Below are 72,089 nucleotides of genomic sequence, written 5' to 3'. Positions count from 1 at the left end.
TGCTCAGGGTTTCAGTACAAGTTTGAGCTGGACACAAAGACTAACGAGGATGACAGGTAACTAATCTTGCAAGTTAGATCTCTTCCATGGTGAAATTCTGAGTTATATGGTTCTGAAGTGTATATGGCACACATGCATATAATACATACAGAGTTTTCGCTGAACTAGCTTACCCTTTTTTCAGCCACATGTTGCCCAGTAACTACAGATTATGTGCATGTGCCAAGGACGACTGAAAACCTCTTTAGAGGTCCTTGGCATGTGCCTTAACTTTGTAATGGCGGAAGGAGGGTGGGGGGGGGGGGGGGTGTAATAAGAGGGGTAATTGTTAATGATGGTTTTACTTCTAATAATACTGGGTCTTATTTTACAGTATTTCTAAAAACAAAGAGACTGCCAACGTTCCAAAATTCAGAATCAAAAAACAAGAAAGGTAGGTTGTTGGAACGTTTGTTATTGACAAAACAATACATTCACAAATTATATATCGACCCAACTGTCTTTTAAGTGCACAGACAAACAATTAATAACGAAAACTTATCTGGCTGATTTTTTTCTTCCGCCTGCCACGAAGCTGCAAGCGAATGAATGATTATATGACGAAATGAGTGACGTAGACAGGGAATGACGTCAGCGTAAAAAAAAAAAATAGAACATGACAGAGAGAGACAGAATGAGAGAGAGAGAGAGAGTATGTACGCGCATGGTTGTATGTGACTTGTAAAGACAAAATAGAGAGAGCTAAGGTTGAATGTAGGTATAGTATAGCTGATGGGGTCTATGTCGACCAAAAGAGTGGGATTCCCTGTAGGTGGAGTTCCTGGAGGGGGATTCCCTGTATACAGGGAATCCCACAGGATGGAGTTTTTCAATAAAACTTGCAAACCATACTCGAATTTCTAAGAAATATCAAAAAAGATTGAAAAACATCAAATTCTACCGATGTCGCCAAGCATCACGTGACTTTCAGCGATATCAGCGACACGCTACAGAAACTAAATCCTGTGGTATTCCCTGTATACAGGGAATCCCCCTCCAGGAACTCCACCTACAGGGAATCCCACTCTATTGGTCGACATAGACCACACCTAATGTGTTTACAATTACTGAGGTAAGAAGTCTAACCCTGGAATAGAAATTATAAGTGATTATCTTCAATCCAGACACCAGTAGGGTGGATGTGTTGTTTTGTCAATAACATTGACGTTCCAACAACCTACCTTTCTTGTTTTTTGATTCAGTATTTCTAAATAAAAATCCAGTGGCCTTTGAGATGTTGAAATGCTAATTAAGTTTTGTCTTCTAAAATCATTTGTAGTACATTGTGTGTGTACGTCACCAAGTGCTGGAAAAAGTATCATTCTGTGCCAGTAATATGCAGCTAGTCTAACATTTTGCGTCATTGTTTTGCCGAGGTAAAAAGAACAAAACAAAAAAGTCCAACACAGACTGCTACCGTTTTTAACTAAACTTTTCTATTAGATCCTATTTCTTGGTTTTTGTTTTGCAGAGTGTTTGAAGAAGATGGAGCGCGTGTGGTGATAGACAAGGACTCCCTGGACTTCGTGAAAGGGTCGACAGTGGACTACTACAAAGAGCTCATCCGCTCAGCGTTTCGCATCATAGACAATCCCTTGGCTGAACAAGGCTGTTCCTGTGGAGCCTCTTTCACTGTTAAACTATGAAAGTTGATCATGTTGTGTTATAGCTGTGTAACCAACTCGGGTGAGTTCATTGCTACATTGAAGGGTGGGATCATGTGTGCGCCTTTCATCCGCAAGTGGCAAACTACAAGTCTGTTGTTTCTTTTCTTTGTTTTATTTTCTCGATGTAAACAATAAAGTAGAACTCTAATTTCAATCCAAAAACTCTGATTCTATATTCCAACCCTAAAAAACTCTAAAAGAAAACTCTGACTACAACTCTGATTCTACAACTCTGATTCTACAATTCTGATTCTACAACTCTGACCAGAACTGAATCCTGTAACACACAAATATCACAACACCATTATCTATGTGTTACCTCAATGTTTGCTGGTCTAAACAAACAAAACAATACACTTCTTGATGTTTCATGTATGTGGTTTGTGTATGCATGTGTGTTGATATGTGTGTGCGGGTGTGTACGGTTTCATGACAAAAAATATGTTTCCAACATCAAAACACACTGTGAATTACTTCTTCAAGTACTTATTCTACTTGCAAAACTTTATAAAACCTTAAATGTTATAACCTAAAATCCTAACTTCAACTTCAATTCCAACCAACAAAAGTTATTCTATCCTCAATACATGACCCTTTCAATCAATCATGTTTCCTGTTTCCTTATAAAGATTAAAATGTAAAACTAACGGCTTCTTCTCAAAATCATACTCTCATACTAAATACTAACGTACTTTTACGTCATTAACAGTACTGAATACAACTGAAGAGCAGTGGCTGGACAATCTCGTATCCATAGCAACGTACAATACTGTGAACAATGTTTTTGTGAGCAGGTTTCTTTCTAAAATCACAAGTCTCCCTGCCATAATGCAGCCTTGAGTATCTTGAATACTAGAAATACTACATGTGCATAATTACAGTCTAGTCCTTACGCGCGATTACCATTTTCTTCAAGAAAATGTGAGGTCTAGATTCACCATAATTCACAACAATGAGATCATTAAAACTCACTAAAAGAATTCTACCCTTTTTCAAGGAAAGATTATTTTCTCTTAAGACATCATCTCATGTCAAAAATGCAACAACTTCTGTTCTATCACTATCAGATCTAGTATAGAACCAGCAATGCTCTTCACTTGTCCACAGCATCAATCATATACTGAAAGCATTTAACAACTACAGCAACTTACTGCGACACGGACGACTACTTCCGGTAGTGACGTCATACACATGTTCAGTGCTAATTCGTTTTGAATTTAGATTTAAATCAAAATCCAATTTCTATGTTTTCCACAAATAACAGAATGTCCAACATACAAATTATGCTGACAATTCTAAGTATTCTACAAAATCATTCAAGTGCTTTGAAACATGTAGATCTATGCCTATTCAAAACTTAGCATACCGGTGCAAAAAATGGTTGCATGGCTGCACTCAAAAAATAATAAGTTTCTAGAATACTCTGTCATTTTCCACACCCAAACGATTATAAACACTTGAACTAATCATCAATAAAATGTTTTACATACCTGCTACAAGCAGGACTCCACAATCATTGATACAACAATGATGTTTCAGGGACACCAAAATTTCCCCTGCCTGTCACCTTTTCCCAGTTAAAAGTAGTGCAACCGTACCGGCAAGATGATTTTCACATATCAATACGCCGCACCAAAGTTCCAAATAATTCTGAGTGCTTCTGCAATAATTTTTGACTGAACAAAATATCCTTTTAGCTCAAATATAATTATCAACTCTTATCAAATTTAATGCAAACTTTTAACAAATACAAAAGGATGGGATTTCTGCAATCAATTTACAGCTTGGTGTACTTATCTTCAAAAAAGGAGGTAGTAAACTTTTCAAAGTGGATCCCCTCGAGCTCACCTGATATTCAAACATGGTTCAAGGGAAATAATTTACTGTAGCACAAAACACTATTAGTTCAAACAAGTACAGAATAAAACATCTGAACAGTGGAAGGGAGACAACAACTGTAGTGCTATTTCACACAGTACTACACTTACCCTGGGAAAAAATAAAAAATGTTTCCTTTTAATTTATTAAATTAAAAGGGCAAAAACATTTTTCATCACCAACTTAATTTCTCCACTGATAAAATAACCTATATTAAAGGTTGGCATCGCTTTAACCAAAACGCACAAAACTAAACAGGTATACAATATATCCTGATTCTACTTCCGATCATATCCGACAAACTATTGTCTCAAGAACTTTTGCTATTCATTTTCCAACACTTTTCCAGCTCGCCTGACAATTCCGAGATTGCCCAAACAACATAGCGCAACAAACTGGGTGGAGGAATAACATGACCAAAATCTAGCAGACCTTGCATCTTTCGATGAATATCTCCCAACTTTTCAAGATCAACTGACTCCCGGCACACACACCGGTGCATAAGATTCAGCCTCTCCACAGGCCTACGCCTCCTACTAGAACGACGCAACTCCTGTCGCTGCTGCCCACTCACTTCAAGGTCATCTTCTGTTGACCCTTCATGAGGCTCAACTTCATCAGACTCGGATGCTGAAGTGTGTACTGCTCCATCCTCAGCTGGAACCTTTACTCCTTCTTTGTCATCATCTGAATTCTCCGGACCGTCCTCTGGGCGATCTGTAGAGGCACCTGATGTAACCTCCATGGGCAGTTCTACATCCCCTGCCTCTTCCTGGCTCCCACTTTGGGAAACATCTTGCTCTGGTTCTAGAAGTACATCTTCTTCCTGTTCTGTACGAGGAATAACAGGAACGAATTCGGGTGCTTCAGGCCTCAATGTTCTATTCCCATCCAAACCTAACTTGATCTGTAAGTCTGGAAACAATGATTCCTCATCTTCGCTTTCAGATTCCTGGAGATTCTTCTCCGCTGTTCTAGGTCCTCTTTGTCGATACTCCTTCAACGCTTTGTGCTGATCAGAGGGTAAAGGCCAACCGAGTGCTCCCACTGGAAGCAATATGTTTCGATGAAGTGTTCTTCTCGGCCCATATCCACTGTCCCTCTGTACGACGTAAACTGGAATACCCTCAAGTTTTTCAAGAACCACAAAAACACCCTCTTCCCAGCGATCATCAACTTTTGACCGAATGCGAGGTCCCAATTTTCTCACAAGGACTCGGTCTCCAACTTCCAAAGTTGCGGCATGAGAACCCGCATCATATCTGACCTTGTTTTTCTGCGCGGATCTCTCCATCTGTTCTGAAGCCATCCTGTATGCATGCCTAAGACTGTCTTTCAACCCTTCGACATACTGTCTAGAACTCCTTCCTTGTCTCTTTCCAAGATCAATGCCAAAAGCCAAGTCAATGGGAAGCCTAGGATGCCTACCAAAGAACAAATAGTACGGCGAAAATCCCGTACTACTGTGAATACATGAATTATACGCATGCACAACTGATTTGAGGTGCTTCCTCCAGTCTCTCTTCTGTTCCTGCTCTAAACTGCGAATCATGCCAAGCAGAGTACGATTCCACCTTTCGACAGGATTTCCACTGGGGTGGTATGGGGTAGTCCTACACTTCTGTATCCCAGCCAAACAACATAGTTCTTGGATCAACTTTGACTCGAAGTCACGCCCCTGATCCGACAATATGCGACTGGGAAAACCATAAGTCATGAAAACTTCATTCCAAAGAGCTTTGGCCACTGTTTTGGCGGTCTGATCTTTAGTCAAAATTGCTTGCGCAAACTTGGTGAAATGGTCTAGTACTACCAAAATATTCTGTTTCTGCCCCTTTACCTCAATTGTCAAGAAGTCAATGGACAAGAGTTCCAGTGGATAAGTTGTCATAATAGTGGACATGGGTGCCTTCTGAGTCTGAACACCACTCCTAGTACAACGTTCACACCTTTTGATTCTCCGTTGCAAGTCGGTAGCCATGAACGGCCAAAAGAAACGCATTCTGGCGTGCTTTATAGCATCATCAAAATGTGTATGATAGAGATCGTCATGAACACCCTTCATAGCCTTCTGTCGCAATGTACGGGGAATAACAATCTGATCACGGGTTGACTCATCTCCCGTAATTCGCCGGTACAGTACTCCTTCCTCTATCACCATGTGTTTCATTTCTCTGGAATAAACTTTGGTTTCTGGTCCCGTGATCTCCAGTGTAGCATTCCTCTTCAATGCTTCACAAACAGCGGCTATACAGCGATCCTGTTGCTGTAGTCTCGTCCAATCTTGGAGAGTCAAGGTAGCAAAATTTCCCTCTATCTCTGGTTCTAAGACATCACTGGGGATAGCAGTGGGGTCTTTGGTTATGGTTTCAACTGCGGGTACAAAATCATCAGAGTCATATCCTTCTGGGTTCCAGATCTTAGCATTATGCGCGGTTCCTCTGACACTGTGGGCCTGTACGCCTACACCCTTAGCGAACATGACACTTGCAATGGCCTCACTAGTTACGACCTGTGGTACAACTCCATCAAACTTCCTAGCCTTTTCTAGCAAGAATGCTGCCTTCTCAAGTGTCTCTTTGTACTCATCGTCTTCCTCAGGGGGTGCTTGTGGCCGTCGCGACAACCCATCAGCATCTGTGTGTGCAGACCCTTGCTTGTAGATCAAGTCAAAATCATAGAGTGACAATGAAGCCAACCAACGGTGACTAACAGCATCCAACTTTGCATTTCCCAACACGTAACAAAGAGGATTATTGTCTGTAACAACAGTGACCTTTGACCCTATCAAGTAATCATGAAACTTCTCTGACATTGCCCATTTCAACGCAAGAAATTCTCTTTTATGCGCTGGATAGTTCTGCTCGGTACGGTTCAACCCTCTACTAGCGTATGCTATGACTTTCAGTTTACCGTCAAACTCCTGGTACAGAACAGCTCCCAATCCAGTACCACTCGCATCACAGTGTAAAGAGAACGACCTCGTCTTGTCTGCTAGACCCAACATTAAATCGCTCGTCAACTCGTCCTTCAAGACTTGAAAAGCTTCATCCTGCTTCTTTCCCCACAATGCAGTAATATCAGACGACAAGGTCAAAGTACCTGATTTCTTCTTCCCTGACTGCTTTTTCTGTGGAACGTAACCAACTGTCAAATCATTCAATGGTTTTGCCTTGTTGGAAAAGTGTGGAATAAAACGGCGATAAAATCCTACAAATCCAAGAAAACTTTTCACCTCCTTCACTGTTGTTGGTTTCGGCCAAGAGGTGACAGCTGCAACTTTGTCCGGATCGGGACGTATGACTCCCTCTGAAATGACATAGCCTAAATGTTTCACTTCAGTAGCCCCAAAAATGCATTTGTCTGGATCAAGCTTCAACCGAAACTTTCGCAACCTCTCTAAAACTTTCACCGTCCGATCTTCCAACTCCTGCAAAGTGGCAGCATGAATCAGAATATCATCCAGAAAAATTATGAGTTCCGCCAAGTTCATGTCGCTGAAACAACAATCCATAATGCGCTGAAATGTCATTGGAGCATTCACAAGACCAAATGGTAATCTCTCAAACTCATACAAGCCGAACGGGGTGGTAAATGCCGATATTTTCTTTGCACGCTCCGTCAGAGGTACTTGGTAGTACGCCTTCGAAAGATCCAGACTTGAGAAGAACTTTGCTCCCGTGAGAGTTCGAAACAAGTCCTCAATCTTTGGAAGCGCATAGCTGTCTCTGACGGTACGAGCATTTACCTTTCGGTAATCAACGCACATTCGTAGCGAACCGTTCCGCTTCCTGACCAAGACTATTGGTGAAGCGAAAGGGCTCGTCGAAGGTCTGATGATGTTTGCATCTAACAACTGTTGGATATGCTGCCGAACTCCTTCCAGGTCCTGGGGAGGTATGGGTCGGGGTCTTTGTCTAGTTACGGCACCTGGAATGAGTTCGATATCATGTTCAACTTCAGCTTTATCAAGATCAAAATCTTTTTGGTTGAACACATCTGCAAAGGTCAACAATCGTTTTGTGAAATTCTCTTTCCACACAAGATCAACATCACATCCAAACTGCAATCGTGAAACAAGTTCTGAAATGTCAGCTTTCATTCCTGAGGAGTCACGACTTTCATCACACCACACACGCTCACCACTCTGAGTGTCATTCTGCACCTCACACTGACTGTTCAAATCTTGCAACACACTAGACAGTGCATACTCAGCTTGGATAGCAAACAAATCTGCAATAATCTGCTTTCTTTTCACCGTGATAGGTGAATCGGTGTTATTCACCAGAGTTACCCTCAACCTAGGTAAAGTGTTCACAGCCGTCTTACCACTCAGTACATGCAACCCTTCAGGTAACGTCTCTATCGTTGGTTCCTGTATGAGCACAGAGTCCCTATTCAGTTCAAGACCGTGGCGTACAATACCTCGTACATCAATGACCGAATGAGGTTGTACAACTACATCACTACCCACTAGTCGAACTGGACACAGTCTCCCATTTGCTGACGTCATTGATTCTTTGTATGCAAACGCTGCTTCACACCGAATTGGTATAGTCTTGAGCCACGACCACCCTGCTTGTTGTCCACAATGTTTCTGAAGTACACGCATGGTGTTAGTTCCAACAATGACGGGAACTCTCGTAGAGATTCGAGTATCTGGACAAACAAGGGCTAAAGTCTCAACTTCCTTGTCTGTCCCGCTCACCTCTCGGTGGAGCTGCACGGTTGTCTGAACGACTCCAAGGTAACTCACGTTTTGATCACCTGCTCCTGTAATGTCTAGTACAGCGTCAATCTGCTGCAAAGGTACATCTCTGAGGTACTGTCTATAGAAGGACTCAGAGATGATAGTCACCTGTGACCCACTATCGACTAAACAAGTTGTCTCCGCACCGTTGACGCGAACTCTGGACTCACAGCATGGACCAATCAAGGCCTCAAGTGTGTGGCCTAGTTTTGTACCACCAGTCAATTGAAATTCAGCCAGCACGTCATGGTTTGAAATCGACACAGTCCTTGTTGCAGACAAATTCTTGACACGCACTTGTACTCGGAGTCCAGCTTCTGCAGATCGCGACACAATCTCCGCAGACACTACCTCAACATCAGGGGGTAGCCACTCTGAAGAGCGAGCAATGACAGAAATCTGGTCACCTGGCACGTCATGAAGAATTCCGCTCAACTCTGCAGTCTCCATGGGAGGAATCGCCAAGACCATGTTTATGTTCAATCTGACAGGATGAAGTTCTAGGAGTTTCTTTTCATACACCTCTGCCGCTGTCGTTAGTATACGCTGATGAGAGCTGGTGTCAGACATCGAGGCAGTAGAATCGTTGTGGACCAACACTCGCCCCTTTGCGATGGTCCCCTTCAGTTTAAAGGGAGTTCTGGGAGTCCCTTTCTTCTCCGCCACTCGTTCTCTTGTCTTCGCCTATCTTGTTCTTTCTGCACAACAAGGCGTGCATTAGCGGGCTTAGTACAGTCCCGATAGAAATGTCCATTTTCACCACATTTGTAGCAATAAATCTTTCTTCTGCCCTGCTGTTGTGGAGCCTCCGTCCGCTCCTGCGTGAAGTCAGGAGGTGGTGATGGCGCTGCGTGCGCCCCAACCTGAGCCTTTTGTTTTCCTGCCTCAAGTCCCTCAATTTGACGCACATAACGATACAAGTCGGAGAACGCAGGTTTTGTGTCGCCCGGCATCCCGAACTTGTTCCTCAACTCTAGTGCAAACAAAGAGTCGATCAATCCCTTGGAGAAAGCATAGTAGAGACGTCTCTGGTATTCTTCATTGGAAAAACCTGCAGTCTTCTGAACTTCTTTCATCTTTGTAGACAGAGTCATGAGGAAATCTGCCTTTGTCTGAGTTTTCATCATTCTTGACTGGCACAGTTCCAGATACATCTCTTCAGCTGACTTCAGTTCTCCAAACAGCTCATCGAGGTCCTTGATCAGGTCATCCACAGTTGCATAGTTTTTTCCTCTCACATGTTCATGCGCTGCCCCCTTCAGACTTCTTTTCAGTAGGCCCACTTTGTCTATGACCAAAACGTCATCATTGACTTCAGATGCTTGACGTTTCCATGCTTCGAAGGAAGTTTCCTGTGTTGATGTGGCTGGTAAGCCAGTGAAAACCTTCAGCTTGGGTAGTGACGGAGGTGGTTGCACTTGTACGTTCACCTCTCGCTCTGTGTCCATTCTCCCAGACAGATGTTTGAGTTCACTCTCATAATGAGACTGTAATTCCTGGAGTTGTCGCTGGAGTTCGGCGATTACCCTGTCGTGGTCACCAGAGGTAGTAGTTCCTCCGGTCGCCATGATGAATCACTTGTGATGGACTGCGATATCCCCTCGGGTATGTTGCCTGGTCTTCCGTCTGGCAATATTCTGTCTGGTCAGAGTTGATCCCTATACTGCACTTAGTTATCCTACTGACGACACACTTTAGTCCCTTATTGGGCGCCAGAATTTCAATGTAACCAACTCGGGTGAGTTCATTGCTACATTGAAGGGTGGGATCATGTGTGCGCCTTTCATCCGCAAGTGGCAAACTACAAGTCTGTTGTTTCTTTTCTTTGTTTTATTTTCTCGATGTAAACAATAAAGTAGAACTCTAATTTCAATCCAAAAACTCTGATTCTATATTCCAACCCTAAAAAACTCTAAAAGAAAACTCTGACTACAACTCTGATTCTACAATTCTGATTCTACAACTCTGACCAGAACTGAATCCTGTAACACACAAATATCACAACACCATTATCTATGTGTTACCTCAATGTTTGCTGGTCTAAACAAACAAAACAATACACTTCTTGATGTTTCATGTATGTGGTTTGTGTATGCATGTGTGTTGATATGTGTGTGCGGGTGTGTACGGTTTCATGACAAAAAATATGTTTCCAACATCAAAACACACTGTGAATTACTTCTTCAAGTACTTATTCTACTTGCAAAACTTTATAAAACCTTAAATGTTATAACCTAAAATCCTAACTTCAACTTCAATTCCAACCAACAAAAGTTATTCTATCCTCAATACATGACCCTTTCAATCAATCATGTTTCCTGTTTCCTTATAAAGATTAAAATGTAAAACTAACGGCTTCTTCTCAAAATCATACTCTCATACTAAATACTAACGTACTTTTACGTCATTAACAGTACTGAATACAACTGAAGAGCAGTGGCTGGACAATCTCGTATCCATAGCAACGTACAATACTGTGAACAATGTTTTTGTGAGCAGGTTTCTTTCTAAAATCACAAGTCTCCCTGCCATAATGCAGCCTTGAGTATCTTGAATACTAGAAATACTACATGTGCATAATTACAGTCTAGTCCTTACGCGCGATTACCATTTTCTTCAAGAAAATGTGAGGTCTAGATTCACCATAATTCACAACAATGAGATCATTAAAACTCACTAAAAGAATTCTACCCTTTTTCAAGGAAAGATTATTTTCTCTTAAGACATCATCTCATGTCAAAAATGCAACAACTTCTGTTCTATCACTATCAGATCTAGTATAGAACCAGCAATGCTCTTCACTTGTCCACAGCATCAATCATATACTGAAAGCATTTAACAACTACAGCAACTTACTGCGACACGGACGACTACTTCCGGTAGTGACGTCATACACATGTTCAGTGCTAATTCGTTTTGAATTTAGATTTAAATCAAAATCCAATTTCTATGTTTTCCACAAATAACAGAATGTCCAACATACAAATTATGCTGACAATTCTAAGTATTCTACAAAATCATTCAAGTGCTTTGAAACATGTAGATCTATGCCTATTCAAAACTTAGCATACCGGTGCAAAAAATGGTTGCATGGCTGCACTCAAAAAATAATAAGTTTCTAGAATACTCTGTCATTTTCCACACCCAAACGATTATAAACACTTGAACTAATCATCAATAAAATGTTTTACATACCTGCTACAAGCAGGACTCCACAATCATTGATACAACAATGATGTTTCAGGGACACCAAAATTTCCCCTGCCTGTCACCTTTTCCCAGTTAAAAGTAGTGCAACCGTACCGGCAAGATGATTTTCACATATCAATACGCCGCACCAAAGTTCCAAATAATTCTGAGTGCTTCTGCAATAATTTTTGACTGAACAAAATATCCTTTTAGCTCAAATATAATTATCAACTCTTATCAAATTTAATGCAAACTTTTAACAAATACAAAAGGATGGGATTTCTGCAATCAATTTACAGCTTGGTGTACTTATCTTCAAAAAAGGAGGTAGTAAACTTTTCAAAGTGGATCCCCTCGAGCTCACCTGATATTCAAACATGGTTCAAGGGAAATAATTTACTGTAGCACAAAACACTATTAGTTCAAACAAGTACAGAATAAAACATCTGAACAGTGGAAGGGAGACAACAACTGTAGTGCTATTTCACACAGTACTACAGCTGCTTGTGATAATACAGTGGAACCCCCCTTCAGAGACCCTGCAATTTAAGAATTTCCCCCTTTTAAGACTGTGGTTTTTTCTTCAGATTTACAGTGGAACCCCCTTTTAAGACCTCCAAAATCGGAGAAAATTGGGTGTTAAAAATGAGGGAGTCTGAGAAAACAAAGTCTTGATAAGGAGGTAGTCTTCAATTGGCGGGTCTTAAAATGGGGGGGTTTCACTGTACTTCTATTTTAAAGTACCTGTCCTTTCAAAATTGGATTCTTTTTACATTTGGTCAAGTTTTGACTAAATGTTTTAACATAGAGGGGGAATCGAGACGAGGGTCGTGGTGTATGTGTGTGTGTGTGTCTGTGCGTGTGTGTGTGTAGAGCGATTCAGACCAAACTACTGGACCGATCTTTATGAAATTTGACATGAGAGTTCCTGGGAATGATATCCCCGGACGTTTTTTTTATTTTTTTCGATAAATACTTTTGATAACGTCATATCCGGCTTTTTGTAAAAGTTGAGGCGGCACTGTCACACCCTCATTTTTCAATAAAATTGATTGAAATTTTTGTAAAGCAATCTTCGACGAAGGCCGGACTTCGGTATTGCATTTCAGCTTGGTGGCTTAAAAATTAATTAATGACTTTGGTCATTAAAAATCTGAAAATTGTAATACATTTTTTTTTATATAAAAGATCCAAATTTACGTTCATCTTATTCTACATCATTTCCTGATTCCAAAAACATATAAATATGTTATATTTGGATTAAAAACAAGCTCTAAAAATAAAAAATATAAAAATTATGATCAAAATTAAATTTCCCAAATCGATTTAAAAACAATTTCATCTTATTCCTTGTCGGTTCCTGATCCCAAAAACATATAGATATGATATGTTTGGATTAAAAACACGCTCAGAAAGTTAAAACGAAGAGGAAAGCGTGCTATGCAGCACAGCGAAACCACTGCCGCGCTGAACAGGCTCGTCAGTTTCACTCCGTTATGCACAAGCGGCGGACTACGGTCATTGTGAAAAAAATGCAGTGCATTCAGTTTCTTTCTGTGAGTTCCACAGCTTGACTAAATGTAGTAATTTCGCCTTACGCGACTTGTTAAGATTATGGAGGTCTAAGAAGGGGGATTCCACTATAATTACTGATGAAGATTGAGATTTGAATTAACAGTCATGTGGGGTTGGTAAAATCTGTTGCGTGCATGATGTATACATCTATGCAACTATGTTAATTTATTCAGAAGAAAATGATCAGAATTTACTGATGGCTGGTGTAGTGTCAAGCAACATTTCAGTCTGATTGCTCTGTATGCTGGAATTGAAAAGGGCTGGTTGATATGGGGTCAAATATTTAACATCACCCATGCATATTGTTAAAAACTTAATGATGTTAGTGAAAAAGGTTTGATGAATATTGTATTGAAGAGAAGGTATCAGTGTTGTGATATAAAGTTTCAGTGTAAAGTTAATAGTTCCAGTGTTGTTTTAGACGAGTGTTTTTTGTGTGTGTTTCTGAAAGATTAAACTGTGCTTTGTACATTTTACAGTTTGATGGCTTCAGGACTCGATATACTATTAAAAATGTTTAATTTCAAAAGTTGCTGACTTTTTTTTTCCACTTACTCCTAGCACTCCAGAGAGGGTCAACTTCTACAAAAGAATCTGTATTTTAAATAATGGACAAGTTGTCTCTCTCTCTTTATCTCTCTCTTTTTTTGTCACACACACCCACTGGGTTATTTGATTTGATCACACACACACACACATTTATAAGGTTTACCATTGGAAGTTGTTGGCTCATACTTATTTGTTTTCCCAGAGGCTGATGGATGGGACATTAGTTGCATGCCTGTGGTGCAGCCCAAATAACAAATTGACTACATTGTTAGTATGAATCAGAATAGAAAATAGTCCTTTCATATTGTATGAAGGAAGGACTGGTTTAGTCATTATTAATTTGACTGATGGAAAATGGAGTGTGCAATTACAGCTGATATTACTATCGCATGAAGAAAACATCTTGCATTTTCCTTTAGATGCAAGGTTCAGTGGATGCATTTACATTGGCATGCTTGAGGTCTTCTGATATAATACATATTTTCTTAGTTTTAGATGTCATGATAATAATGTATATACGGGATTTCGTTATACCCAGGTTCGTTATAGCTGGACTCCACTGTAAACTGCACATACAATTAAAAATACAATGAAAAGACCATTGTCTTTGTTTCTTTATTCTGTACTACTGTTTTTCATTAGTCACCTTTGTTAGCACGTGTTCAAACAGGTTGTTTTTACATTTAGTCAAGTTTTGACTAAATGTTTTAACATAGAGGGGGGAATCGAGACAAGGGTCGTGGTGTATGTGTGTGTGTCTGTCTGTGTGTGTGTGTGTAGAGCGATTCAGACTAAACTACTGGGCCGATCTTTATGAAATTTGACATGAGAGTTCCTGGGTATGATATCCCCGGACGTTTTTTTCTTTTTTTCGATAAATACCTTTGATGACGTCATATCCGGCTTTTTGTAAAAGTTGAGGCGGCACTGTCACACCCTCATTTTTCAATTAAATTGATTGAAATTTTGGCAAAGCAATCTTCGACGAAGGCCGGGGTTTGGTATTGCATTTCAGCTTGGTGGCTTAAAATCTAATGAGTGAGTTTGGTCATCAAAAATCAGAAACTTCTAATTAAAATTATTTTTTTATTAAACGATCCAAAAACAATTTCATCTTATTCTTCGTCATTTTCAGATTCCAAAAAACATATACATATGTTATATTTGGATTAAAAACAAGCTCTGAAAATTAAAAATATAAAAATTATGATCAAAATTAAATTTCCGAAATCGTTTTAAAAACTATTTCATCTTATTCCTTGTCGGTTCCTGATTCCAAAAACATATAGATATGATATGTTTGGATTAAAAACACGCTCAGAAAGTTAAAACGAAGAGAGGTACAGTAAAGCACAGCGCAATCGCTACCGCGCCAAACAGGCTCGTCACTTTCACTGCCTTTTGCACTAGCGGCGGACTACGTTCAGTTTCATTCTGTGAGTTCCACAGCTTGACTAAATGTAGTAATTTCGCCTTACGCGACTTGTTTCCAATTCACATCAACACAGAGTTCCATCATCATACATACATAATGTAAACAAACTTGAGTCACATTGTGTGGTTTAGTTAGCATCAGTCAGAACGCAAAAAAATACTACAGTTAACAGTTTAAGACTTGTCCCCTTTCAAGAGCTTCCTTTTTACATTTAGTCAAGTTTTGACTAAATGTTTTAACATAGAGGGGGGAATCGAGACGAGGGTCGTGGTGTATGTGTGTGCATGTCTGTGTCTGTGTCTGTGTGTGTAGAGCGATTCAGAGTAAACTACAGGACCGATCTTTATGAAATTTGTCATGAGAGTTCCTGGGTATGATATCCCCAGAGGCTTTTTTCATTTTTTCAATAAATGTCTTTGATGACGTCATATCCGGCATTTTGTAAAAGTTGAGGCGGCACTGTCACACCCTCATTTTTCAATCAAATTGATTGAAATTTTGGCCAAGCAATCTTCGACGAAGGCCGGACTTTGGTATTGCATTTCAGCTTGGAGGCTTAAAAATTAATTAATAACTTGGGCATTAAAAATCGTAATTAAATATTTTTTTTATTTTATTTTATTTTATTTTTTTTTGCGTCTTTACACCTGTTCCCTTGTCCCGTTGTGCTCTCACACCGCCCCGTCCCTGCACTCGCTGCTCCAACCACCGCTGAATTTCGTTCCGCTGCCAGACTCGTCGATTTTACAGACGTTCCAGGGGGGGATGTCGGGTCGCTGCGGTAGGCTACCCTCGGAAGATGACACTGCACTTCTGCTGAGTCACTTCGACGGTGTTCAGTAGTGGGTCTGTCCCGAGCTAACGGACGCAGCCCACTACCTACTATGCCCCCTACAAACGACATTGATTTTAAGTCGCGGACCAGACTGAGTGAGCGTCCCCTCCAGAGAGCAGACCGCCACCACGTCCCTCCGTCGACCCCCCAGAACGTCAGTCACACGTTGAAGACTGACAGCAGAACTACTATTCAGGGAAGGAAGGAACAGGAACACTGAGACCAAGGTCACCATGAGAGCTCCGGGAATGAAGGGCCACAAGAGCAAGGACAATTTATATTTTGGATGATTAATGAGATGAGGATGATGATAATGATGCTTTGGATTTCCAATTTTGGTTTGAGACTACGTGACAGGGCAGCACTCTACGCTTACTGTCATAATATATCCTGGCGTCAACCAGGCCCGAGAACTGCCGCACCTGCGGTGTTGGTCAGGTATACAGAACCTGAGCACCCTCAAAGTCGCATTCGTTAAGTGAATGACACTCGGCTGTGTGATCCCAGCCTTCCCATAGGAACCATAGCACTTCCACTCTGGGTAGGAGCCGACCGTAGCCCGAAAAACCCACATGACTCTGATGGGATTCGAACCCACGACCTCCCGGCCCGCAGCCCGATGCGCTAACCACTGCGCTACGGGGGCCGGTCTAAAATTATTTTTTATAAAACGATCCAAAATTACGTTTATCTTATTCTTCATCATTTTCTGATTCCAAAAACATATAAATATGTTATATTCGGATTAAAAACAAGCTCTGAAAATTAAAAATATAAAAATTATGATTAAAATTAAATTTCTGAAATCGATTTAAAAACAATTTCCTCTTATTCCTTGTCCGTTCCTGATTCCAAAAACATTTAGATATGATATGTTTGGATTAAAAACACGTTCAGAAAGTTAAAAAGAATAGAGATATAGAAAAGCGTGCTATCCTCCTCGGCGCAACCGCTACCTCGCTTTTCTGGATTGTTAATTTCACTGCCTTTGCCACGAGCGGTGGACAGACGATGCTACGAGTGTACTGTCTTGCGGAAAAAATGCAATGCGTTCAGTTTCATTCTGTGAGTTTGACCGAGCTTGACTAAATGTTGTTATTTCGCCTTACGCGACTTGTTCACATTTTCTGTTCACAACCAAATAAATTTACAAGACTCCCTCCCTTTAAGATCTATTTTTTCCCAGATTTTTGCAGGTCTTATAAGGGGGTTCCACTAAATTACTTCATTTTTTAATGTGAAGTAGAATTCGGGTGAATATTTGTACCAACCACTTTCTCGCCAACTTTACGGAATAACAAGAAATTTCATGCCAGTGCTGACAATGAGACAAAGATACACCTCCTCAATCAACAAATTACAGGGCTAACACCTTTCCGGTTCTCGCCGGAAATCCTGTTTTTGATAACTGTTAAAACTGGAAAATCCAGTTTCTTAAAGTAAAACTTTAAAAAAATGTTTTAAGTTTTGATGGTTGATGGAGGCAAAATGTGTATTATTTTATATTTATTAATATACGTTGATACTTCTAGGATTTAGACTGTCTGCTGTGCTGCAATCTTGACCACACAATAACTGCACAGGGTGTCACAAGTTGTACTTTTACATTTACATTTAATTACATCAATGGTTGCATTTTGAACAATGCATTGAGTAAATCGGAGCATTGATGCAGATTGTTACACACGTTTGTTCAATGAGGCGACTCCCATCCTAATTGAATGACATACAGTAGCGCATTCACCTACAGTGTTGTTCTCAGACCTTGTTCTTCGGTCCCTGGCGCTTGCTTTTTTGATCTGATGCATTGTTCCGATTGCTGATCGTCCAATAGTTTTCACATAATGTACTATGATGTAGGGGGTCTTCTGAAAGAACATTTGTGACCCTCCACCACGAAATGAGTCGCATGTCACCTTTGCATGATTTTCATATTTTTACATTTTTCTAAAGAGTTTTTTATGCTCTATCCAGTGGTGAAAACCGTTTTAGAAAAGAGCGAAAACTGTTTGAGTTATAAGCCTGTGACAAAGGTGACCCTCACACTGTTACCAAACACTCCCCGGACGTATAATTATTTAGCCTAGCGCAGAACCGCGCGAGGTGACATGCGACTCATTTCGTGGTGGAGGGTCACATTTGGACTTTTATCTGTTTTTAATCTAGGATCAACTGGGTCTGGGAACAACACTGCACTTAACATTGTCATTGATCATTCCAATGGTTTGCCAGGATTCGTTTACCGGTAGCTCTTCCTTACAAATACAAGTTACAACTCTCTGCATTCTAAACATACACTCTGCATTCTCACTCTCAGTGTCTCACCTTCCTTCCAAACCACAAAATGCTCTTTCAGACTTTCACATGTTTTTAATGACACATTCTGCACAAGTAATCTCCCAGGCAAGTGCTGGCCAATTATCTAAACTTGATCGCTGAGCGGGCAACAAGAACATACATGTAATGCAGAAACATTATCAGCTGTAAGCTTTGAGGATTCAAAGTTTCAAAAGTATTTAACAAGAGTCAAGTCGTTGACTGAGTGTCATACATACATGTATAAAAAAAGAAAATGACCATGCGTTTAACCATGATTCTAGTTCACTGGAATAAAATGAATAAATAACATGGACATTTTCAAAAAAGGCTCTGTCAACATTGTTCGATTTCAACGCTTGCAATTTTGTCTTTGAGAGACGACACATTGCTTTAACCAATTTGTTTTTACTGAGACAACATGACTGAAAATACGGCATCAACAGATGATGTAAAATCATAAACCACACAGAATTATGTGTCTTTCTTTCTTTATTTGGCGTTTAACGTCGTTTTCAACCATTCAAGGTTATATCGCGACGGGGGAAGGGGGGAGATGGGATAGGGGAAAGGGGGGAGATGGGATAGAGCCACTTGTTAATTGTTTCTTGTTCACAAAAGCACTAATCAAAAAATTGCTCCAGGGGCTTGCAACGTAGTACAATATATGACCTTACTGGGAGAATGCAAGTTTCCAGTACAAAGGACGTAACATTTCTTACATACTGCTTGACTAAAATCTTTACAAACATTGACTATATTCTATACAAGAAACACTTAACAAGGGTAAAAGGAGAAACAGAACCTGTTAGTCGCCTCTTACGACATGCTGGTTAGCATCGGGTAAATTCTTTCTCGTCCCAACCAATATGGGACTCCCCCTAACCCGCGGGGGGTAGAATTATGTGTGGGGAACTTAAAAATACAGCTTTAAAAGGTTACCGATACAACACTACTGTTGTACCATGCAAAGAAACGTTCCCTCCCAGGAGACAAAAAAATTGTTCTTTACAAAAGCCCACACAAATAAAACTAAAACAACAGAGGAAATAGAGAGCAAGTAATGACATCCCCCTCCCCCAAAATGAGAACATAAGAAAAACACCCCTGACTAACCTGGCGGCCCTAAACAAACCCAGTTTCCCCATCTCCCACCCACGAGAAAGCCCTCAAAACAGGCAAGCAATCACTGAATCAGCGTCTGCGGCGTTTTCGGCTCCTTCCAGTCGGTTCTGTCTCGCTAGCTTCTACTTTGTTCGTGTCAGATTCTACGGCCTTGGACACTGAACGCCCACGCTTCATAGGCCCCTTGCCCTTTCCCTTGGCTTTCGCGTGTTCCACCATGATTTCCTCCATCTCTGCCGGTTCAGTCTTGATCGGCGGAGCTACAATTTTGTCCAGCGACATGACACTCAGCGCCTGCATCCTGTTGTACAGTTCTTGGGCGCGGTTCATTAGGCCCTGATTGGCAACGGGAGGAGGTGGAGGGGGAGGGGGCAGGAGGGGGGAGGAGGCGAACATTGCAGGGTCGTGACGACTAGTTGACGGGGTCAGGTAGGAATGAGCCGCCACCAATGACGGATCGGCCGCATCACCGCACTGGGTGCAACCCACGTGTTCCTCGAAGAGATTGGACAGCTGCTTCTGAGCGGCCGTCAGCTGCTGCAAGATGATGCCCTTGGGGTCTCGCGGGTCTATCTTTTGTTCTTGGGGCGTGTCTGCCAAACACAGGGGCAGCGAGTGGTTGGCGGCGATGCTTGGAATCAACAGCGCCACCTGGAAGAGCAGGCGCTGCGTGGAACAGGCTGTGGAATACCCGTGGCACAGTTCGTTCATGTGGTAAGCCATGGGATCCAATCCCGTGTAGTCATCCTCGAAGGTGCATTTCTCACGCGAGAACAAGTGCCCTCTCGCCCTTCCCCCTATGTCTGGCGGCGCAAACGGTTTGAACTTGTGATCCCTGCCAGCAAGATCGGGTGAGCAGGAATAGGAAAAGATGGGTAGCTCCTCCGTCAAACCGGTGTCCTGAGAAGACGGCCCCGCCCTGGCCGTCGGCAGTTCCCACAGGGATTGATCCCACGGTTTGGGCTTGGGTAAGGCCACCTCTTTTCCTGTAATGGCTGTCAGTTGCACAGCTAGCACCTCCATTGTCTTTTCTGAGGCCTGCATGTGGGCTTTCAGTTCCCCGACCAGCCTGCACTGCTCCTGGAGCTTGCGATCCTGTTCTGTGATGATGCGACTCTGCTCGGCGATCTTCACCTTCTGTTCACGGCATTCCTTGGTCATGGTGGCAATGGCTGCTGAGTGCATCTGCATCTGTGTACAGAGAATGGGAACGTTTATGAAGAACGATGACTGCTCAGAAGCAAAAAAATGTAACTGTGAAGTCTGAAGATGATTTTTTTTTACATACTCATTTTGCTCTATCTGACCAGGTACGGATATATTCGCTCAGACTGTTAGCTTCCTGTAACGTCCATCTAACGCCTGCATTCCAGCGTGTTGATACACATTTTCTACACAGCTACTACAATTCTGAGTGACCTGCTGCAGCACAGCTGGTCACGGCTAAAAAAAAAAATTGGTCAACATAGGTGGGGTAGAAAGTGTTAAGCTGAGTTCACTGGTTAGCACAGAAGTTTGAGATCTGCACTTTCAAAACCGTTGAGCACAAAAGGACCCCTGCAAAGCATGCCACATCCAGAGCCGCATCACACTGCTTACCTGGTTTTGCACACGCTGCACATCCAGTTTGAGAGGAGTGCGTCTGAATGGAGTGCTCACGATGGGAATTGGCATCGCCCATGAATAGTCCAGTATGGGCATACCTGCAGCAATAGAAACATCATGTTAAACTTCAAAAACAAAACTGATTTGATGCCCATTTCTAACTCAACATGCATAAGAATAATATTAAATATGGATTTGAACTTACCTAACCTGGTTACTGGTGTGTTTTCTTTTTATTTGAATAATATCTGTCTCTGACTTTGAGACAATGCTTGCATAATTGAAAAGACTAGTTTGACAATAACATTCAATTTCAAACCAAAACTTAATGGTTTATCAGTTTATGATATCACCCCCATGTGTCAACATGAATAGTAACTTTGAGGGAATGTAACAATGTAACAACTTCAGTGTACAAACATATTTTGTCAATCTCCTAAACTGTTTTCATGCGGACACCTTGCCTTAAGTAGGTCGAAGCCAGCAGCAACAAGTTTTTTACCTCATAAATTTAATACAAATTTGACAAACAAAAGTATGCATGTTCAAGCTCCAAAATATTTCTGCAGCAAGTCCAGCATAACGAACTGCACATCTGCTTTGAGGACTGAGAAAATGCCAATAAGACCCGCCCAAAATGGTAGTCAAACTCCCCTTTGTTTGTTTGTCATATCAGGGCGGTGCTGCTTTGACATATAATGTGCGCCACACACAAGACAGAAGTCGCAGCACAGGCTTCATGTCTCACCCAGTCACATTATTCTGACACCGGACCAACCAGTCCTAGCACTAACCCTATAATGCCAGACGCCAGGCGGAGCAGCCACTAGATTGCCAATTTTAAAGTCTTAGGTATGACCCGGCCGGGGTTCGAACCCACGACCTCCCGATCACAGGGCGGACGCCTTACCACTAGGCCAACCGTGCCGGTAACTCCCCTTTAATGACATCCTATCTGATGTGATTTTAAGACTGCTTCCCTTTCAGTTTCAAGCCATTGCTTTGTTTTAAATTTTCTGCTCATAACATCTGCAAAATAACTTCCTTTAAACAGTATTTTATTTGTAAACAGACACATGATAATATAACAACATCATTAAGAAGGAGCACAACAAGTTTAAAACTTATGGTAAGTGCTCACATAAACATTCCTGAAATTTCATGGCGGATTATGATCAATGCGACACATGTTTTGAAAAAAGAGATGAGACAAACAAACAAACAAAAATATAAAAAAAATAAATAAAATAAAAAAAAGGAAAAAAAAGAAAAGGAGAAAAACAGCAAGGAAAACTTAGTTTGAATTATCGAACACAATCTGTGTCAATACCGAAAACGAAAACAAATGCAAAACGAGAACGAAACAAAATATCCAAAAAAAAGATGGGCCCCAAGTAATATATTTAGAAAAACACACACCAACATCGAACTAAGGTGTCCCAAAGCGGTTTGATTTCTCAATATAGCTTTGGACAACAACAAAAATAGCACTATTTTCAAATATGGAAATGTTTGAATCACCTGTCAGGAGTGTGTCAATATTAACAAATTCTGGAGCTAATGTACCGATTGTTGCGGTTCTTGCATCATTAAACAGGGGACATGATAGCAAATAGTGATGAACAGTTTCAGCAAAATAACCAAGAACATTCCGGGTTGTTTACTAGGTGGCGATTAAACATATCATATTGTAAATCACTCATTCCAAGTCTTAACCTGCAATGCAAAACTTCAGTTTTGCGATTTGGGGAATAGTAATATGGTGGAATTGAAATATCAAAAGCTGTGAAATGTCGCTTGAACAGACCAACAGAATCACATTGTTGTATATTTTCAGGCAACTTATTCCAGAGACTAGTTGCAGAAGGAATAAAAGATGACTTGTACAGATCTGGGGAGTCGCTCATCTGAAAGCTTCTTTGTACAATTATCCCACACAACATCACAATAATCAAAATGAGGTAAAATAAAAGATTTATACATTGCTTCTAGGGATCTTCGACTGAGCCTATATCGTCTGTTCAGAGCCACAACCATATATCTCGATTTATTTGGTTTTTATTTTTTTTCAGATTTGGGTGCATAATGTGTTCATACATATCATGTGAATGTGTCATATCAATAAGTTACATGATACTCTAAAAAAAAAAAAGGAAAATATGGTTGTTGACTTGTGAAGTTTGACGGGTTTCTACATGCCACAGACACATACCTACAGCAGTATCCTTCTAGCCTGAACGTTTTGTAAGGAAGCACGGAGAAGTTTTATGCCACAACCAGACACCGAGGCCTTACAGGGTTTTAGTTTGTGCAAACTGTCAGTCTCCAGCACCACACAGCATAGAACAATCATAGATGAGAGAGATATCTTATTCTGCCTGGAATGGTAACCGCAGGGAGTGGCACTAATTCCCTGCTGAAAACCAGACACCGAGGTGAAGTGTTGCTGTAGCAGGAGAGAAGGATAGCCTGTGAGGCATGCCCAGCATACACAACCCGACATGTGGTGCCCATCAAGTGGTCAATCTTGATTCCCTGCTTACTTTCCCACGCCGGGCAGGGTTTTCCCTGTTTCTTATTCACTCCACTTCACTGAAGTTTCTCAGTTTGTCTTTGATGATAGCAAGAGACAACAACTCGCAATATTGTCTGGACCTGTTCGCGATTTTCTGTAAGTATTCTAATTCTTCTAATTTCTTACTTTATATGCAACCGTTAGGTGTTCCAACACCCACACATGAATGAAACTGTTCTTATTTAAGAAAGTATTCTTCCCTTGAACTTCTGAATAACTTTCAATTTTTTTATATGGGCATATATCTAAATCAAATTTGTTTTTATTCTGTGACTTATTTTTATAAAGTTTTGTTGTAAAAATGAAGTCTTATGCACAAGATCTCTCTCTGTCTCTGTCTCTCTCTCTCTACAAGTTATGAAATTTGCTAGTGTTGTAATAGTTCATTATAAAAATTTATATCCATGAAATAAGTTCAATACTAAGAAATAAATGTAAGAAATAAAAGAATATTCCAGTATATTGCGCCCATTGTTTGCAGTATTGTGCAACCAAAATGGACGATGAATCATTATGGTCTGACAGTGACAAGGAGACTCTGGCAGCATTATTATCTGCTGATGCTGATATTCCATCAAATAGGCCTACTGGTGAGTACTGATACAAATGATATGGATTGTGGTTTTGTTTACACCATGAGTATAGTTATTATGTTAAGTACTATGTTTCATTATTTCTGGAACGTGAACAAAGTAAAAACCACATGTTTTGAGTGCTACCAATGCTGTTAGTGTATGAATAAGGATGAAATGAGAGAGAGAGAGGGCGAGAAAGAGGAGAGAGAGGTGTCAAAGTCGGTTTTTGATAACATAGTGGTTATTGACTTTGTGTGTATAGGTGCTGAGGAAGCTGTCCTATCCGCTGCTATCGATGCGAGTAGAACAGAGAACAATCTGCGACAACTTGCTCTTCGCATTAACAACGAGAGGCTGAACCGACGACTTGAAGTTAATGGAATGGAGCGTCAAGAGGTCTCTGCAGATGGGAATTGCTTCTTTAAAGCAGCCAGCCTTCACTTGGCTGCACACGATGAAGTGAAATTGAGGGAAACTTTGTGTCAGCATATTGTGCAACACATTCATATCTACATGGAATACTTTGCTGATTGCTCGTCCGCGGATTTTGCGATACAGGATGTGTCAAATATGCTTTTATCAGGTACCTGGAATCTTAAATTCAACGATGCGCTTCCTCTTGCTTTGGAAAACCTCACAGGGAGAAGGGTGAAGATTTTTACCAGCAAACAAGAACCTGCTACATGGGACGTGACACCGACAGTTACATCTGTGAAACACGATGAAGTAAGTCCCATTTACTTAGCAATGTTGGCGCCAACGGGACAACCAGAACATTACGATGGCTGTCTCGCCAAAAGAAGGCATATATATCAAGTGTTTGGGACTTCACAGCAGCCTTCCGAAAGAAACACTTCTCCCCGTCTTTGTCCTCATGTGCCAGCGGACTCAACAGAAGATGCTGATACTCACACACCCCCTCTCCTACCTGGATCAACAAAAGATGCTGACACTCACACGTCCCCTCTCCTACCTGGATCAACAGAAGATGCCGAAACTCACACACCCCCTATCCTACCTGGATCAACAGAAGATGCCGAAACTCACACGTCCCCTCTCCTACCTGGATCAACAGAAGATGCCGAAATTCACACGCCCCCTCTCCTACCTGGATCAACAGAAGATGCCGAAACCCACACGCCCCCTTGTCAATCCTTTAATGACGATCATGTCAGCGACTCGTCATCCAGCAGTGTTACTTATCCTTCCATGCCTTCAACAACTGTCTATGATACACCTCCCAAAAAGCGTGGCCGAAAACGGCAGTCTAATCCAACAGCATGGAAGAAGAATGAAAGGAAGAAAATGAAACTTGAAGGGAAGGAATTTGTCAACAGCAGGGGAAAGGTGACAAAGGCAAAGGAAATGAAGCCGGTAGACAGCAGCAACTGCAGTCTCAAGTGCAACAACAGCGTAAACATTGAGCAATCTACTTCAAGTACAGGATGTCTGATCCCTTCAGGCAGCTAGATATCAGACACGGATCCAGTCGTCGTGGTCGTGGGCCTGTGACAGTCACCACCATTGGAGAGATTCCCCACCGCTACACCGAAAGGATACCTCTCTCAGCCGCCAAAAAGGCTGATCTACTCGACCTCTGTCGGCTGAACATTCAGGAAAAGCATCACCATCTGCACAGGTCTCTCCCTTGTGACAGTCACGCACGAGACCGAATGCCTGAACCCGATATCACTGAAGACATGGACACCGACGAAGACTAATCGTTGCAACATTGTATGTTGGATTAGAGTAGAGGATGCAGAAAGACACTATAGCCTGTGTTGAATACTTGAATACTCGACAAACAATTCTGGGGTTTCATATCGTGTGCATTTCAGCAAGTGTCTGTATAATTATTTTATAATAGATCTATTATTTGTTTTGTCCAAACAGTGCAATCCAAAAGAGCTGCTTAGCATACTTTGCCAAATTCACCGTCACCTCTGGTTGAACTGTAAAATTGAACAGACAGCTTCACAATTTGTAACGTGCGTGTTGCATTGTGCTTTTTTCATTCGACGGATATTTGGAGACCACAGTGTGTCAAAGTGTCGTGTTGGGAGAAGACTTTAAGGTAAGGCCTACATGATTTTTCATTGCATGAATAAGTTTTGATTCTATTGTGCACCAATAACTTAAGTGTATGTAACTTGTAATCCCACAAAACCTATTTTTGTCGACTAACTAGACTGTTTTGTTGTGATTTTAAACTTGTTCTTTTTTGTGCCTGTTTTTTTCTCATTCTCTTTCGTGTTTAAAAAAGTTCACGACCTACCTACCCCAATATGTTTTACCATAACCAGGAAAATACATTTCTTTAGGCCTAAGCAGTACCCGAATGTGTCACGTTAGTGATAACAAAAAGCCACGTAATTCACATGCAGACTATTATTGTTATTGCTGGCAAAGACGTCATGTTTTGTGCCAGAAAGTAAATATTGGAAAACATGGCGAATACTTCATTATACAACCATCTATAAGCATGATATCGGGTTGTTGCAATGAAAAGTTGGTTCACCAACATTAAAGCAGTATGCCACAGTATTATAACAGATGGTTGGCTTGTGGAAGGTAAAACGCAGGCGAAATATGACCACTCTAACACGCCACAACCATGCAACAGCGCTATGTCGGGTTGTGGCTGGATTAAACGCAGGCGAAATATGACCACTCTAACACGCCATAACCATGCATCAGCGCTATGTTGGGTTGTGGCTGGAACTTTTCACCAAGTACTCGCGCCATTTCTCACGCCACAACGATCCAACAGTGGATGTGTCGTTGTGGCCCAAACTTCTTGTCGGCTTTCTTCACTGTCTATGCCCATGCCACAACGAAATAAACATTTCAATTGCACATTTTGGTCAGTTGTGTTTGTTTTTTCTCTCCCAAACTTGTATTGATGGTTTAAATTAAGGAAATCTTTCCTTACAGTGAAAAAAATTAGAGAGTTCCGACATATTTGAATTTACATAGCCCTTTGAATATTTGAAGTGCGATTTCTCAAAATGGCCGTTTTGGAGATATTATAAGATGTTTGATGGGTTGTTGACAGACCAGCTTTTTTGTCGGTCCGAGGGGGAGCATATCGTCTTTTGTTTCATATTTATTGACCAAGGCCGAAGGCCGCGGTCAATAAATATGAAACAAAAGTCGATATGCCCCCCGAGGACCGACAAAAAAGCTGGTCTGGCAATAAACCATCAAACATCGTTTTTGTCATCATTTTGGTGGTTCAACATTAAGTGAAAAATCAACACAGGGAGCCATGGTTTGAAACGCGAGTTCTGTTATTATAATGCATGTTCGGGGCCCCAGCACGTTGTTCAAAGCTGGCGTGCGAAAGCAACTTACTGTGTGTGATTTGAGTTTATAATGTTGAGACAAGTATGTCAGGTTTGAGGATGCGAAGTTCTGTAGGTTCCGACTACAGAGTGGTGTGTGAAAGCAACAGCAAGCGCCTTTGAGACGATAGTGCCCACATGTTGCAGTTGCATTCGAGCGATGGGATTGTCGTATTTCAAACGAGGTGATTTGCTTGCACAGTCAGCGTTGACCATCTCACAACAGATCTGTTATGTGGATTATCGTGCGACGTCGGGGGCAAGGAATCGCAGGAAGCAAAGATGAGTCTTTTTCCATTGTCACCTTTCTTTCCGGTTGTTGGTGCATATAATATTGTGCGGACAAAATGATGCTACGGCGAGTGTTTTTTGCCTCCAAGATTTTGTGGTGTGGGTATTGTTTTGCTCGTTTCATACCCACACCAAAACCTGAAACACACCCCACCCTCCCCCTCCCTCACAATCAGTCCATGAACACAAACACTGACACACACAAATTAATGATCAAGTTACCCCTCCCCCCCCAACCCTTCATTTGCACACCTGCAACGCAGACGATCATATTATTGATTAAATATTCATATAGGTCAGTGTTGGGTTTTTTGTTCTTGTTTGTGTTATTGCAGAATCGGTTTTCTCTTATTGCTACACGTGTCTCTTCATTACATTTCACCATCGCCCTACCACCCTGCCCCTCTCGGTATTCCACCCCTCGGTTTTCAGTGGTAAATATTAGTAATCGAATATTGAAGCTACGTTGAGTCAAAGGTCACAGAAGATTTGCATCGTGCAGCACTGCACGAATTGGGTCAAAGGACACAAACGATTTGCGTCGTGCCGCGAAGGAAAGATAATCGCGATCTTGTTTCTCATTGCCTCTCTGTTTTTCATTAGACTTGTCATTCTGCTTGCTCGGCTTTGTCAGATGTCTTCATTTCTTGTTGCTATGTTCTTTGCTTTTTTATTATTATTTTTTTATTTGCGCGTAGTTTATCGATACAACGTCTTGTGCACGGGTCAAAATGTGTGTGTCAGGGGTCAATTGGTTTGACTTAAACTTACGTTCGTGTTTCTCCAAACAGAGATACACGCACTCCATGACTTTGTGAGAAGATAAAACATATCGATAGGTTTCATTTGTTTGCGATAAAGCATAAATGTATGACCTTTGATGAGGTAGTTTTGTTTTTTGTTTACATTTGCCAGTTTGCCAGTTCGTATTTGGAACTTGGCGAAGCAGTGTCGTCTGTTTAGGTCTGGGGAAACGCCAATGAAAAGAGCCGAAGAATCCTCGAGCGTTTCTATTGGGTTTGCTTTTGATTATCCATGTAATAGGGCTTCCTGCAACTATGGTAACCGGGGATTTATTCCCCGGGGAACATGAGATTTATTTCCCAGGTGCTTGTGAATGAAAACTCGTGAAAATGATGACAATATACGTTATTTGCGTGTTTGACCAAAATATGACATTTTACACAGATCGAGACAGTCATTGTTCTCCGAGACCGCGATAGCGGTCGAGGTGAACAATGACTGTCGAGATCTGTGTAAAATGTCATATTTTGGTCAAACACGCAAATAACATTTATGTATCGATCGAATTCCTTTCAGGTACTTATGACTTTGTTGTTGTTTTGACGATTGAACGAGCACACACACACATGCATGCAATCCACATGTATGCAATCAAACACATAAGCTTCATATTTGGGCGTTTCAGGTTGACCGAAACTTCAAAGGAACTACAAAACACACGTCATGTACTCACTTTGTTGTTGTTTTGACATTGAACAGCACACACACATGCAATCAAACACATGACGTTTTTTTTTTTTGAGTTCCTTTGAAGTTTCGGTCAACCTGAAAAGCCAAATTATAAAGTTTTGTCGGCCTCTGACGTCACATGACTCAAAGAAGGGAAATCCAATCTCCAATCGATACATATATGGGTTGTGGCTCTGAACAGACGATATTCATAAGATTTTAAACAAGCCACAAGTACTCGACAAGTTGCCACAATAGACTGTATGTGTAAGGCCCATTTACAATTATCTTGAAAAATAACACCTAAATGTTTATGACTTTCTTTTTCTATGAGGGCTACATCGCCAAAAACAAGGGGAAATTTCTGTATACATCTTTGACCGGAAAAGGATATTAACTCTGTTTTCGACTGATTAAATTTCACTTTTTATTTAATGCAAAATAACTTCCATTCTGAGACTACAGTGGAATCCCCCCCCCCCCCCCCCCCTCAAATTTAAGACTCCCTCCTTTTTTAGACCTTGTTTTCTCAGAATTTCTGTTCATAACCTGTGTAAAATTACCCCCATTTTAAAACTTCCTTCTTTTCAAGACCCGATTTTCTCAGATTTTTGGAGGTCTTAAAAACTGAATAAAAGGGGGGTTCCACTGTACCTCCTGATTTTGTCTGATTATTTCAGATCTTAAAATGGAGGTTTCACTGTACCTGACATGTCCATACTGGAGGTGAAGGAATTGGTGGTGAAGGAAGGGGACCCCAGAGTGGAGGTGAGCGGCATGGCGGAGGAGGTGGCCGAGGCTGAGAAGTACAGGGACTGGGAACAGTCGTTCATCTGCGCCTTGAGGATGGGGACGATGAATTCCTCGAAGTGCTCCATGGCCATGGTGGACAGGTCTCGCAGCGACTGCAGCAGATCGTACGACCGTGGAGGTTGGGAGTCGGTGTTCTGGAGTCGTCGCAGCAGCTGGTACAGCTCATCCAGCACCTGAAAGGTAAACCATCTGGCTAAATGCATGAGTTATAATCTCAATAATATAGGGGTTTACTTTACAGATGTAAAAACTATGAAGAGCAGGATATTGGTACTTCATGAAAATTGAAATCTGAATTCACCCTGATAGTGATAGTGATCCACTCTAAGAAATATCTCCGAGATCAACCAAAGATTTACTCAATACTGGTCAGTATTCTGTCAATATCATCATAAAGATGAGTTGGACATGTGCACCATTGTAGTTGTACAAATTATGCGTACATTTAATCTAAAAACAATTTAAAAAAAGACTTAATAAGTCTAAGACTAAGTAACCTTACCATACAAAATTTGAAGTATTTTTAACTGCTCCAAATTATAACGCATCACGTTTGAACATATATCAGCTGCACTAAAATTATCTTCCACTTACACTTTTTGGTGCTAGATGAAAATTAAATTGAAACACTAGCATCAAACGAAACCTTCACTGCAACTGCAAACGTCACCATGTCCACACATTTTTCAGCTTACCTTGCCCGGGATGAAGCAGCACAGGTCCAGGTCAATGTACTTTGTGTATGTCATGGAGAGGAGAGACAAGCGTGTCTCCATTGCAGACAAAACGTCGACAAATCGTGACAGGGCATGGTTGCGTCGCTCTGACTCTTTGCGAGGAAGCTGGGACTTGATATTTTTCTGGATCTGGCTGTGCAGACGATCCACGCGGACAAACGCCTTGGTGAGCTCTCGGCTGCATACTCTGTTGAATGACTGGCATACCTGTAAATGTACCAAAAACTATGATTAGACAGGTCCAGTTCAAATCTTCAGCAAATTTTCATCTCAACAAAACAACAAAACACAAGAATAATTCAGTTGAATAGCTGCTGGGATCTTTTAAGCCAGGGGTCACGCTCATGAGCAACATTTTGTGTAAATACGGCAATTTTTGAGTGCCAATATACACATTCTAGTCATATTGCTGCAGAAAATAGGTCTTGTTTTGTGTCATGAATGACAGTAGACACTAATCACTTAAAGTCAGCGTACGCTGTCAACGTAAAATTTTAATTGCAGAGCAGCTAATCAATCCATTTAATGATACTTTCCCACTAAAATTTATACTGATCTGATTCAGTGATTGGCCTTTCACATGACAATTAATGGATTATGGTTTAGCTGCAGGTAGCTTGTACTATAGTTAAGTCTGACACTGACACAATTGTTACTGTTTACAACTAAAGTGTATTACTATCATTATCAGGATTTATTGTTCAACCCTGGACTGATTTCATGGTGGGGATTTCATGGTCATGATCATGGTGGGAAAAGAGACTGCATGACCACCAGTATGAGTCAATCTATGAGACAAAAATCTTCACTCTGTCAGTCTGTGTGTTGCATGAAAAATCAGAATTTTGAATAGTTAAAAATAAAAGAAACAACAGACTACACCAATGAGCAAAACATAAAATTGTAAACTGCTGTGCTTGCTTATATAATACATAAAGAAAAGACATGAATCTGCAGGGAAATTTGAATGAAAAAAAAGGGGGGGGGCTAATACATTTTAAAGCAATAATTATAGACAGTGTGAGTTTGTGATTCTGCAGTTGAGGGGAAATTCTGACACACAAATCTCAAGATCATCACGGTGATGACCCAGACACTGAGCCAGTAAATCACTAAATCACTACAAAATGTTAGTACACTTACAGTTAGTGAGTTACAGAAAGTTACAGCAAATTGCAACACAAGCTTTTATTTGACAGTACGTGTTATACATTATACTCTCATTGCGATTATGAAAAGTACTGTTGTCTTTATTTCTAGATGCCGACTTAGACTAAGAGGCAGTGTCGGACAATTCCTTCAACTAAATCATGTACGCTGTATTCTCCGCAATCTTTCAGGCACCATTTTAGAAGGGAGACAACTCGTCTACTTGGCCGGCATTGGGGAAAAATTCGTACCTTACTTGTGTTTTCGAATGCCATGGCTCCAAACGAACCTATGTGCATAGCCACACATATAAAAATCGATGCAGGCACTTACCTCTCTTTTTTCACTGATCTCATTGTACGTCATGTAGGAGAATATCTTAATCAAAATATGCTCCGGTAGGTAGATGATGTTGAAGGCTTCGGCCATTTTGTTGGACGCCACCCAAATAAATTAGTGAGTAAGAAACGGAACTCAAATGTGACTCATCTGGTTGAGGTAAAATTAAGAAAGAAAAACTAGCTCATTGGTTCAGTGTATTTTTGTGTCGTGATACAAATTTGAAATCACGCACATTCTGAAAGAATACATTATATAATATCAGAGAACGCAGAGAACACACTCTCTCTTCGCAGATGTTCCAGTTTCCAGACCATTTTTTTGTTGTTTGCCGATGCCGTGATGGGAAACAACTCTCTTGTTTTTAATGTGGGTAAGTAGTTAAGTAAGTTAGTTCCCATATACCAACCATAACAATAAAGGGGTTAAAAGTTTCAAGTCCAGTGAAACTCGGTGTGCAAACTCTACATGTATGTGTGTGTGTGTGTGTGTGTGTGTGTGTGTGTGTGTGTGTGTGTATGCGTGTGTGCGTCAGTGCGTGCGTGCAGTGCGTGCGTGCGTGCCGCGTGTGTGTGCGTGCCAGTGCGTGCGCCGCGACTGAGCGCGCGCGTCAGTGTATGTCAGTCAGTGTGTGTGTGTGTGTGTGTGTGTGTGTGTGTGTGTGTGTGTGTGAGTGTGTGTGCGTCAGTAGTGCGCGTATGTGTCGGTGTGTGAGTGGGGGACGGTGTGCAGACGCCGCCGTGCGTGTGTGTGTGTGTGTGTGTGTGTGTGACGGTGTGTGTGTGTCAGTGTGTGTCAGTGCCGGCCGTGCCGGTGTCAGTGTGTATGTGCCGGCAGTGTGACACCGCGTGTGTGTGCGTACGGGGGGCAGGCCGGGGGGGGGGGGGGGGGGAGGTGCATATGTAACTGAGTGGTAAAGTGTGTGTAAGTGTGTATTTATTTCGGGTGTGTTCGTCAATGTTTGCGTACATGTGTGGTGTTGTTACATTAAAAGTCACGTTTTGACTCCATGACTGTATAGTAGGCCTAACTCTGGTACCGGTAGACTGGGAATCGTGTCACTGTGTCAGTGTGTGGGTGGGGGGGGGGGGGTGGAGGTGGGGGTTGGGGGTGTGTGTTTGTGTATGTATGCGCGCGTGTGTGTGTGTGTATGTGTGTGTGTGTGTGTGTGTACGTGTGTGTGTGTGGTGTGTGTGTGTGTATGTCAGTGCCGTGTGTGTGTGTGCGTGTGTGTGTGTGTGCGCGTGCGTGTGAGTGTGTGTGTCAGTGTGTGTGTGTTGTTGTTGATGGTTGTTGTTGTTGTTTTTGTTTTTGCTGTTGGCGCTTCTACTCAGTAATGCTGCTCCTTTTTATCGTTCTTATTTAATTATGATGTGTTTGCTTGTCTGTTTTAAGTATTAACATTTTCAACGGCCAATTTCAGTGATACCTTTATTTGGCTTGATGACTGATGAATCAGTTTCCCAGTCGTGACAATTCTTTCACTTTGAGCAGACGTCGGGTTTACGTACGTTATTCATATATTTACCATGACCACTTCTGGTAGGAATAGATCTTTATGATTGTTTGATGTGTATACGTGTGTATCATGTTGTGAATCATCCTCATAACTCTTGGAATTTAATAGGATATCGTGCCATAAAACTACACCGTCTTAGAGAGGACGAGACTCGGACTGATCGAATTCGAGCAGCAACGCGTGCCAACGCACGTACACACACACACACACACACACACACACACACTCACCGTAATGACGTCACACGAAAGAGAATCCACGGTGTTATACTGCTGTTCGAATTGAATTCCATTCCAAATTCTGTGTGGGTGTTTCTCTTGTGAATGTACAGATCAATAGTTCGTCCAGTAAACAGAATGTCCGGTGAACTGAAGAATTATTTGTTTGTTTTTGTTTTGTTTAAACATTTAAAGGCCCACTCCGCCTCATCCGCACCGATTCCAATCTGGTCAGGCTTGGACATGGGGTTCGACCATCCCTCCACTCGAGCACATACTAAACTGAATAAACAGCCTGGAACTCACCACAGTAAACAGTCAGGGTATTGATTTTTGGTATGTGCCCAAGTTGAGGGATGGTCGTATCCTATGTAAAAGCCTGGTCAAATATGAGTCGGTGAGGCGAACTGTTTTCACGAGGCGGAGTGGACCTTTAAACGGCCTCCATGTCATCAGTACCGCCGGTCGAACTGATTGTTTCTCAGTATCAAACTTTTGTTCTTCGTACTTTGTACTCATGCAAAAAACAACAAAAAACCTAAAAAATCCCAGATACACTAATTTGCGCCCAAAATCGAAAAAAACAAACCTTTTGACTCACTGGCAAAAAGTATATGTTTGTCGCACGTTGGTAATTGATTTTGTTGTTGATGTTGTTGCGTACAGATGCTCTTGTTATTTTCCGTTGCTGCGGTCGCAGAAATCACTGTGACATTTATCAGTTGAAATCCTGATGTAAAATGTATATATGCCGATTCACTTTTCCTGGTGCCCGTGGTCCGTTTATTTAGTTGTGCAGGTGCACGATCGCATGCTCTTTCAGCATGTCAAAACATTTCAAGAAAGATGAGACGTGGATGCAGGTGTTCTTGAAATGGTTGATGGTGGACACGTTATTTTGAGGGTGGAGTTGAATTTCGCTGCTGGTATTCGAACAACAACGTGCACGTCCACACACAGACACACACAAAGCGAGAAAACACACACACACGAAGGCACACACACGCGCGCGCGCACGCACACAGGGAAACAAACAAAAAAAGTCACACACAAAAACAAGTCACACACATACACACACACACACACAAACACATATGCGCACGAAACACCTACATAAAATAACGAAACACACGGAATTCGAGACGATAAAAAATTCAAACATTCAGGTTTTTATTTAATATTGTAAAATCAAAACGTTCATTTAACCATTCACTCTCACTCTGGAACTACATGCTCGAGATAAAATTGTAATCCAACTGTGAAAAGTTTTACAATATAATTGAATACTACGCATAAGATATGAAAGTAGGACTGGAAAAAAACCCTGTCGGTTTTGACATAAATATAATATAAATGCAAATAAACCCACATAAAAGTCAAGTGTAACGGAACTCTCCCTTTCTCTCTCTGTCCCTCGCACGCACGCACACACACACACACACACTCGCCGAACACTCACACACACACACCGTAACGCGCGCGCGCGTGGCAGACAAACAAAAATACAATTACCAATATATAATTGTACAAGTTGTATGCCTGCTCGCTTGTATGTCCATGTGAATCACCGTGATTGTCAATTGTTTCATTATGACATTAAACAAAAATAAAACAAAGCAAAACAAAACAAACTCTAACAGCCCTTATAAAAAAAAAAGGGGGGGGGGGGGGGGACGATTAAAACACATGCGTTGGGGAGCTGGGGGTCCCGATAGTCAAGAACACAAGAAAAGCGAATGCTCATACGACTCACCTTTGTCTTGCGGTATAAAACTGTGGCGCTCTAGCTCCATAAATATTGAAGAAAATGATAAATACCTACCAATTGACCTGAACTTGATTGACCCCAAACCAGATTTGGGTCATGTTTAGAGAACCTGGAAGCTCGCGAATTTTCGAAGATCTACCTTCAAACACGTGCTTTGCATTTTTTCGACCAGAACTTGACCCCATCGTGACCTTGAAATTTGATGAGGGTCATTGTCTGAGGGTCATCAAACCATGGGATAGTGTGAAGTTTAAAAGCTTTAGCTTCAAAAACATAAAACACAAGAGGCGAAGCTTTCAAGGCTCACGTAAGAAATCGACAAACAGTAACACAAACTCAATCACTCCGTCACACATACACACACACACACACACACACTAAGTAACTGAGTAAGCATCTATAGGTGAAACTGTGCAAGAAAGCGAGACACTGGATCTGCCAACTAGTCTCGGCCCGCTCACAATAACAATGACCGAGACTTTCAGTAATTCCTTCGCGTGACGTCTAACCCTCTTACGTCATAATGTGACGTCTTCAAATGTTAAAGTTTCTATCACACACGTCAAACACTTTTGACCGAGACGTAATCTTCTTATGCGAGCTTTATCCATAGACTCGGAAATGTTAAAGTTTCTATCACACACACACACACGCACGCACGCACGCACAGACAGACAAAAGTTAGCATCGCATAGGCTACACTTACGTGAGCCAAAAATGACGATTTTCGTTTGTTGTTGTTGTTCGGCTTGTTCCGGCTGTGGTTTGCTTAGGTTCTACACAGTTCTAGCTTCATAAATCAAAGAGAAAGTCATAGTTCTCCCTTTTTACATTTAGTCAAATTTTGACTAAATGTTTTAACATAGACAGGGAATCGAGACGAGGGTGGTGGTGGTGTGTATGTGTGTGTGTGTGTAGAGCGATTCAGAGAAAACTACTGAACCGATCTTCATGAAACTTCACATGATATCCCCAGACGCGTTTTTCATTTTTTGGATAAAATAATATCATTGATAACGTCATATCCGGTTTTTTTGTGAAAGTCACTGTCACGCCCTCAATTTTCTACCAAATTGGTTGAAATTTTGGTCAAGTAATCTTCAACAAAGCCCAGACTTTGGTATTGCATTTCAGCTTGGAGGCTTAAAAACTAGTTAATTAGTTTGCTAATTAGATGTCATTAAAATAAAATTTTCACTGACAGATTTAAAAATGATTGCATCGTATTCCTCAATTTCTCCTAAATTCAAAAATATATACATATGTCACGTTTACTCTAAAACTGTGCTCAGAATTACAGAAATAGGTTAAGTAGGCCTAAATATACTGTGTCTGCACGCTACGCGGAGACGAGCGTGACCCGTCTCGGTCTTTGACTGTGGTTAGTCGAGACTATCTTAAATATAGTCTCGGCGATGACTGTTTGTTGGTGTTAATCTGTTACTTGACTAAATGTTTTTATATCGCTTCACGCGACCTGTTTTTTGTTAACCCGACTTCGGCCCGCTTCAAATTTGACGCAGTTCAACCGAACTTACGTCATGAATTGAGTTCATCAACACTTAGCAGTGTAAACAGTTTCAAATCTACAGCTTCAATAACATCCGAGAAATTGCAACGTTATTTTTTTTTCGTCTACTGACTGTCTTACGGACGGCCGAACACTGCTCATTACTAAGACTTCCCCTGATTGCTCAGCCGAGTAAAAACAAAAAAAACAAACAAAAAAAACGTATGTTTGCGAGAGTGCTCGTGTGTCCTGAAAAACGAAGATACCTATTAAGAAATTTCTCGTATTAAGAAATTGAAATAGTCATGGAAAATGCACAGGTGGGGGACATATATGATAGTTGATATCACGTTTAATACATAGACATATGTACGAAATGCTTACATCAAAATGAAAAACAACGAGAGAGAGAGAGAGAGAGAGAGAGAGAGAGAGAGAGAGAGAGAGAGAGAGAGAGAGAGAGAGAGAGAGAGAGAGAGAGAGAGAGAGAGAGAGAGAGAGAGAGAGAGAGAGAGAGAGAGAGAGAGAGAGAGAGAGAGAGAGAGACACACAAAGAGAAACAGAAATAGATTCAAAGTGTTTTCTTCTGGTTTTCCTTTTTTTAAACACTGCTTCGGCAGAAATTGCATCGAAGACTGACGATCTCTCGCTGTCCGAAATTCCGTCGAATCCTGTGTCCAACACGAATGGTGACTGTATCATGCAAGGACTATACTTGATTCTCGGTTGTTCAATCCGGGTCGAGCAAGCCCAAGGTTAACACTCATACTGGGTATTTTTTTGTTTTACTGGCAGAAAAGAACGTCTGAAGAACACGCCAATGACAGCATCAGACTGGCCATGCTGTGAACTGATACTTTGTGTTGGACCATCGGGCTACAAAATGAAAGGTATGAAGGCTTTCCTGTTCCTCGGGTAGTCGTCGAACTTCTCCTGGTACCACCTGAAAGCACAGAAACAAATACTGATTGTTAAATAAAGCCGGAAGGCGCAACCTACGGTCAAAACCTGATACTTCGGCGAGTGTTTTTTTTCTTCTCTTTTTCTTCTCAATTACTCGAGCATTCTTCGGAATTTTAAGAACTCTCGCTCACCTTCCCCGGCGGTCACGTGATCCCTGTAAAAGAAATCTTTAATCCGAAAGGTGATCCAGATAGTCAAGGGAACGGCCTTAACTGGCATATAAAGTTTGATTGAAATGACAGGGGAATGAATGTTTTGATTTGGGTGCGAAAATTGTTGCAATAATGTGCAACAATTACATTAGATAACATAACCTAGTGTATTAAGTTATATTTTTAATTAATTTTGTCATCGTATGAGTAATATAATAGATTGGTTCATCCTTTAAAGCTTACTTTTAAGGGACTCATTTTGCAGCCCATTCTCCACCCCGCCCACCTCCTCCACCCAACCCCCCCCCCCCCCACCCTTCCTCCTCAACACCCCCCCCCCCCCCCCTCCTTCCCAAGTCCCGTCTAAGTCTCTTTGTATTTTCCCAGTTGCAAGACCTAACCTGTGATGCTGACAGGCCCGTGGACCGATGTTGCAGGCAGTAAAGATGGCGAAAGCCAGGGTGGGAAAGGTGCCGCACATCACGGCGAGTCCGATCCACTCCAGTGACTCGCCGAAGAAGTTGGCGCCGGACACATACTCAAACATTCCTCCTGAAAGAAAAGCCGGAGAAAAATAAACATGAGTGATATGATATTTCAAGTGGAAACTGCAAAAGTTGAAACAGTCCCAAAGTTTTAAATTTGGCGAATCGTGGTTTACCCGATCGCCGCCCCGTACAGATTCGCCGCTGCCAGAATCCCCTTCTCATATTTGCAAATCGCCGAGTGGCGATTTCGCCTCAGGTCTTTCCATGTCTAACCATGCATTTCTGGCATTCCCCCGACAAGTCTTCCGCTTCCCGCAATACACACACACACACACACAAACACACACAAACACACACAAACACACACACACACACACACACACACACATACACAAACACATGCACCAAGTGACCCACACGCAAGTACAAACACAAACGCGTGCGCCTGCGCGCACACATACATGCAAGTATATGCACACAAATATGCAAATATACACATCTGAAACAGTCATTGAAGGCATGAAACAATTACAGTAGATAACATATATGCTTGAGAACAAAAGCACACCAAGACCCACATACAGAGAGAGAGAGAGCGAGAGAGAGCGAGAGCGGAGGTATTACACACCGGTACGACCGAACTAAGGTAACGTTAAATTACTGTTGTGCAGCGGGTTGAAAGAATACCCTATACCTCGGAGATATACCTTCACTCGGTCTCAACGACGTCACGTGACATGTTATATGGTGGAAGAGAATGCTGTCGCTTATTTTCCACCCTCATTTCGGTAATACTGAAACGATGCTCAGTCACGGAAAGAACTATCCAAACTTGCAAGCACAGCCGCGGTTGTCCTGTAAGTTCCCGATCCATGTTAAACCCTCATCCTCAAAAGGAAAATAAGCGACAGCATTCTCTTCCACCATATAACATGTCACGTGACGTCGTTGAGACCGAGTGAAGGTATATCTCCGAGGTATAGGGTATTCTTTCAACCCGCTGCACAACAGTAATTTAACGTTACCTTAGTTCGGTCGTACCGGTGTGCAATGGGTGGAGGGAGGGAGGGAGGGAGGGAGGGAGGGAGAGCGAGCGAGCGAGAGAGAGAGAGAGAGAGAGAGAGAGAGAGAGAGAGAGAGAGAGAGAGAGAGAGAGAGAGAGAGAGAGAGAGAGAGAGAGAGAGAGAGATTAAAAGACAAAAAAAGTCGCGTAAGGCGAAATTACTACATTTAGTCAAGCTGTGGAAATCACAGAATGAAACTGAACGCACTGCACTTTGTCACAATGACCGTAGTCCGCCGCTCGTGCAAAAGGCAGTGAAATCGACGAGCCTGTTTAGCGCGGTAGTGGTTGTGCACGCTTTTCTGTACCTCTCTTCGTTTTAACTTTCTGAGCGTGTTTTTAATCCAAACATATCATATCTATATGTTTTTGGAATCAGGGACCGACAAGGATGACGATGAAATAGTTTCTAAATCGATTTCGGAAATTTTATTTTAATCATAATTTTTATATTTTTAATTTTCAGAGCTTGTTTTTAATCCAAATATAACATATTTATATGTTTTTGGAATCCGAAAATGATGAAGAATAAGATGAACGTAATTCTGGATCGTTTTATAAAATAAAATTTTTAATTACACTTTTTAGATTTTTAATGACCAAAGTCATTAATTAATTTGTAAGCCTCCAAGCTGAAATGCAATACCAAAGTCCGGCCTTCGTCGAAGATTGCTTGGCCAAAATTTCAATCAATTTTATTAAAAAAATGAGGGTGTGACAGTGCCGCCTCAACTTTTACAAAAAGCCGGATATGACGTCATCAAAGACATTTATCGAAAAAATGAAAGAAATGTCTGGGGATATCATACCCAGGAACTCTCATGTAAAATTTCATAAAGATCGATCCAGTAGTTTACTCTGGAGCGCTCTAAACTTGACTAAATGTAACAACAGACAAAATACACTAAAAGCGCACAGAAACGGACACGGAATGCAATTACAGATAGAAACAAGTAATCACAGCTAGCTCGCAGTCTTAAAATGTCTTAAAATTTAATGTATCAGTTTCAAAGCAGCCATTCGTTTTGCATTTCTGCATTCCACTTTCTAGGCGTGGCCCCATTGTGTTAGAAAAATAGAGTCAAATGATCTGTCATCATCGTGTTTCGCTGTAGCAACAACATTCATTCAGCCACTATCCATTAGGCCAGAAAATTTTTTTTCTATGTTTCTGGTAACATGGCTACAAAAAATAGGGTAGGTAGGTAGGTATTTTTTTTAATTTTTTAAAAAATGTTTTGGTCAGGGTAGAAAATACCTATACAGTGACGCAAAGAGACTGGACTTACTATACAAAGAGAAAGACAACACATTACAAAACAAATGCGACAAAAGAGATGCGGGGTTATCCCCCTTGTGTCGTCTGCCGTCTGTTACTTTCGTTTGGACGCTTTTTATATTTAGTCAAGTTTTGACTAAATATTTTAACATCGAGGGGGAATCGAAACGAGGGTCGTGGTGTATGTGTGTCTGTCTGTCTGTGCGTGTGTGTGTGTGTGTGTGTGTGTGTAGAGCGATTCAGACTAAACTACTGGACCGATCTTTATGAAATTTGACATGAGAGTTCCTGGGTATGAAATCCCCGAACGTTTTTTTCATTTTTTTGATAAATGTCTTTGATGACGTCATATCCGGCTTTTCGTGAAAGTTGAGGCGGCACTGTCACGCCCTCATTTTTCAACCAAATTGGTTGAAATTTTGGTCAAGTAATCTTCGACGAAGCCCGGACTTCGGTATTGCATTTCAGCTTGGTGGCTTAAAAATTAATTAATGACTTTGGTCATTAAAAATCTTAAAATTGTAAAAAAAAAATTTTTTTATAAAACGATCCAAATTTACGTTTATCTTATTCTCCATCATTTGCTGATTCCAAAAACATATAAATATGTTATATTCGGATTAAAAACAAGCTCTGAAAATTAAATATATAAAAATTATTATCAAAATTAAATTGTCCAAATCAATTTAAAAACACTTTCATCTTATTCCTTGTCGGTTCCTGATTCCAAAAACATATAGATATGATATGTTTGGATTAAAAACACGCTCAGAAAGTTAAAACGAAGAGAGGTACAGAAAAGCGTGCTATGCAGCATAGCGTAACCACTACCCCGCTCTTCTTGTCAATTTCACTGCCTATGCCGTGAGCGGTGGACTACGAGTATACGGTCTTGCTGCGTTGCATTGCGTTCAGTTTCATTCTGTGAGTTCGACAGCTACTTGACTAAATATTGTATTTTCGCCTTACGCGACTTGTTTACATTTAGTCAAGTTTTGACTAAATCAAAATGTTTTAACATAGAGGGGGGAATCGAGACGAGCGTCGTGGTGTATGCGTGTGTGTCTGTGTGTGTGTGTAGAGCGATTCAGAGTAAACTACTGGACCGATCTTTATGAAATTTTTCATGAGAGTTCCTGGGTATAATATCCCCAGAGATGTTTTTCATTTTTTCGATAAATGTCTTTGATGACGTCATATCCGGCTTTTTGTAAAAGTTGAGGCGGCATTGTCACACCCTCATTTTTCAATAAAATTGATTGAAATTTTGGCCAAGCAATCTTCGACGAAGGCCGGACTTTGGTATTGCATTTCAGCTTGGAGGCTTAAAAATTAATCAATGACTTTGGTCATTAAAAATCTGAAAATTGTAATTAAAATTATTTTTTTATAAAACGATCCAAAATTACGTTTATAGTATTCTTTATCATTTTCTGATTCCAAAAACATATAAATATGTTATATTCGGATTAAAAACAACATCTGAAAATTAAAAATATAAAAATTATGATTAAAATTAAATTTCCGAAATCGATTTAAAATCAATTTCATCTTATTCCTTGTCCGTTCCCGATTCCAAAAACATATAGATATGATATTTTTGGATTAAAAACACGTTCAGAGAGTTAAAAAGAATAGAGATATAGAAAAGCGTGCTATCCTCCTCAGCGCAACCGCTACCGCGCTTTTCTGGATTGTTAATTTCACTGCCTTTGCCACGAGCGGTGGACAGACGATGCTACGAGTGTACGGTCTTGCGGAAAAAATGCAATGCGTTCACTTTCATTCTGTGAGTTCGACTGAGCTTGACTAAATGTTGTATTTTCGCCTTACGCGACTTTCTTTTTTTTTTTTTTTTTACAAATGCAATAAAAAAAAGTCTAGGGTCGGCGGGAAAAACCTAGGTAGGATCGGGTGACCAGAAACATACAACTTTTTTTTGTTGGCCTTACAACATTCCATTTTAAGTCCGCGAATGATTGAAATCTTAAGAAAATGAGACCGTCTTCGAAAATAGACCATTAACATAAGACAGTAAGGGGAGGTATTTAGGAGAAACAAGCAAAACTATATAAAAACAATATTAAAAAAACCCGGGAGTTATCGTATCGTTTACGTAAAAACAACACTATCACTGTCGTTTTTTACATTTAGTCAAGTTTTGACTAAATGTTTTAACATAGAGGGGGAATCGAGACGAGGGTCGTGGTGTATCTGTGTCTGTGTGTGTGTGTCTGTCTGTGTGTGTGTGTGTGTGTGTAGAGCGATTCAGACTAAACTCAGTACTGGACCGATCTTTATGATTTTTGACATGAGAGTTCCCAAGAATGATATCCCCGGATGGTTTTTTTTAATTTTTTCGATAAATGTCTTTGATGACGTCATATTCGGCTTTTGTAAAAGTTGAGGCGGCACTGTGACACCCTCATTTTTTAATCAAATTGATTGAAATTTTGGCAAAGCAATCTTCGACGAAGGCCGGACTTTGGTATTGCATTTCAGCTTGGTGGCTAAAAAAATAATTTATGAATTTGGTCATTAAAAATCGGAAACTTGTCATTACAATTTTGTTTTTAAACGATCCAAAAACAATTTCATCTTATTCTTCGTCATTTTCTGATTTTAAAAACATATACATATGTTGTATTTGGATTACAAACAAGCTCTGAAAATTAAAAGTATGAAAATTATGATTAAAATTAATTGTCCGAAATCGATTTAGAAACAATTTCATCTTATTCCTTGTTGGCCCCTGATTCCAAAAACATATAGATAGGATATGTTTGGATTAAAAACAAACTCAGTACACTAAAAAGAATAGAGATACAGAAAAGCGTGTTATCCTGCTCAGCGCGACCATTACCGCACTATTCTGGCTTGTCGATTTCACTGCCTTTGCCACGAGCGGTGGACTGACGAAACTACGAGTATGCGGTCTTGGTGAAAAAATGCAGTGCGTTCAGTTTCACTCTGTGAGTTCGACAGCTTGACTACGCGACGTGTTTAAAATGTTTTTCGTGTGTGTGTGTGGTTTTAAAAAAATAATTTACGGACTGCCAATGTCATGTTTTCCTTCATGAATGTTGCGTTATGCCAGTATGTCGAAATCAAATAATCCCTGAAGAATTAACATACATGTCCCGTCATTTGCAGAAACTCGTAGCTGAATAAAACCTCGTAGCGGAATAAAAACGTTATTAGACTTGTCATACAAGTACACCGACCAGAGCTTCCAAGCCTATTGCCATGTTGTAGACCACTACTGCGTCATGTGAACACAAAGCTCATTCTAACATTCCAGTTCACTACCAAGTCAAGCCAATTCGATAGGGATCCTCGTCGCACACAAAAAAATAAAATAAAATAAAAATCAACACGGTCTCAAGTTTCGTTTGGGATTCTTCCCTATGTCACCACACACAAGGGACACCTTTAATACGATTCTGAACGTTCATTTTTTTTAATCGCAAACGCTGTGTTTGGATACTCGTTGCAGATTAATTTATCAACGTAATGTCTTTGCTTTCGTTCCTCTCCCTACTATTTCGGCCCTGAGAGGGGTGAACCCTGCGCGTATTTGCTAGACTACAGATTTGAGTACATGTACTGACCTACATTCGAACAGGTTTCGTCTCATTGTTACAGGGATGGCCAAATCGTCCGCCCGATCGCCCGGGGCGAGTAAAACATCCACCGGGCTAGTATAGAAACCGCCTGGCAGCTCGCCCGGCTGGCCAGTGAAAATTCTGGTCAAAGGCAAAACTGTTGGTTGTACTATCGAGTTATAAAGCTATAGAAACACTGCAGATGCATGAACTTGTGTCGTCTGCAAAATCATCGCCATGTTCTAGTGAAACAAAAGCGAGGCTCCTGTGCGTGTCACCGCTGTTTTTATTGTGTACAGAAATCTAACACTCATAACTTGTTGTGTGGTATGTACCGGACCAGCGAAATTTCTGGCGGGCTAGTGACTTTCTTGAAGTTACTCGCCCGGCTGGCGAGTTAACATTTTGAGATGTGGCCATCCCTGTTGTTAGCGTTCTCATGAACAGAATCGGGACTCAAACACAGAAGAGCTTGCAAAGTTCAACCGTTTCCCTAGCTATATGCGATGATTAAATCGATTAGCATAGCATATCGAGTTTAAATGGAAGCACAGGAAATGTCCCTTGGACTTATTTAGTTTAAATTTGCCAGGAACATTCTCCAATATGGCTTTTTCACAACAACATATCCTCAAATGTCGCCAATAATGGCATAAGTTCACTGCAACCGTATTTGGACTTGTTTAGTTTAAATTTTCCAGAAAAATTCTCCAATATGGCTTTTTCACAACAATATATCCTCAAATTTCGCCAATAATGGCATAAGTTCACTGCAACCGTATTCATAAAGACAATTCAACCAACAGATACAACCGTCCGTTTCCGATATGTTTACATCTAAACGTCTATAAGTAACTAATTTGAAGGTACACACAGGATGACACAGCACATAAACACTCAACAATGAGACGGTGCAGTAGATGTTATCACTCAGTTTTTCTTCCTTTGCTAAATCATAAAATTTGAAAGAAAGTAATAATCTGAAAAACGTTGTCTTTCTCCTGTTCTTGTTTTCATGATTTAAATCCATTTTACAAACAAAGTGAAAGCTCTAACTGCTCTTCTTATTCTTCTCACATTTTAAAATAATGTTTAAAAGCTTATCAATCCTTAAATGAATGAATGCATGATCAATCAACAAAGAATCCATGCAATCTAAAAGAAACATAGCAATGATCAAGAACATTAATTATTCCACAAAATGACTGGCGCTTATGGGGTTCCATGCACATTTAACCGCCTACACAGATACGCACATTATATACTGCGAAGCATGTGTGATGCCGTGTCAGCTAGCAGATCATACACGCATGCATGAGCGTAAATCGGATCAGTGCAGTTGAATGAGAAAGATTGTACAACTGTCACATTCCACCCTACATTCTCCCTGTGCACTGATGCATTAAACCAGACTGAATGTTTACGGTGCAAAAGGAATGTTCGAAATCTAACAATTTGTGTCAATAAAACCATTATTGTCAACAGTTGTCACAGTACACAGAAAAAGCAGCGCCGATGAGCTTACTGACAATCGCGTTACACAGATTTCGAAATAAAAAGTCCAAGATGGCGGCACCCACCCCGACAATAAAAAAAAACCAAATCCCAATGATAATGACTATTAGCTTCAAAACATAACTCATATGATATTCAATACTTCTTCGGTTGTTTTAAACATGTAAGCATCTAAAATAAGTTGAATCAAGCTGCCGACCAAAAGCGTTAATTACCGTTCAGATGCCTCTGCTTAGATCATAGTGCATCGTGTGCGGGGATGTGTGTGTATGTGTGTTTGTGTGTTTAGGAACCAAAGCAACGACAATGACAGATCGACGCACAAACGAACACGTTTAGTCACAAAACAACCATTCCACGAGTAACCGATCTAACACACACACACACACACACACACACCTCAACAACGACAACCACAACAACAAACCCACGTGCATAGACTGGCAAATAACAAGCACCAACACATTTCTGAATTTAACACAGAAACAAATAAACAACTATACATAGGCAGACAGCGACGAACAGAGTGTCCAACTTTTCAACACGACAGTCTCAACGGGGACTTACCGTATGGAATTTTGTATCCTTTCTCGCCTTCTTTCCGCAAATTCCGCAGGACGTGGTCCGAATAAATATTGATGGCCATGCCCACTAAAAATATCAATATGCCTGCAAAGGAAAAAAAATTCATTTCTAATCTCAGAACAGACACGTCAAAACACAAACGAAACAGAGAAAACGAAGCAAAACATACGCAGATGTGCATCGCTATCGTCGTGATGTTGTCATACAAAAGCAATCACAATTTTTTTTTAAATAACACGAAAAAGAAACAATTGCGTTGTTACTAAAACTCTTCATATACATTTTTTTTCGGTTGTTTCTTTTTTTACCAAGTTGACAGAAGCAGAACCAATTTCAGTGAACGATAAACTCCCTCTCTTAAATTAAACACGCGGCGCAGAATGCGGGCAATGTACGTTTACCTAGAATAAAAAGAAATCATCCACATGGCAAGAGTCAATCAGCATAGCGCTAATGGAAATCCAGGCAACGCATTTTGCCAGATGCTCGCTTTAAAACTAAATCACTGTTAAACTGCCATTCTAAAAGAGCTTCGTCTTTACTTCCGCAGCTGGTTGACATACCACTGAAATATGATGCCGTATAAAGAATAGTTCATCAAATATATAAATGTACAACAAAATGGAAAACAAGTTTTTTTCTGCCTTTTTCTGACAATCAATCCATTCATTCGTCCGTACATGCCATGAATTCATTTCGTATGTGTATTTTTTCTTCGGCTAATGTCATACTGTACATGTAAAAACTTTACTCTGGTTGAAAACCGGTTATCTTTTACCCGTTTCAGTGTCATTAGATGCATGGTGAGCACATTTTTATTTGCTCTCTCTCGTGCCTTCATTTACCTGGCACATAACATGCAGTTAAATAAATAAATCAATAAATACATTTTTTTTTAAATCAAATAAATTCATATACATGTACCTGCATGAATCAAATTTAGACTAAAATTCCACAAAGTTACGAATTAAAAAAAACAAGTCGCGTAAGGCGAAATTACTACATTTAGTCAAGCTGTGGAACTCACAGAAAGAAACTGAACGCACTGCATTTTTTCACAATGACCGTAGTCCGCCGCTAGTGCAAAAGGCAGTGAAAGTGACGAGCCTGTTCAGCGCGGTAGCGGTTGCGCTGTGCTGCATAGCACGCTTTACTGTACCTCTCTTTGTTTTAACTTTCTGAGCGTGTTTTTAATCCAAACATATCCTATCTATATGTTTTTGGAATCAGGAACCGACAAGGAATAAGATGAAATTGTTTTTAAAACGATTTAGGAAATTTAATTTTAATCATAATTTTTATATTTTTAATTTTCAGAGCTTGTTTTTAATCCGAATATAACATATTTATATGTTTTTGGAATCAGAACATGATGAAGAATAAAATAAAAGTAATTTGGGATCGTTTTATAAAAAAAATTATTTTAATTACAATTTTCAGATTTTTAATGACCAAAGTCATTAATTAATTTTTAAGCCTCCATGCTGAAATGCAATACCGAAGTCCGGCCTTCGTCGAAGATTGCTTGGCCAAAATTTCAATCAATTTTATTGAAAAATGAAGGTGTGACAGTGCCGCCTCAACTTTTACAAAAAGCCGGATATGACGTCATAAAATACATTTATCGAAAAAATGAAAAAAAAAACATCTGGGGATTTCATACCCAGGAACTCTCATGTCAAATTTCATAAAGATCGGTCCAGTAGTTTAGTCTGAATCGCTCTACACACACACGCACGCACAGACACACACACCACGACCCTCGTCTCGATTCCCCCTCTATGTTAAAAATGTAGTCAAAACTTGACTAAATGTAAAAAGCCAGAACTTACCTGCATAAAAACAGAAATCTGACACTGTGCTAAGATCTGCATATCTGAGAAGATGTCCTCCTTGAAGGTACCCGTTTAGTAAACAGAAGATGAAGGCTAAAACGAAAGGTACTAAAGGTGTCGGTTTTCCTCCTTTGATCAGGCAGGAAAATACGAATGTTCTGCAACAGACAAGGATAGACACAGTTTGTACATTGTACTATATATACTCTCACTTTTGAGTTACTCCAAAGGTAACGTTCAAAACAACAGAATCAAAAAATAAGAAAGGTAGGCCGGTTGTTGGAACGTTTGTTATTGACAAAACAATACATTCACAAATATATCGACGGTCTTTTAAGTTACACAAAGTTTTAAAAACAATTAAAAATAGAAAAATGTTGTTCAAAACAACAGTTCAGAATAAAAGTAGACACACCTTAAAATAAAATAAAAAACGAAAAAAGTACAAGAAAATAAAGAAGGAGGTAAAAGGAAGGAACGAAGTGGGGTACGTGACCCGGGATGTGGGGTTGGGGGATAATAGTTTAAAGCCATATGTACTCGATGACTATACACGCTAATTGCTTTACCAACAGCTGGAGACATGCTAAATTAAGTTCCCTGCAAAATATTGTGGTCTAGGACCCCTTCAATGTTGAGATATGTTAATTTTCATTTTGATCTGGATCGTCCTATTTATAGATTTGGCAACACATGCGCTGTTGACGCAAGGGAGAGAACTCCGTGTCGTTGTTGACATCCTCACTTTTTCAGAGGCTAGAACAAGCTGAAATGCACGTATATGGTCCGCGCATGACGACATATCGTCATTATATGGTCTTATGGTGCGTTTGACATCGATTGTGGGCAAACTATACTTTGTAAACACGGGAGTAAGTTAGTAAGCCTTTAACTCACACCCAGTAAGTAACACATGCAAATGCGCGCACATTGAACACAGACACAAACAAATCAACAACAAAAATCATCGATCGATTGATATGATATATACAGCTTCAGGGGAAATGTTTTCGTTAAAAATTAAAATAAATATCAAAGAACAGTTTGCATTACTGCTTTACAGTTCCTGTCCACGTTATTAAACAGAATCGCCCCCAAACGATTAAGAAGTATACAGCCATAACAAAGACAGAAAGGATCGAGAAACTAAAAGCTGGTTAAAAACAAAAAAGCCATTTTAAACAACGGAAAGAGGAAAATATATAGTACGAAGACCATTTGATCAGTGTGTCGAAACAAGTTTTAGTGCGCCGACAATCTTTTACAAAGTCCGCTTTGACGGATGGAAGCCTGAATAGTACATGTTCGAAATAAGCTTTTAGACGAAGTACATAGCGCTGACTATTTCTTGTGGTGAGTTTTGCTCCAGGATTGTTGGAAAATCTGAAAAACTATCAGGCGAGCATTTTTTCAAACAGCAATTTCTGATTTTCGGATGGTTACTTGTGATTACAAGTATTGCAGAAGCCGCAGACCAATGTTGGCAAAACTAAGTGAGGCCCGAGACTGAGTCCCGGGAGAAAGAAAGTCGGGAGGAAGGGGGTGAGAATAGGTCTCAAGGCAGGAGCCTCATTGATTCCTTTTCCTAGGAATCGTTGTTTGCGCAGGGAGAAAATGAGTGTTCTACTGATGTTGACCCAAGCAGCAGAGCCGGTGGCAATGTTTGTTTGGTCCTCAAACACAGCTGACTGATGACCCTATCAAATAAGCACACAATAGGCGCCACCCGCTCGCTTTCGGTGTCCCGGTGTAACACGAAATTTTTACTCCACGACAAATTTACTCCGGAGTAAAAATCTTACTCCGAGTACACCTTTCGTACGAGAAAAGAACTCCCCAAGGCACGAACAAATTACTCCCTCCACGAAATTTTTACTCCCCATTTTTTTTACTTAAAGTAAAAATCTCGTTCACAAAAATGGGATGCGGGCGAAGGGATAATGCCAATAAGTGATCTCGCGCAAACGAATGTCGCGCTACCCTTCCTCCACTCCTTCCACCACCAAGACAAACACAGGGTTCCTGCAGGGCAGAGCTGATACAATTCAAGGAGTTTTCAAGGACATTTCCAGGACCAAATAAATGCCTTTCAAGGACATGATTTTCCCCAAATTAATGCAAAGCACCAAGCTTACCTTCAGGAAGGGAAGCAACTACAGGTAACTAGTAATAGTTAGTTCGTCTGCTTTTGTTTTCACTCGATCTTTTATTCTCCCAAAATGTGTGTACTGTATTTGACGAAAAAAAAGGGGGTTGCATTTTTTTTTTTAAATAAGACAAGCTGCTGACGAAATGTATAGGCAACAATTTGGAAAAATCAAGTACTTTTCAATGACTATTTAACAAAACTCTATTTTCAAGCACTTTTCAAGGCCTGGAAAAGGTTTTCCAATTTTCAAGGAGTTTTCCAGGGTTCAAGGACTCTGTACGAACCCTGCAAACAGGGGACAAGGGAGTAAAAGTTTTGTACACCTGGCATGGGAAGTTAAATTGATCGTGTTAGTGTGGAGTAATTTATTCGTTATTTATTCGTCAGGGGAGTAAAATTTTGTTTGTACGAAATATTTACTCGGAACTCACCTGTCGTGGGGAGTAATTTTCTCGTGTTATGGGGGAGTACTTTTTTCGTAAAGGGAGTAACATTTTCGTACGAAATTTTTACTCCGGAGTAAAAATCTCGTGGGAGTAATTTTCTCGTGTAACACCGGGCCTTTCGAGTTTCCGATTTTTCATCATGGAAAAAATATATGCAAGTTCGCGCGCGTGCAAGTGTGTGGTGTGTGTGTGTGCGCGCACATGACATCATCTGCTTGCGCATTATTGTATGTCTCGATGGTCTATTCCAAAGAAAATAAAGAACAAGACGTTCCGATTCATTATAGTATTCGACTGGGACCACCCTTAATTCATATCGATCAACCCACACAGAGAGAAATACCGTGATTAATAAATAAACTGATGAAGGCGGGCCGGGGTAGGGGTGAGGAACGGGGTGTGGTGATTGGTCCGTCCTTGTTTTTCTTTCCTAATGCCCCCCTAACCCTTTCAGTTCAAAGTCTTAATCAAGTCAAGTTATCCCCCCACACCCCACCCCAGAAAGATGTCCACCTGACTAAATGCTTGACTGCTACTGCACACCTAGTTATAAATAATGACCTCTGTTTCGTTGTTTAACTCTCGGTCTCATATATATATACTGACCAAGTGGAAAATCCAGGCGATATATATTCAACAGCATCGACTGCCTATGGCGGCTAGGTCCCATTATATAGCTTCGTCACAAGACAGTTAGAGAAGACAAATCATGTGTCAACCGTTATCCTACCGTTGGGAGCAATGTGAATGGTATTAACACTACGCGCATTGCCGGAGAGCATATAAATAATGCATGTGTGACCAGACCACAGGAATGTTTCAAGTCATTGCAAAGCTCTCGGGCAAGCTGCACTTCACAGATAAAACCTAGTAGGCCTAAGTGTGACTAGCTGCGTGTATAGGGCTTACTTCCGACAACTTAGCTTGCTTATACATGTAGTTAGATTGATATGCTATGACATACATGGTAGTATATATTCCGGGCCTGTCCTCTCTGTTACCTCTTTAGTGCATGGACAGTTAATTTCCAAAGTAGATTTAGAGGCATGGACATTTAGACGTTATAAAGAAACAAATTCAAATGAGCTAACTTTTCAAAGATATTATTCTGAACCGAATAGGCTTACTGTTCTTCTACAAAGGAAGAATATAAAGAAAAAGAAGAATGCAAGGAAACAGGAATAGAGAGGAAGAAAAATGCAAGACAGACAAAGACAGGAGAAACAAAGACAACAACTAGAAAGCAGAAACATGTAATATTTTTCAACAACAACAAGTGAAACAACAACCAGCCAAACAAGTTTTCTCCTTTCAACCCAGGAGTGTGTGGAATGATTCATGACATGATCTCTGCTTTTGCAGGACTGATTTCAGGCATTTTTGCTTGATTAAACAGATGAGTATAATTACAAATAAAAAATATATTAAAAGGGAACACAATCAATATGAGGCTTATATCGCGCGTATTCCGTGGGTACAGTTCTAAGCGCAGGGATTTTTATTTTTTAAATTTTTATTTTATGCAATTTATATTGCGCACATATTCAAGGCGCAGGGATTTATTTATGCCGTGTGAGATGGAATTGTTTACACAATACATCACGCATTCACATCGGCCAGCAGATCGCAGCCATTTCGGCGCATATCCTACTTTTCACGGCCTATTAGTATTATTCCAAGTCACACGGGTATTTTGGTGGACATTTTTATCTAGATGCCTATACAATTTTGCCAGGAAAGACCCTTTTGTCAATCATGGGATCTTCAACGTGCACACCCCAATGTAGTGTACACGAAGGGACCTCGGTTTTTCGTCTCATCCAAAAGACTAGCACTTGAACCCACCACCTAGGTTAGGAAAGGGGGGAGAAAATTGCTAACGCCCTGACCCAGGGTCGAACTCGCAACCTCTCGCTTCCGAGCGCAAGTGCGTTACCACTCGGCCACCCAGCCCACAAACAGTATCATAAATTAAATATGAAATTACTCTCAGGTTACACTTGCACTCTACTGTTTACATGTACTTCTTAGTTAGTTACTGAAATGCCGTTAACGGTATCAGTAAACAAATGTATTCTACTTAAAATAAATTCAAAATTCAACAAATTACCATATGTGTGTATATATATATATATATGCACTACTATACTAATTGCTGTTATTCACTTATGATGCATACTGTAGGTTCTGCTCTGTAATCCATATTATAAGATCTATGCAAACAGGTAAACACAACCTTAGTTTAATACATGTAGCAATATTTAACAATCAGTTCCAGATGTACAGAATTCTCTTAGGTTATTTGTCCCTGCAGCAGTACAGTTCTTGTCGAAAAAAATAACAATATTTCCCACTGAAAAAGTGAATTTGACAACTCCTCCTGCTTCCTTTGAACATGATGCATGTACTAAAATTGATTTACTCACTGAATATTGTTGGAAGCTTCTGCTGTTGTGATTTTATTCCTGTATGCTACAACAACGCTTGTTCAAATGTGAAGTTCTGTTCCCCTTTTGTCGTTATTCTTTTATAATCTTTTATTTTATTTCAAGCGGAAGTAATTTTCTACACAAAAGAAAGAAAAGAAGGTGTGAGTTAAATAAAATAAAAGATTATGAAAGAATAACTGATGAGGTGGGTGGAAAAAAGAGAAGAAACACACAAAAGCTTTTTTCAGCTTAGCCTTCTGCTGAATGTCATGTTGATTCAACTTGCTGGTAAAACTGAAGGTGCAGCTATCAGGTATGTATACAGGAACAAAATCAAGTATGCAACATCTGTGGATCCAATTTCATTGCAACAGTTATTAAAAGTGATCAAAGGTCGCACGGTATTCCTCCACAATAGACTACAGAGTTTCTATTTGAAAAGACATGATAATTTAATTTGCATTGTGTGTGCTATAAATACTATATTTGCTTTTCATTCTGGTACAATAATAGATAACATACTTTGAAATGTGTTCAGCCATGGTACGTACTGAGAACAAAAAATAAAGTTTACATGTTTGTGATTATCATTAATGTTTCTTTGATGCTCTCCAACTATGCAAGGTATGAAAACTAATTACATTAATTTTCAAACATTTCCTCTCTGCATAAAACAGCCAGGCATGTGTTATAAAACAGCCAGCCATAAAACAGCCAGGCATGTGTTATAAAACAGCCAGCCAGATTTTTAGTACAGGTATGTGTCCAAGAGGAATGCACTCTTATCACATGTACAATTCTGAACACATTTGTTCTGATTTACATAATGACACACACACAAAATCTTTTGCTTTTTGCTACAGATAAAAATACAAAAAGTTCAGTTAGCCTCCAACAGGAAGATACCTAAAATACTTTACTGCCATCGGCCTAAACTATAAAACTACACACAAGAGTAATCTAACTTGGTTCCCTGACTATTACAATAACACTGAGTGAGTGAATGAGAGAGTGTGTGTGTGTGTGTGTGAAACTATTAAATAATTAATCTACAATAATAATGTTACATTTAACATACACAATAATTACAACAGACAAAATAATCACTCTGTCACAATGACACACACACAAAATCTGTTAAAGCATCTGCTAGTCAAATTATAAGCCATGTCTACAGATTTCTTTGGAAACCATTTTCTCGAATACAACAACAGCTTGTATAGTCATGTTTCATCCTTCTTACATTCTCACCTCAGGATTTGGTTTCCAAAACAAATAAAACATGCACTTAACAAAAAACAGGCATATAATATCAGAGTACTCATCTGTGGTATTAACATCTTAATCACAAATTGCTAGAATTTAACTAGAATAAACTATGTTTGGTTTCTCCAATCCAAGAAGTATTGATGATAATTTGATACATGCAGACACAAAACAAAAACATACATGTATGTGAGTGCACGTAAGCAGAAACTGACGCAAACATACACTTGCAAATTTAAACAAAAAACAATTAAAATGACCAAAGCGGCATTCACTACATCACACCTGGCCCTTTAAAAAAATGATTTAATACACACACACAGAAAACAAGAACGAGAATAAAGAGAAAGACAGAAAAGCTCTGAGAAAAATAAAATAGGACAAACTACATGGTCATGTAAAAGGTACCGAGAAACCAATACCAATGCCATATCAAGAGTAGTACTATTGTACATGTGTACATAAATTTAGATTTCCTATTCATTGTTTATTTTGGTACTGAAAAGCTGAAACAATTAACCTGTGTTGTCATGTTCGAGGCAAAACCACCGCACCTTGCCACACATTTAGTGATTTACAAGATCCTGTAGCTGACTGAGTATGCTACTGACTATAGCTCACTGCTCAGAATGTCATCATCATGTCAAATTAGCCTAGCTGGCATCATATTCATATTCGGGGTTGTACTATTATATATAATGTGACTTCAAAATTGTTCTCCTCTTTGATTTACAGAATAGCAAAGAATGTAATAGTAACATATACTGTCAAAATGTGAACATACATATATATTTCGTGAAAGTTAACACACACACACACACTGACGTAACATACTATTACTTTTAGATAATTAAGTGCTTGCACACACGTACACACACTCATCCAAAACAGGAAACACACACAGTTTAATACGTACATCAAAGACTACTGAACTCGATGCTAACCTGCCTACGATGGGACAAACGGTATCAAAATAATTTCCCATAATACCGGTGGGCCGGCCCGGGTGCCCTTGTTTCGCAATCAGCTGATCCAGTAAACTGCCCACTCTTCAGTCGTACGACGTTACGTACATTCGTGGCCGGACGTTCTGTTACACTTCGCACTGAAGTTATTTACCACGGTTTTAAATCGCAGTATGCAATCGATTATAATGAAAGAGGATCTTACCTTTGAAAGTAATGAAGCAGGAATAAGCTCAAGGCTATTTGATTTCTCTTCTCTCCAGCACGTGGACAGTCCGTAAAAACAGCAAGATAGAGTGGCACAACGAATGAAGGTAACTCTTGCACAAACCATGCAACTTTACCGGGTATTTGCACTCCCCAGCCACCGCGCGAGTACCTTCCATACGGTGCTCTGACATACTGAAGCGATACAATCACTGAGAGAGCCCAAAACAAGAAAATATAGCTCAGAAGGTCCATGAATTGGGCTTCATTTTGCAACAACGTTTGCATGAAGCTCTTTGCGTCGTCTGCAATCGCCATGATTGCTGAGATGGACTTGTGAACAAATCGTGTGGTCCCTTCTATAAACACGGAGCATCTGCCAATCAGATTGCGGCTTTTTGCAAAGCGCCCACGTGACTCGAGTAAGATCGTCTGCTACGCGGCAATCGCAGAGAGGCGCACGGCTGGCGGCTCAAACCGTACAGATGCCGAATCACTGAGTAACTTGCCTCACAATTATTGTCACGTGCTGACTTGTGAATGTTTAAACATCGAAGGCAGATTGGTTTGTTGTATACATTCATAAAAATAGTCATGTGCAGACAACGTCTTCTTCTCCCGGTGCCAAAAGGCAACAGCCGTCTACCCGCGTCTGTCAGTGCGGCCCGGGGTGACTCAGTGATTCTCAGCCGGCGGCGGTCGTGTCGTGTCACTGACGCAGTCACTGATTCCTCAATTTCACCTATTTGGGACTAAGCTTATCCATTTATTACTGGACAGTCGGTTCTCCATTGTAATCAGCCCGTGTATGTGAACAGTGAACTAGGCCTATAACAACTTGAAACACCGATCGCGAGTAAGGCGGGACTCGATATGATCAATATTCACTGATTCACTGACTGTCACTGTTTCAAACCGTTGAGTTCGACTGAAATAATACGGGTACTCACGCGACCATGGGTAAAATAAATTCCTCCTGTTTCACCAAAACATTATTACTAAGTGCGTGAAATGTGGGGAAATGCTAAATGTTAAAGACGGTGTGCTTTGAGTGCTGGTACTGACTGACTTGCCGGGAAGCGGAACACACTCGCTGGATTTGTTTACTGATTTGCCAAGCAAATCAAATGATACTTCAAAGGGGCAGAGAAATGTAAAACTGATGTAAGTTTGGAAAGTGTTTTTAGTAATAATGCTTTTATGGACTCCCAAAATGCAGTAGGCCCTACAAACCCAGAACAGCGGCTGAGCGGGGACTCGGAACTGCGTGTTGACTGACTGATTAACGGAATTGCCCTAGCAGCCTGTTCTGATCATGCGAGTAAAGTCACGGCGGAACTAAGATGAAATCCAGTTTGTACAACTGTTATTGATTCCATTTTTTTAAAACGCAAAACTGCACTTAAATTAGAATTTAATAGGAATAGTAATAAAAACAGTAATAATAAAAGCGTGTGTGGACAAAAAAATAACTACGAGGCCGTGCTTTCCACGCTGTACAATATTACTAAGAAGAACAATGCACTATTTAACTTGATAACATCTAAATTCCAACATCAGTAATAAGAAAACAAGAACATAGATTTACAACAACAGAAAAACTATGTTACATAATCATTGGTTCACAATGTCATTTCAACATAAAAGAAATTTATAGATTAGAAATATTTGAAACTAACTGATTGGTGGCAGGTAAATGCAAAGAACATCTTTAAACTGTTCACTGTTTTCCAGCCAGACCACCGTTGTACTTCACTGCACATTACTACTGTATAGAAAGCGGAGGTACTACCGAAAGCAATCACGAAAGGTCAGTATAGAAAGGCCTGCCCTACTAATTCAGAAAACTACTTTGCTTCGTATAGCCTACAACCCCTCTGGGTTTTAAGACCTCCAAAAATCTCAGACAATCTAAATCTTAGAGAGCCTTACAACACAGGTGAATTTTACGGAGGTTATGAACAGAACATCTTAAAAATCAAGGTCTTTAAAAGGTGGAAATCTCAAAGTTTGTTTTTGTATTTTAAACAGGGGGTTCCAAAGTATAACGAATTAGTGTCATCCCGCAGACGTTTTCGTGTGCCAAGAGCGAGGACTGACTGTCAGGGCGAAGCAGAGTTTTAATACCATGTTCAATTCAGTACTCAGTGACGCTTCTAAACAAACAGTAAATTGTCCATTCCGTGATCCTGATGCTGTTGTTTTATTTTGTTGGTGTCACTTTAGAACTTGCTTGAATGTGATTTTATGTGAATGGATAGTAAGTGTCTTAACGAGGGGATTGTATGCAGTGATCGAGGTGTCCTATGCTAACTTGGTTTTTCTGTCCCCAGAACTATAGTGTCTATTTGGGACATGACGTGGTTATATGCTAGGGATCGAGGTGTGTATTCAATAATCTTTTTAACCCTTATCATTAAATGTCTTTATAAATGCCAATGCGGCTGTAGTGTTGTGTTTGTCGTTTTATACATCACCGGCATATAATTATTATAATTTCTCATGCTTAAAGGCATATTAACTCGATGAATATACACGCTAATTGCTTTACCAACAGCTGGAGACATGCTAAATTAAGTTCCCTGCAAAATATTGTGGTCTAGGACCCCTTAAATGTTGAGATATTTGAATTTTTATTTTGATCTAGATCGTCCTATTTATAGATTTGCCAACAGAGGGAACGTTGACGCAAGGGAAATAACTCCGCGTCTTTGTTGACATCCTCACTTTTTCAGAGGCTAGAACAAGCTGTAATGCATGTATATGGTCCGCGCATTGCGACATATCGTCATTATATGGCCTTATGATGCATTTGACATCGATTGTGGGCAAACTACACTTTGTAAACACGGGAGCGCGTTCATATGCCTTTAAGATACATGCACTATAAAGTAATTTGATTTGAGTTGATTTGATTTACCGTCGAAATCAGTATAGCTGACACCAGTCAGTAGTTTTGTCAGTTTTACAAAAGTATAATCTCGTTTTTACTGTATTTTTCCTGTATTTCTAGAAAAGTCCACTCATTGTTATCAGTTTAATTTTTTTTAAAGCATTGGCATTGATGCGAGACTTAAATCGAGTCGGCGGTGTGTCAAGTGTACTTAAAACTGTTTGGTTAATTGTTTTATGTAGGCTGTACATTTAATTGTTCTGTTCTGTATATGTTCTTTTGTAAAGGGCCTAGAGCCATAGGTTAGGCACTTAAAAATATCCAGTTATTATTATTATTATTAGTATAATTATTACTATTATTATTATTATTATTATTATTATTATTATTATTATTATTATTATTATTATTATTATTATTATTATTATTATTATAAAACTCGACTTCACGGCGCGCATTGAACTGCTTTCGACCGCGGTGGAGAGTCATTCAGCTTTAGCCATAGGTAGGTCAAGAAGTAAAGGCGGTACAATCTGTAATCAAGTGTTGTTAATAAGATTAAACGGGATCGAGCCCTACCCCATACGTGGGTCAGTTTCACCCACGTTAGCTGACCCCGTTTAACTTGTGCCTCTCAGTACTACAAAGTAAAGGCTATAGGTAGGACAAGCTGAGGGGAGAATCAGAGTGCGAGGCGGCCGTGTCGTGTTTGGTTACAACTCCGTTCCACTCCTTCTTGTTACGGCAGCTTGCCCGCTTACCTTCCCACTACTGTTAAACCTGTCATTTCTTGCACTTCATGCTTGGTGGATTCTTTTCCCACATCAAAGGAAAGTCTCACCTACGCTACACCGCCGCGGTTACGCCTCGATGAAACAGGCTGAGGAAACCAGGACTTTTGTTATACGTAGAAGCTTGAGGGAAAAAACCTTAACTGCCGATTTCCGCTTTACCTGTAAGGGTAGTAGGTACATGTAGTATTTGTACTGTATTATAAGAAGGTGTGCATCTTCCACTTTTTCTTTTTCTCTAATGCTTGACTCATTCGTGACCTGAAGAGAAAAGTTTAGATTTCCGCTTCGCAATTCAGAGAAGCAGGTACATATGTAAGGGAAAGTCGCCAATCCCGGAACAGTCGGCTAACTTGGAACACCTCAATATGCGGTCAACGGGAAACAATTCATGAATTTTTTTTTAGCAGAAATGTCTAGTGACCTCCTCCGATGTTATTGCAAAAAGAAAAATGACAACTGCGGCAAAACCAAAGAAGAGGTACGTTTTTTTATCTTTTCTCCCTTCTTCTTCTTATTTCTATTGTCTAGAATTCGTTTTATTACTCTTTATCTATATACGTTCACATAAAATGTTGATTGCTATTACAAACCTACATCAATGTGTTACACTATGAACGGGGAAAAAAGATTGGAAACGTCACATGTATCCTACAGCTAAAGTCGAAATCCATGCAGGTGCCATGCGGCTATGCTGGAACACATATAGAGGCAAACATGGAACAGTGTTCCAGCTTTGACGCATTCTGTTCCATCTTACCCTCATCAAACGATAAAGTGAACACTGATGTTTTTAGTCAGTGCCAGGCTAATTTCCCCCTGGATAATTGTTCCCCGACAACTGCCCCCCCCCCCTCCGGATAATTGCCCTACGGACACCTGCCCCCCCACCGAGGGAGGACAACTGCCCCCCGGACACCTGCCCCCCAATTTTTTTCTCACCACTCTTCGTGCAAGTTTTTGCAAAAGCCGTTCACTTCAATAAGAGTGTGTGTGTGTGTGTGTGTGTGTGTGTGTGTGTGTGTGTGTGTGTGTGTGTGTGTGTGTGTGTGTGAGTGTGTTTGCTGGTGTAAATGCGGGCGTAAGTGTGGGCGTGCAAGTGTCTGTGTCGGTTTGTCTGTGTGTATGTCTGTCAGTTTGTCTTTGTCTGGGTGTTTACAGTATTTATGTGTATGTGTCTATATGTGTGTGAGTGTGTGTGTATATGTGTGTGTGTGTGTTTGCGCGCGCGCGTGTGTGTTTGTGTGTATGTGTGTGTGTGTGTGTGTATTCAAACCAGGAAGCATTATATAGATATCGTTGAGAAAACAAATTATAGACTTCCATTACCTATGAATACCCTCCAGACAACAATACAACACTTGCTAACTCGCTAAACATACAGACAAGAATGGGGGGCAATTCATTGTCACGGGGGGCAATTGTCCTAGGCGGGCAAATGTCCAGGGGGCAGTACTGTTGTCCGGGGGGGGGGGGGGGGGGGACAGTACTGTTTTCCGGGGGGGGGGGGGGGAGGGGGGCAGTTGTCCGGGGGGCATTTAGCATAGAACCGACGATGCGTGCTATCCCGGAGGAATACACTTGGTACTGTTTTATGTGTGGCACAAACTCCCCTGACGACATGGTGCAGTGCCAGCAGTGCTCTTTATGGGTACACGAGGATTGCGCTGTCAGCAGAGGACAAAGGGACTTTGTCTGCGACATCTGTACATAGTTATTTGTTTGTGTTATTTGCTTTGCGGCTTTATGCGTATTGATTTTAGCATTTAGTTAATTGGGCAGGTAGCCCTTTTAATATCTGTTTGTGATCAGAAGAGGGGTAAAAATTATGCTGCGAAATATCTTGGTACTGCTTCTTGTGTGGCACCAACACCCCTTTGAACATTATACAGTGCCAGCAGTATACACACATTGATCACACGAGGACTGCACTGAAAGTAGAAAACAAAAGAACATTGAGTGAAAAATCGTTTCTTTGCTTCTTTTTTCATGTTTTACAAAAACAGTTTTTTTTATCCGATTTGTTTAGACCTAGCCCTTATTTATCTTTTTTTCACATTTGAGGCATTAATTGTTATCAAATTTACTATTTCTTTGGTAAAAATCCAATGTTATGTGGAAAAACAGACATTTAAATAAGATGGCTAAATCAAAATGTTATGACGTATGAATTTATCTTGTGTGTGTGGCAATGTGTAATTGTGTGCGTGTGATTGAGAGTGTGTGGGTGTATATATGTGTGTGTGAGACACAGACAGAGCTAGAAAGAGAGTCAGTGTGTTTTTGCATGTGTTCCGAGTTTGACAACACAGTGTTCCACTTTACACACCCATGCGTCCAACCTGGAACAAATGCAGAAATTTTTATAATGGTCAGTTTGATGAGTTGCGTGACTTTTATTTTATCTTATGTTGTTCGTTTGTTTACTGATAGAGTCTAGTATGTGACAATATAAAAAACGCTTTGCAATAATATTTTTTTTGTATGGTACGGCTGTTTCTCCTTAACTGTTCCAGGTTTAGCGACATTCCCATACGTATATAGCGTATGTACTACGTGTTAGTAGTAGGTGTATACTTGTTAACAATTTTTATTTTTTTAATTTTCTTTTGCATGTGTCCCTACTTAATTCAGGAACAGTTATATGGCTTTGACAAGAGCCGGTGACGAATAGCGGAAAGACTAAAACTACCGGTATGACCGTATGTGACACTGGTTGGCTGGGATGGGAGCGTATAGAGGAGGCCACACTGATTGTTCATGTTTTATCTCATTCGCTGCATGGCACATAATGTCAAACAACTTCCTCCAAAACGGATATACCGCACACAAATTCTCTGTTTTAAAAACAGTGAGAGTTAAATTAACTGGATAAAGAGAAACAACATCCATACAATCATACTGAACAAAACGGTCACAGACATGCTTTGAAACAACACAGCATACCACAAAGTAACTGACAGCTTCCAATGATTCCTATCTAAAAGGATATACGCACTGATTAAAGTACTATATTAAAGCGGCTTTATAACGTAAGAGAGAGAACAAGACAGAGATAGAGAGACAGACAGGCAGACAGACAGACAACCACGTACGCTCGCCTGCACGCACAAACATGCGCACACAAACACTGACGTACGCACGCACACACGCACGCACGCGCGCGCACGCGCACACACACACACACACACACGCACACACACACACACACACACACACACACATACTGCCCTTAATATGATAGTCCAACCATGCACCATGTGAATTCTGTGACTCAGTGTAAACGCTAATTCTCCCTTAAGTACATCAGCCACTTTAGATATGCCTTTGTTGAGTCAAAAATGCATTCTTGTAGTCAGATGTGAGTTCAGTGGGTGAAGCAATTCGGTTCTAAAAGACGCATGCTCCGCCCATAATTTTATGAGTTTACGCTTGTCTCAATATGGGCGTGTCCGTCATTTCAACAGGTAAGCCCACAACATTCACACTATTGAAAGGCAGTGCCCAACATTTGCGTGTTCTTTAACATTATGCACGCCTCTGAAAAAGAAAAACGGGAGAAAAAAACCTGCAACGCTCTATGGCGTATATATATGTATTTGGAAGTGTGCTTTTTTTTATTGGTCCTCACTAAATGGAGGAATGTCTCTCTCTCTGTCTCTCTCTGTCTGTCCGTCTATCTCTTTCTCCCTACCTCCCTACGCTCTCTCTCTCTCTCTCTCTCTCTCTCTCTCTCTCTCTCTCTCTCTCTCTCTCTCTCTCTCTCTCTCTCCGTCTCTCTCTCTCTCCAGACAAAAACACCAGATTTCTCCACTAAACTAAATCTTACTATTGGTACGCAATCAATTGAACAAGTTCAACAGCATCGCGTTTTAGGGGTGATTATTGATTGTGAATTCAAGTGGCAGGCACAATTGCAGCATATTTGCAAGAAAGTAACCAAGAACGTTTTCCTCCTATCCAAGTTAAAGCGGCAATTTACAGACAGCAGGACTCTGGAAATGTTCCACCATGCTCATGTAATTATTATTATTATTATTGTGATCATTTTTATGCGCCTAATCTAGATATAGCCCTAGGCGCTTACATATTAATTTCTGCCGTTTGAAATGGAATTTTTTACAGACAGACAGACAAACAGACATTTTTTACACACAATATATAACGCATTCACATCGGCCAGTAAAGCTCAAGAGCCTATTAGGCGAGCATTCACCTTTCACGGCCTTTATTCCAAGTCAAACGGGTATTTGGTGGACATTTTTATCTATGTCTATACAATTTTGCCAGGAAAGACCCTTTTGTCAATCGTGGGATCTTTAACGTGCACACCCCAATGTAGTGTACACGAAGGGACCTCGGTTTTTCGTCTCATCCGAAAGACTACCATTTGAACCCACCACCTAGGTTAGGAAAGGGGGGAGAAAATTGCGGCCTGACCCAGGGTCGAACACGCAACCTCTCGCTTCCGAGCGCAAGTGCGTTACCACTCGGCCACCCAGTATGCCTCACATTAATTATGTTTCGACGCTCTGGGATGGCAGCAGTGATGTCCACTTGAAAAAGTTAGACTATCTCTATCGTCGCTCGGCCAAACTCATCGTAAAGGACAATGCCTCAACAGATATGAAATTAAATATGCTTAACTTTCTTCCACTGGAAAAGCATCTCAAGTTAAACAAAGCCATTTTCATGCATAAATTGTATTACGGTAAAGTGCCGATTTACATTCCATCATTATTTAATAAAGCTACCCACAGATATGGGTCGGTCAACTTGATCCCACCGATTCCACGAATTGACCTGTTTAAGACCAGTCTTGCTTTTTCGGGTACTTCAGTTTGGAATTCACTTCCATCGTCCTTTAAGCACTTAAAGTCATTAAAAAGTTTTAAAAAATGTGTCAAAAACACTTAATGTCTGTGTAGTTTAACGCCTTTTGATTTACCACACTTAGTATTACGTCAAAGATATGCTGTGCATTGTATATTCTGAACATATTTTTCCTGTACTATTTCTCATGTTCGATTGCAACCAGCGTGTATTTATAATTACCTGCAGCACAAAATAACATAATCATTCTTGATTTTGCAGCACTGAGATATACGCAATGTTCTCTTTTTTGACCTACAGCATAATTTGTTCATTGACTTGGTGGACTTCTGCACTTGCCTTTTATCTAAAATTCATTTCCACATGGAATCTCAGTTTTGAATGTCAAAGTTTACAGTTTGAACATTGTTTTTTCATTGAAACGAATTGTAAACGAAGTGCAAGAGTTGGAAAAAATATGCTAGACCAATATTTGTTGTTGTAATACAGTAGAGACGAGGTAATTGAGGCTTATACTCTCTGCTCTCTGGCACAGACGATTCTGCACCGACTGATATCTCTTTATTGCTTTGGCAACTTGACTACTACCTTATCGAAGACTGCGTGACGGGCACTTGTTTTCCCACATCCTTCCCATGTCAAACCAGAGTCAACCAAGTTCACCATACTCTTCGTGTCGTCACGGAGCTTTGCACCCAGCCACTTAACGAAGGCGGCACAAATTAACCTAATCACACTTCATCCCGCAGAGAAGGGGCAATGTTCGTTGCGTGCGCAGGTCGGATCTTGACTCTAGCTTGACGGTGCGTGCACCGGAAGTTCACTGCTGCGCCATGTTGCCTTTTTTGGGGGTTGGGGGGGGGGGGGGGGGGTAACTGGCCTGTTCAAGCATCGTTGAATTGAGTGCTCGCATTGAAAATAATCTGATCTGTTTTTACGTCGAGACCTCCATTGACGAAGAACTAAGTCTCAAGGTTTGCATTTTGCTTTCTGTCATTTTTGAAGAAGCGATAATCCAAGCTGGGTTTTCATCTTTTCATCTTTATTTTGTTAGTCTGTTGTGTATCTTGTTCTTGTTCCTCAACTTCAAAAATAAATAGATGGAGGTTGTAGCAAATGCTTCGTTTTGACAATTAAACGTTCTACAAATTTCTCTTTTCCAAATTATTCAAGGTTTGCAGTATGTACTGAGATTGTATGCTGTTCGTGCTATCGTTGAGAAACAGTCACAACTTCAGCATGACATTATGAATATCTGTTTTGTAGCATTTGCAAGATTCATCTGTTTACCTGGAATTTGTTACATAAACGACATCCAAACCGAAGGTGAAAATTAAGCTGTACAATGTGGCGTTTGCTGTCTCGAGATCAGTCTCTGACCGATACGATGAAACCACACTTTCAGGACATCTACAAATCGTAGAAAAATCAGGTCTTTAATACAGAGAGAGTCTTACAATGGAGGGAGTCTTGAAATGGAAATACAATGTTATGAACAGGGAATCTGAAGAAAAATAAAATAGGCAAGGCTTCTAAATCAGTGGAACTAATACAGTGATGTACTCGTTTTAGGACAAAGATGTCAAGCCATTCTTGAATGATGTGAAGACTGAATCAATACCTTGCGGTGTTGATTTCAGCAAATAGTCATGCTGACAGCAATTACTAACTTGATCGGGACACTTGAGAATATTGGTTCTCATCTGGGGGAAAAAGACCAGGACAATTGAATTTCGCGAAGAAAACACAGAAAAAAGAACCAAAGTGCATGCTAATTAAAGACATCGAACACCGATTGACCCAAACATAGATTTCGCTAATATTTGTCCTGTGATAATTCCAGAGTGTGTTCAAACAAGTGTGAAAAAATAAGAGAAATCAATCAGACAGACGTTATGATACAGAATGTTGAATATGATGACATGCCAAGAATCATATAAACGAGGGTTGGGTAATTGAATGGGGTACATGTGACCTACCAAAATCACAGAACCTATATTGTGTTGTTAATAAGATTAAACGGAATCGAGCCCTACCCCATACGTAGGTCAGTTTCGAAGACGATTGTGGGGGTGAATTGCTGTCGTATGTTTTTAAATAGAGAAGGGAAACAATAATGAAACTTAAAGACACAAAGATCGAAAAGAGCGCACTTCTGATGATCGACCATTCCCAATCAACCGGTGTCAACTATTGAGCAATATAGATGTATTGTTAATAAAGGCATCATCATGGTTTCTTTATGGCATATTAGCTTTGTTTCTGAGAATCCGAACGTTTTGATGAGTGACTTTGTATCGCATGCTGCCGACATTGTAGACAAATTAACGATTCTAAAGAAAAGTGGCACAGCACTGGCTTCAAGTCTTTGCAAAATCAATTCTTTTCTGTGTTTCTTCTGAGGCAAATTTAAGCCAGAAAGCAGCTGGTTACTATAAAGCACTAGCTCAAAAACTTTGCTGGATCCATTCTTTTTTTCATTTTGTTTAGTCAAGTTTTGACTAAATATTTTAACATCGAGGGGGAATCGAAACGAGGGTCGTGGTGTATGTGCGTGCGTGTGTGCGTGCGTGTGTGTGTGTGTGTGTGTGTAGAGCGATTCAGACTAAACTACTGGACCGATCTTTATGAAATTTGACATGAGAGTTCCTGGGTATGAAATCCCCGAACGTTTTTTTCATTTTTTTGATAAATGTCTTTGATGACGTCATATCCGGCTTTTCATGAAAGTTGAGGCGGCACTGTCACGCCCTCATTTTTCAACCAAATTGGTTGAAATTTTGGTCAAGTAATCTTCGACGAAGCCCGGGGTTCAGTATTGCATTTCAGCTTGGTGGCTTAAAAATTAATTAATGACTTTGGTCATTAAAAATCTGAAAATTGTAAAAAAAAATACAAATTTATAAAACGATCCAAATTTACGTTTATCTTATTCTCCATTATTTGCTGATTCCAAAAACATATAAATATGTTATATTCGGATTAAAAACAAGCTCTGAAAATTAAATATATAAAAATTATTATCAAAATTAAATTGTCCAAATCAATTTAAAAACACTTTCATCTTATTCCTTGTCGGTTCCTGATTCCAAAAACATATAGATATGATATGTTTGGATTAAAAACACGCTCAGAAAGTTAAAACAAAGAGAGGTACAGAAAAGCGTGCTATCCTTCTTACCGCAACTACTACCCCGCTCTTCTTGTCAATTTCACTGCCTTTGCCATGAGCGGTGGACTGACGATGCTACGAGTATACGGTCTTGCTGAAAAATGGCATTGCGTTCACTTTCATTCTGTGAGTTCGACAGCTACTTGACTAAATATTGTATTTTCGCCTTACGCGACTTGTTTTGTTTTCATTTTTATTTCACTTATTTATTTTTTACAAGAACAACACAAGCAAACAATGAGGACATTTTGAACGTACCACCTGCTTAATAATAATATAGTCAAATAATAATACAGTCAAAGAAAGAAAAAACAAAGAAAAAACAATAAAAACAAAACAAACAAAGACATATATATACACACAAATCATCACATCTCTGCACAACCTAGCGTACTACCTAACCAACTTTTAATATGAGGACCATAATTCTACAAATTTGGTAAAGTTACCAGCAATGAAACTGGAACATTTTTCTATTTCAAATTTCTTAAAAATATTTCTAACAGTGGCCTTGTCTCTTGTAACTTACTCTTATAAATATAAAACTTTGCAAACAAAATGATAAAATCCCAAACCACATCTACGTTAACATTGTTCATACAACCAGAAAAAATAAATTCTTCTGTAAAAAAGAACATTTGCGCGGTAAATACAACTTCTGTTTAACAAATCTTCCAAATCAGTCCAAAATTTTCGATTAAGCGGGCAGTACCAAAATATATGCAAAATTGTTTCATTTTCATTTTTACAAAGGCACAAAGGGGGCTGTCAACAATCTTTTGAACAAATAACCGTCTAGCAACACCAAGAATGCGATGAAGCAATCTGGTCTGGAACCATCTTAACTGTGTGTCCTCAGTTGTTTTAAAACACTTATCAAAAATCTGTTTCCAGTTCAGGTTGTAACAATACATATTCCATCTGTTCATGCCTGCAGGGTTATCATCAAATTTTGATTTCAAAAAAACTTCTTTAATTGCCTGTTTGCCTCTACAAATAATCTGCCACGGTTTATAATCCCTAATCTGAAAACCATTTGACGAATCAATTTTTACTTTTCTCTGATATTTTCGTAAGGACAAGAACAAAAGGAAAATTTAACCTAAATTCTTCAAAGGTAAAAACACTTCCATATAAATGTAACAACTGATGGACAAACACTACATCATTTTCAATCCATTCCGTGGTCTCGTATAATGTTCAAATTGTAATGTATACATTCGGAAACAAAATCATTCACATTAATTACCTCGCTTAAGGAACAGCATTTCTCATAATGTTTCAAAACATCCTTCCAAAAAGGGTTACCACATCGTTTCATTAACACATTTACATACTCGGCACCCACTTTAGATATGTCTTTCATTCCAGGTATCATATGAAAAATAAACTTTTTTACATCAAATTCCAACATCTTGAATCTGCGAATCCAATTTATCTTTACTGATGCCACAAAAGTATAAATGTCAATCATATTCAGACCACCATTGCAATAGGGTCTGCAAACCGACATTACGCCGAATCTTTGCAGGTTTACCATTCCACAGGAAGGAATAAAAGGCTGCATTAACTTCTCGTAAAAAGTCTTCGGGTGGGTCTGGCAATACAGTTAAAGGACCAGACCACGCTGTTTTAAAGGTTATTAGAACCACTAACCGATGACTGAAGGTTAGAGAAATGCACCTAAAGATTCCAAAAATGTAAAGAAATTCACCGATTCGTAGCTTTATCATTGTGATTTAATTAAAAACGTTCCGCCAAATTCGTCTGCTAAACGAGACTTCGAAATGGCCGCCAGCAGACGAGAACCGGCTGTGACGTCACTTCGTGTACAGCTTAGGCTCAAGTGCAGTGGGCGTTTGCCTACATCGAGCATCAACAACACGCCGAAGGAATGCGCACGGCTGCTGATAGCTATGAAGTATAGAAAAAAGGTTCAGGCATCAGTTGTCACCTTTTTCCGATGGGCTTACAACTTCTGCAGCAAGACTGATTAACTGGAAACGGCCAACACGATGTGCTGTGTTTCGCGACACTTTCTTCCAATGTGAACGCAGTTAAGCCGGCAAGAAAACCTGGCACACACAAAACAGCGCAGTTCCAGTTCCGACAATTGTTGACCACTCACAGGAGGTCAGAAACCGGATACCAATGTCATCAGAACGATCTGCTTTCACTAAACGCAGACGAAAGGAAGTGAGTACATGTATACTGAATGTGTTCTGTAAGGGATAGGGGTTCAGTGTCACTGGGCGTTTTTGTCAGACTGACAGTATTTGTAGTGGAATGGCATCTGTTCCTAATTTTAAGCACATGTGTTAAGATTACAGATTAAAACATATATCTGTTACTACATGTCCGTCCCCATGCACCCACCTTAAAGTTCCCTCTCTCTCTCCCTCTTTTACACTCACCTGGGTAATCGATGAGTCTCAGGTTTTATCAGTGTCCGTCCATATACACATAGACATTCACACAAACACACACACGTTGTTATAGTTGTTATCTTTTAATTCAGTGTTGTATTAAATGGATAAAGAAATCGTTAATACAGCAAGCTTGCATGAATAATTTGCTGTTGTCCTTTTTTTCAGATCAGGTTCTGTAATACAGTAATTATAATTAATACAAGTACAAATTCATGTTTGCAGTCATACTCATAGTGTGTGTGTGTGTGTGTGTGTGTGTGTGTGTGTGTGTGTGTGTGTGTGTGTGTGTGTGTGTGTGTGTGTGTGTGTGTGTGTGAAAAGCACTTTGATACTTAAAACATCTGTGTTATTTGATTTTATTACAAAACTGCAGTCAGAATATTAAGCAGACCTATTCCAACAATACATTTTGATCAGCAGTAAATGTAATGTCAAATTATGAACAACAATCATGTGAGCAGATATATCTAACAGAAACAAATAGTCTAGCAAAATAATACAACCAAGTACATGTTCGGACATCATCATCCACATCAAAACATTGATTGTAGGAAGAGCACAACTCTGTGTTATTACCACTGCTTCAGTCAAACTGCCAGTTCAACTTTATCTCTGTGGGTTTTTTTTTTCTCTCAGAGTAACATGGGAAAAAAACCTTTAAAAAACTTGCATGGTACAGAGCTGGATTGTTTCTAGTGATCATGCAGCATGATTTATCCGCATAGAAAACTACTGAAACACCTAAACAGAAATAACAATGTCTACAGAAAAAATCCACTGTTTGATTGCTGTCTGTAGTACTCCTCTTGCTAACAGTGGCATTAAAATAATTAAAACTAAGCTATGCTCTCTTGGGGGGGGGGGGGGAAGTGCTCTAAGTACTTTTTGTATCTACATAGGCAAAACAAAACTATGCAATGTTTCAGATTTCCTGACCCACCCTATGTTTTTCCTCCTTATCCTGGACTATTTTGGACTCTTACAAAAACTTGTGTACTTGAAAAATGACAAATCTTAATTTTGCAGGCTTACAAGGAAATTGACTCTTCTCTTACAACCAGAATACACCATGATTTCAAGCAAATAAAAAACTACATGCACCTGAGAAAAAAACACTTTAATTCAAGAAGTTAGACCTCCTAACCCCAGCTTTTAGATTCAATTCAATACGTTGTTGATGTTGATTATGGAGCTTAACGTCCTCCCAGGTAACTAGGGACCTATATTGGGACATGATTTTTTATACAATGTTAAAAGTGTAGGGTTAAATGGGGGGGAGGGGGACTGGAGGGTGACGGGGTGTAGTCGCTAATAAATTTAAAGGTGCGTTTATTATCTAATATACCAGACATTTTGTTTTGGCTGGTGTACAGAATAACATCACATAAAATCGCACTCGCAAAACATACAAAACACATAAAATGTACACATCAGTACACACATAACCCAAACCACACATATCCATACCAGCACCATCACACACATATCCACATACATACTCTAGTTTGTACATTATAAAAATAAATACATTATGATTAATATCATTACTAGTCAACTTAAATTAAGGCTCAAAATAGGTCTTAAGATGGATGTTATTTAGTGTAATGAAGAGATTATAAAAACCAAAAAAAGCTATGAGAAAGAAAAGTATGAAAGAATTATGCCCATTCTCCAGTGAAAGTTCTGCTGATTGTGGTAACTTTTTTTTCTGTCTAAAACAGGCATCAGGTTAACTGAACGAGCTGTTTGA

General features: G+C 40.1%; 4 protein-coding genes across 4 annotated transcripts in view; 1 reads left to right on the top strand and 3 right to left on the bottom strand.

Annotated features, from left to right (window-relative positions):
- Positions 1-1,706, top strand: part of LOC138953194 (iron-sulfur cluster assembly 2 homolog, mitochondrial-like) — a 4,581-nt gene extending 2,875 nt beyond the window's left edge. Inside the window, exons 3-4 of the mRNA XM_070324990.1 lie at positions 1-56; positions 1,511-1,706. The exon at positions 1-56 is cut by the window's left edge and continues 63 nt beyond it. Coding sequence (XP_070181091.1) covers positions 1-56; positions 1,511-1,685 — 231 coding nt within the window. The 3' untranslated portion in view covers positions 1,686-1,706. The remainder of the gene's footprint in view (positions 57-1,510) is intronic.
- Positions 1,707-8,957: 7,251 nt separating this feature from the next.
- On the bottom strand, positions 8,958-9,902 carry LOC138953251 (paraneoplastic antigen Ma3 homolog). Its single transcript, XM_070325051.1, has one exon. It carries the CDS (start codon positions 9,900-9,902, stop codon positions 8,958-8,960), a length of 945 nt encoding a protein of 314 aa, XP_070181152.1.
- Positions 9,903-18,265: 8,363 nt separating this feature from the next.
- Positions 18,266-32,547, bottom strand: LOC138953714 (uncharacterized). Its single transcript, XM_070325605.1, has 5 exons — positions 32,254-32,547; positions 30,730-30,978; positions 29,928-30,207; positions 20,958-21,061; positions 18,266-20,549 (listed from the first exon to the last, which is right to left on the bottom strand). The coding sequence occupies exons 1-5, from the start codon at positions 32,347-32,349 to the stop codon at positions 19,428-19,430; spliced, it is 1,851 nt and encodes a 616-aa protein (XP_070181706.1). The 5' UTR covers positions 32,350-32,547; the 3' UTR covers positions 18,266-19,427.
- Positions 32,548-36,171: 3,624 nt separating this feature from the next.
- Positions 36,172-56,587, bottom strand: LOC138953897 (3-oxo-5-alpha-steroid 4-dehydrogenase 1-like). Its single transcript, XM_070325879.1, has 5 exons — positions 56,220-56,587; positions 48,757-48,917; positions 46,907-47,008; positions 38,791-38,941; positions 36,172-38,217 (listed from the first exon to the last, which is right to left on the bottom strand). The coding sequence occupies exons 1-5, from the start codon at positions 56,537-56,539 to the stop codon at positions 38,151-38,153; spliced, it is 801 nt and encodes a 266-aa protein (XP_070181980.1). The 5' UTR covers positions 56,540-56,587; the 3' UTR covers positions 36,172-38,150.
- Positions 56,588-72,089: the final 15,502 nt, after the last annotated feature.

The sequence above is a fragment of the Littorina saxatilis genome, linkage group LG17 (genome assembly GCF_037325665.1).
Source record: "Littorina saxatilis isolate snail1 linkage group LG17, US_GU_Lsax_2.0, whole genome shotgun sequence".
In the NCBI taxonomy this organism is placed as follows: domain Eukaryota; kingdom Metazoa; phylum Mollusca; class Gastropoda; order Littorinimorpha; family Littorinidae; genus Littorina; species Littorina saxatilis.
This window is presented reverse-complemented; position numbering and strand designations above follow the sequence as displayed.

Bases quoted from the DNA above. Each gene is read 5' to 3' on its own strand.
- LOC138953897 (XM_070325879.1), bottom strand. From the start codon at position 56,539: ATGGCGATTGCAGACGACGCAAAGAGCTTCATGCAAACGTTGTTGCAA. The intron at 48,918-56,219 runs GTAAGATCCTCT...TGTCTGTTGCAG, and splicing joins CTGCTTCATTACTTTCAAAG to AACATTCGTATTTTCCTGCC. The intron at 38,218-38,790 runs GTTAGGTCTTGC...CTGTGCTTTCAG, and splicing joins CGGGCCTGTCAGCATCACAG to GTGGTACCAGGAGAAGTTCG.
- LOC138953714 (XM_070325605.1), bottom strand. From the start codon at position 32,349: ATGGCCGAAGCCTTCAACATCATCTACCTACCGGAGCATATTTTGATT. The intron at 30,979-32,253 runs GTAAGTGCCTGC...GTACATTTACAG, and splicing joins AGATCAGTGAAAAAAGAGAG to GTATGCCAGTCATTCAACAG. The intron at 21,062-29,927 runs GTACAGTGAAAC...CTATTGCTGCAG, and splicing joins CTCCAGTATGGACATGTCAG to GTATGCCCATACTGGACTAT.
- LOC138953251 (XM_070325051.1), bottom strand. From the start codon at position 9,902: ATGGCGACCGGAGGAACTACTACCTCTGGTGACCACGACAGGGTAATC.